General features: G+C 40.4%; 2 protein-coding genes across 3 annotated transcripts; both read left to right on the forward strand.

The window, feature by feature from the left end:
- Positions 1 to 783: 783 nt before the first annotated feature.
- H2AZ1 (H2A.Z variant histone 1) lies at positions 784 to 2963 on the forward strand. The gene is made up of 5 exons (XM_051820147.3): positions 784 to 891; positions 1311 to 1388; positions 1687 to 1800; positions 2106 to 2235; positions 2528 to 2963. The coding sequence occupies exons 1-5, from the start codon at positions 889 to 891 to the stop codon at positions 2587 to 2589; spliced, it is 387 nt and encodes a 128-aa protein (XP_051676107.1). The 5' UTR covers positions 784 to 888; the 3' UTR covers positions 2590 to 2963.
- Positions 2964 to 3823: 860 nt separating this feature from the next.
- Positions 3824 to 60522, forward strand: DNAJB14 (DnaJ heat shock protein family (Hsp40) member B14). 2 transcript variants are annotated; one of them, XM_002716953.6, is made up of 8 exons: positions 3921 to 4476; positions 26163 to 26334; positions 36074 to 36219; positions 49665 to 49850; positions 51685 to 51776; positions 52587 to 52696; positions 53524 to 53696; positions 55672 to 60522. In XM_002716953.6, exons 1-8 carry the CDS (start codon positions 4344 to 4346, stop codon positions 55794 to 55796), a joined length of 1137 nt encoding a protein of 378 aa, XP_002716999.3. In that variant the 5' UTR covers positions 3921 to 4343; the 3' UTR covers positions 55797 to 60522. The 2 variants fall into 2 exon arrangements, with proteins under 2 accessions (XP_008265789.1, XP_002716999.3); XM_008267567.5 differs by lacking the exon at positions 26163 to 26334 and having other exon boundaries at positions 3824 to 4476.
- The last annotated feature ends 426 nt before the right edge of the window (positions 60523 to 60948 follow it).

Below are 60948 nucleotides of genomic sequence, written 5' to 3' on the forward strand. Positions count from 1 at the left end.
CACGCGTGAACAAAAAGGTCTTTTGTGCCCAGCGAGGTAACTCGGCTCCGCCGACTGTTGTCACAGAACCACCTCGTGTGTGTGCGTGCGTGTGTGCGGGGGTGTCTTCATAAAGTGGTGGGGGAAAGAGGAGGAGAGGACTCCGCTGAAATTCAAGTGGGATCCGCCGGCGGCTGGGAACCAGCTCAGAGGGAGGAAACGGCCGAGTCCTGGCCGACCCGGTCGCGCCACCTGTCAGACGAGCGCAGCCGCCAGGGGCTGGGAGGGCGGCAGGCGAATGGGTGCCCGGGGCCCCGGAAGAAGGCTGCAGGGGAGCCGATTCCGGGCGGCGAGAACCCAGGCGGTGCTGTTAGGGGTGGGGGCCGCGCTAGACCCCGAGGAGACTTCACGTGGCCTCTGCAATCCCGCTAAGGGACCGGCGGGGGGCGCTGTCCCACGCCCCTCCCCTGAGCCTCTCAGCTCCTCCTCCCAGACACGTGACTGAGCCTGCTGGTTTCTTCGCTCGCGCTGCGCACCTCGTTCTGTTTCTTCCCTCCCGCTGCTATGCCCTTCTTCTCCCCCGTTCCCATCCCTCCGCCCTCCCCCACCTCCTCCCCACGCGCCAACCGCGGCTCGAGCTTGGAAGCGCCCGCCTCTCCGCCCTGTTCTTCGTTTTCTCATTGGCTGAGGCCTCAAGGACGCGTCCCGAGGGCGGGCGGCAGCCATTGGTGGGATGAGCAATCCGAGTTCCCGGATGAGGGAACATTCTGCAGTATAAAGGCAGCGGGGAAGGCGGGAGACAGCGCAGTTTGAATCGCGGTGCGACGGAGGAGTAGGTGGTGGGATCGCGCTGTGTGTCAGACTAGCCCTTTCTCTGCCTTGCTTGTTTGAGCTTCCGCAGAATTCGAAATGGTAAAGTTCGCAGGGGCGCTCGGTAACTCCGCGGGATTTTGCCGGCGGGAGAGAAACCCGCTACCCACGGGGATGAGGGTGAAGTGGCGACGGTTGGGGACGTGCGGAGACGGGATTTACACGAGCGGGGGGGAGGTGGCGTGTCGGCTGCGAGCGGAGCAGCCTCGGCTGTCGCGGCGGGCGGCGACGGTTGGGTGGCGCGCGCGGCGCCTCTGGGGGCCGGCGGGCGGGCGGGCGGAGGCGCGCGGCCGCGGCGGGCGCGCGGCGGGGGCCGGCGGGCGGGGTCGCCCCTGCGGCGCGTGGCGGGCCGGAGACCCCGGCGGGGCGCGGGGACGCGCCGCGGTGGGGGAGGGGCGCGCCGCCCTGGTAATTCTATATTCTCCGATCCTCCTCCGCTCGCGGGCGTGTGCGCGCCGCAGGCTGGCGGTAAGGCTGGGAAGGACTCCGGAAAGGCCAAGACAAAGGCGGTTTCCCGCTCGCAGAGAGCCGGCTTGCAGGTCAGTAGTTGTTCGTGCAGTCTGCGAACCGTGGCGTTTTTCTTTGCACACCCCCTCCCACCCCCCTTTCTTGTTTATCATCGCCCTAGATGGGCGTTTCGTCTTCGCGTTGGGGATGCGGTGTCGCGACTTGGGGGCTGCCCACACGATAAATAAGGTTGGGGGGGGCGGCGATCACGTGTGTGGATGCTAGGGTGCCTGGCTGCACCAGCGTCCGGGCCCCTTGCGTTGGCGCGCGTGCGATCCCGCCAGCCCTGGCTCCCTGTCTTTATGCGTTTCTTGTTTGTGTGTGCTTAAGTTCCCGGTGGGCCGCATTCACCGACACCTGAAATCTAGGACGACCAGCCACGGACGTGTGGGCGCGACTGCCGCCGTGTACAGCGCTGCCATCCTGGAGTACCTCACCGCAGAGGTAACTGAGCGGACGCCTATCATCGAGGCAGGGCTGGGGGGGGGGGGCGGGGGAGGCGGCCGGAGGGAAGGAGGAAAGTGATGCAAGAAGACTCCAGGCCCGAGACGCGGCGAGAAGCCCGGGAGGACGCTAGAGGGAGCCGGTGTCCAGGAAGGGAGCCTCCTGAGCCGGAGGAGTTGGCTGCTCCTGGCAGTAATTGCGTGTCCCCTGGATAGGGGGGAACACCTGGCAGATTCCTGTTCCTTAAGCTTTGATTCTGCCCTTGCACCTTGGTCAAAGGCGATTGATGAGCGTCTGCCTTGTAGGTACTTGAACTGGCAGGAAATGCATCAAAAGATTTAAAGGTAAAGCGCATTACCCCTCGTCATTTGCAACTTGCTATTCGTGGAGATGAAGAATTGGACTCGCTCATCAAGGCTACAATTGCTGGTGGTGGTATGTAATAAAGTTGGTTTTCTTCCTTATTCGGAGGACAGAAACCCTTGGCTTCTAACTCCTATTAGATTTTAGTCTAGCAGAGGGCATTTGAGAATGTTTTCATTGATGCAGTATGGCTGGGTCATGAAATTTGGTTTATGTAAACAACTCAATGGGTTTTTGGTATTTTGAGCTTCACATTTTTTTGAAAGATCTTGCACGTTGAAGCGTAAAATGCCTTGGTTTCAAAGTACTGTGTGGTTTTGAAAGTACTTACATTAAAAGTAGAATTTATCTGTCACTCTCCTAGGTGTCATTCCACACATCCACAAGTCTCTGATTGGGAAGAAAGGACAACAGAAGACTGTCTAAAGGATGCCTGGATTCCTTGTTATCTCAGGACTCTAAATACTCTAACAACTGTCCAGTGTTGGTGATTCCAGTGGACTGTATCTCTGTGAAAAACACAATTTTGCCTTTTTGTAATTCTATTTGAGCAAGTTGGAAGTTTAATTAGCTTTCCAACCAACCAAATTTCTGCATTCAAGTCTTAACCATATTTAAGTGTTACTGTGGCTTCAAAGAAGCTATTGATTCTGAAGTAGTGGGTTTTGATTGAGTTGACTGTTTTTAAAAAACTGTTTGGATTTTAATTGTGATGCAGAAGTTATAGTAACAAACATTTGGTTTTGTACAGACATTATTTCCACTTAGGTGGATAAGCTCAATAAAGGTCATCTCCCAAACTAGTTGTGTTTTAAATTTGCTTGCTTGTAATGGAAACTTGTTTTGACTGTGGTCCAGCAGTAACTAGGCACATTTCTTCTGTAGAAATTAAACTGTTAACCTGTAGATCGACAAAGGTCAGATACCGGGTACAAGGTAGTGTTACACCATAATGTGCTATGAATTTCTCAGAAGTTCTGCAGGAGCTGGAGATGGTTAGGGTTTCCTGGGACCAGGGACCAAGTGAGCTGAGCGTTCACCCTGGCTGTGCCGCAGTGACAGCACTGCTCTGGCGCGCGGCCGCCTTGGTGGGCTTGCACCTGCACAGAATGATTTGGAAGGTGTCACTGTGCTTTGGGTGCCAGGCGCTCTGACATGCGTGAGGATGAACTCTTCCCATTTCATGAAAGATTTCTTTGACAGGTCCCGGTTAAGTAGCTAACATGGCAGAAGGTTGACTCCACGTCAAAATTTACCTTGCAGTGGGACTAAGTGGATCCTTCGGACATCTGGTCTTTCTCCGTTTTGAGGGATTGTGAATAATACCGGGCGTTAAGTGTCCCTCCCTCCCCCCCAAAGAGGAGACCCGCAGGCCACATACTTCCCAGTAGTGATGTTACCTGAACGAAAGGACTGGTTCCTGCGTTATTTTGGCCTCGCGGGATTATGGCTGCTTTTCACTGACATAATTGGCAAACTTGGACTTAAGCTAGTTTGTATCCCCCCCCCCCCCGCCCATTCGGTCGCGAGCCATCTAGGTCAGGAGAATGCAGCAGAAACGAGGCAGTGAGATAAGCCCCGGGCTTGGAGTCAAAGGGCTCTCCATGAGCGCCGGAAGCGCCGAGTTTGGGCAGACAGCGCGTTCTCACCTGACCACCGCGTCCCGGGCCGCGGGGCCGGGGGCGGGGCCGCCGGGGCCTGGGAATTTTCCTCCCGACCAGCGGCCCCCTACTCCATTCCCCGGCCGAGGGCGGGCTCCCGTCGGCGCGAGCCGCGCCGGGAGGTCGGGGGGCGCGGTGCTGCCGAGGCGGACGGACGGACGGACGGCCGGGTCCCCGCCCCGGCGGAACCCCTCCCCGCGGCGGCGGCCGGGCTGGTCGGCCCGGGTCCTGCGGGCGCCGCGCACCGACCGCCGGGACGGCCCGCAGCTCGGTCCGGGGCCGGAAAGGATGCGGCTCGCGCCGTAGCGGCCCGCGGGGGGCGGGGAGGCCGCCGTGAGGAGGCGGAGCTCGAGGCCCGCGCGTCCGCCCGGGCCGCCGCCGCCGCCGCCGCCGCGGTCCCCTGCGCTCCTCCCGCCTGCCACCGCACGCCCCAAGCCGGGCCGGCCTCACCTCCTCCGCGGCGGCGGCTTCCGCCCCTCGTCGCTGCGCTACCGGAGGAAACGGAAGCAGGCGCAAGCCATGGAGGGGAACCGGGATGAGGCAGAGAAATGTGTGGAGATCGCCCGGGAGGCGCTGAATGCCGGCAACCGCGAGAAGGCCCAGCGCTTCCTGCAGAAGGCCGAGAAGCTGTACCCTCTGCCCTCGGCCCGCGGTGAGACCTGGGTGGCCCTCCCCTCCCCATCGCTGGGGCCAGCGCGCAGCCCGCCCCCGCGACCCCCGCAGCCGGCGCGGCCCCCGCGCTGGCTACCCCGCCGCCGGGCCCCGGAGTCCGGCGTCCCGGCCCAGCCGGGGCCCGCCCGCCTCGGCGGCGCTGCCCCGGACTCCCTCTGCACCAGCCTGCCCGCGGGACGCCGGTGCGCAGGCGGCGGGCGGGAGCTGTCAGCCTCGGAGGCCCCTTCCGTCCGTGCCGGAGACCCGTGCTGCCTTTCCAGAGCGGGGCTTGACATTCGGACGCCTGAGATGGCCTGGCCCTGCCCCCGCCTCCCCCAGCCCCCCGGGCCCCGCCATCCTCACCGCCGAATTAGGCCTAGGCCCCTAATGAAGTGGGGAACAGGGAACTCTCCCGGCCCACCGCAGGCGCCGCTGTCTCTGGGTTCTCTAGAAAAACTGTTCCCAAAGCCAACCTTTCCGAGTACCTGAGATGACATTGCTTTTCCGTAGGAGGCAGACAGAGGGGTCTTTTACAGGTGGCACGAATGAGCAGGAGTCAGAATGAGTTGCTAAACGGTGTCTGATTTGATAATTACTGATGAATTAGACGAATTTCCTTGGTGGGATCCTGGACTTCGCTTAGTTCCATTCACCTTGTTCATTGCCCTACTTTCTAGGCTTCAGAGTAATAATGGCCAACCTAAGAACACTTACTCAAGTGCCAAGAGTTGTTCCTGGCTTTTTATATTGACTCCTCAGAACGATCCTATATAGAGGTACAGGATTCACTGGAACAGGTTGACTCTTGTGAGAACAGGGTTTTGGATGAATGAATGAGTGAGTGAATGAATGAATGAAAATATCTTACCTGAGGTTACAAAACAGTCAGTGGCACACACAGAATAGAAGCTGAGCTTTCAGCTTCCATAAGGCCTTGAGCCACCACACTCTACTGCCTTGCCAATGGGATGTCCTTTCCCTTGAGAGTCAAAGTATTTGCAAGGTTAAGATTACTGATGAGAAGGTGAGACTGCCTGTTACATGTTATTGCGGCTTTCTTATTTTTAGTTGTACTTTGTTGTAGCCTTAGTGCTTTTTGCTTGTCTCTCTGCCCTTTGCTTTACATTGCCATTGAGCGCAACTGGACCAGAGAGGACAGGAAAACGAAGTGAAAGTAAAAAGTTAACACATTTTTAAGTTGGGGTTTAAAAAAACTCACATTTGTCCTCTTAACCATTTTTAAGAGTACAATTCGGTAATTTTAAGAATATTCACATTGTGCAAGGAATCTTCTGAAGTTCGTATCTGACAATATTAAACTCTACCAATGAAACCGCTCCTTGTTTGGCTCTTTCCCCAGCCCTGGCAACCACGATTCTTCTTTCTGTTTCTATGAATTGGACTATGTTAGATACCTCGTATAAGTAGAATCATACAATATTTGTCTTTGTGATTTGCTTATTTCACTCAGCATTATATCCCCAAGTTTCACTCATATTAAAGCATGTGATAGCATTTCCTTTTTTAAAAAGCTAAATTATCCATTGTATACACACCACGTTTTGTTTATTCATCCATGAATGGGCATTTGGATTCCTTTCACATTTTGACCATTGTGAATTAATGTAGCTGTGAACATGAGTATGCAAAGATCTTTGTATTTCTTTTGGATATATATATCCGGTGTTGGGATTGTTGGAGCATATGGTAATTCTAATTTTAATTTTTGAGTAACCACTATACTGTTTCCCATAGCAGCTACACCATCTTACATGTCCACCAACAGTGCCTAAGGGTTACAATTTCTCAACATCCTCATCAATGATGTTCTTTTTGAGAGGTTTTGATTTGTAGTCGTCCTAGTGGGTGTGAGATGACATCCCTGTGGTTTTGATTCCACCTCTCTGATGATTAGTTATGTTTCATACACTTGTCTATTTGTCTATCATCTTTGGGGAAAGGTTGATTGAAGTCTTTTGTCCATTTTAAACTCCTGTGTTTATTTTTTGTTGTTGAGTTGTAGTTCTTTATATATGCTGGATATTAATCCCTTAGCAGATAAAATATTTGTAGATGTTTTATTCTGTAGGTTTTCTTTTTACTGTCTTTAATTGTGGCATTCAATGCACACAACTTTTTAAGTGTGATGATTTGCTGTGTTCCATTTGCCTGGTTTTGTTCTCTTGCCTGTACTTTTGAGTCATAGTCAAGAAGTCACTGCCAGGGGTTAATTATTTTTTAATTCCCCTTACTGTATGAATCTCATGACTACATGATCCCATCTAGTCATTATCCAGCCCTGGAAGGACAGTTTTAACATTAACTGAGTAGACACTCTAGACAGAGTAACTTGGCTTTTGAAGTCTGGCTCTCCACCTTATCTGAATGTAGCCTTCAGCTTTTTATTCCACAAAATGGGAAAAATGTATGGATCTCCTAGATCTCATAGTACTGTTGTGAGTATTAACTGGGTTAATGTATGGAATACATACAACAGTAAGCACCTAATTAATTTTGGTATCTGGAGTGTGAGGATCTGAGAATTCTTAAAACCTGCCCAAATTTACATTGTCATGCTTCTGTCCTGCAAACAACTTGAATCATTAGCATGACACAGTTGTTGCTGTTGAAAACATGAACACAGGAAAAATAAGATAGAAGAATGAAAGTTAATGGTATCACAAGGCAGTCCGTGATTTCCAAGTTAAAGGATAGGGTGTGACTGAGATAGACCATAAAATCCTTAGTTGAGCTGCAGACTTGGTTTTTTACACTTTGTAACCAGGGACCAGGAGGCTTCAAGAAGTTAGTGGGAAATCTGTTTTATTTTTAAATTCGATTTTCCATGAGTTTTTTGAAGCCCCCTTGTATGTGAAATTAAGGTGTCATCCCAGGATTGATGGGAGCTGAAATAAACTTACACGCAGATACTTAACAAAGTATATTTTACATAGAACATGCTCAGGAGATGTTTATTGGAATAAATTAAGAATGTCGGGGAGGAAAAAATATGGAACATTTGTATGAGATTCTGTAAAAGATTTAATGTAGAAGGAAATTGAAGCTATTGGTGACAATGAGATTTGAAATTTTTATCTCTGAGTTTCACCTACTCTCAACTATCCCCAATCCGGTGTATCTCAGAAATGTGAATGTTCTCTGGATGTGCCTGATACTAACATAGGTAAAAGAAAATATTGCAGCTCAGTTTTCACTGTTCTTTTACGGATGGTCCCTGACCCATGATGGGTTGACTTAACCATTTTTCAACTTTACGGTGACATGAAACCACTTTTCCTTTTGTAGAGATGATACTTTGAATTTTGATCTTTTCCTAAGCTCGCCTCATATACCCTCACCCTCACCCTCTCTCTCTCCCTGGGTAGCAGCAGCCACAGCTCCCTGTCGGCTGTGGGATCATGAGGAGAAACAAGTGGCACTCTGCAACATACTGTATTGCGAGCATTTTTGGGTATATTTGTTTTGTGTTTTCCCATGTGATCATGTCTGCAAAATGCCAATCTGTATCTCCTGTACCCGTATAGCCATTGTTTTTTTACTTCCGGTACAGTGTTTAGCAAATTACATGAGAGCTTCAATGCTTTATTATAAAACAGACTTCATGTTTGATGATTTTACTTAACAGTAGGCTAAATGTTCCAAGCATTCTAAGGCAGACTAATCTGTGATGTTTAGTCAGTTAAGTGTACTAAATGCATTTTCAATGTAAGTTGTTTTAATTTAACATGGGTTGTGGGGAATGTAGCCTCATCATAAGTGGAGGAGCATCTGATGGACAGATGAGACTACATTCTAGCGAAATTCCAGGATTTTTTTGTCCTCTTAAAAACTCTTGCCAGGTGAGACGTCTGATTGATAAGACACTTTAGTAAATTGGCAAGAATTCTCCTTGAGGAAAACTGCATCTCTAAATGGATCTAAGACATTGTTGCTCTCCATGTTGTTAGTTGAGAATATTATTTTACGGTTTACTTATTGCAGTGGACTTCTAGGTGAATTGTATTTCATACTGTAAGTTTAGATAATATTGATGATATATATGATAAAGAGTTACCACAAAGGAACTACAAATATTCTGGCAAAACTATGTCAGTAGGTAAAAAGAAAATTACATTTTAGTTTCTTAAACTTTATATTTATTGAATTACTGATATGTTTTGGACTTTCACAGAGGAATGCAACCTCATGGTTTTAATGCTTTACATCTTTATTTTAAATACAAGTTCCTTAGTGTTGGATAGTAATTGGGGAACAGTTTAAAGTATAGATTTTTATTTTAAGAAAAGCACTTTTATTCTTTTCAAGAACATCGTAACAACCTGAATCAAAGGAGGGGGCTATCGCTTTAAAAAAAGGCCATCCTGCATCTCCTTTAATGATTGCTTAATACATAATTTGTAGTATCTGTCTGTGTAATAACAAGAGAGTCCTCATGTGAAAGTGCGTAAGTATTTCTTCCCTTTTTTGCTGTATTATTTTAAAACTTATATTTATTTAAAAATTCTGAGTTCTTTCCCCCTTTGTCTTACTTAAAATGATGAAATAAAATTTTAAATTATGATACATCTGGAGAATTATCCAACATATTCCTTTTAGGCTAATTTTGTTCTTTTTATGACTTAATTAAAATTTGGTAATGAGTACAGATTATACATTCAAAACAATTATTTTTATAGCACTGAGTTAAGTCTTATAAAATGATTTTTAAATTTCAGCTCATAGCCAGACTATTTCAGACATTACAGTTTGAAGAATACTGAATTTGGGTGTGAACCTTAATCTAATAGTGTTATAGCAGTTGGGTACACATCTTAGTCTTCTGAGCCTCATCTATAAAATGGGGCTTTGTTTACTCAATAAATATTTACTTAATACATGTCTCCCTGTGCCAGCAGCATTCTAGGAACGAGAATAATGTCCTTGTCCTCATGCAGCTTCCATTCTAGTGGAATTGTGAAGTTTCTGGTCAACACTAACAATGGTTCAGTCTCTGGCATCTGCCCTCCTTTTCTAAGCCTCAGTTTCCTTTTCTATAATCACAAGATTATCATAAAGATTTTATTATTTTAAGTGCTATTAGAATGTTATGTATTAATATACATAAAAACTCTCATGGTGCCTTAGAGTTGACACTGTAATATTTGTCTCTTTTCCATCATTTTAACTATATTGAACAGAAAATAATTGCCTTACCTCATGATTAATTGCAATCTGGATTCACCTGCTCATTCCATTCTTAGTTACCATTTAGTTCTTCTGTCTTTTCGTATTTCTTCCTAATAGTCTGTGTGAAGTTACTTCAGAAAGTTCATGAGAAAATGGAATTTAAAGATAAGTTTATTCCAGTACAAAAAAACTTCTGAATTCCATACATAATTTTTTTAAAAATTTTTTTTATTTATTTGAAAGGGTTACACAAAGAGAGAAGGAGAGGCAGAGAGAGAAAGAGAGAGGTCTTCCATCTGCTGGTTCCCTCCCCAGTTGGCTGCAACGGCTGGAGTGCACCGATCCGAAGCCAAGAGCAAGGAGCTTCTTCTAGGTCTCCCACGTGGGTGCAGGGGCCCAAGGAGGCTGTATTCTACTGCTTTCCTAGGCCGTAGCAGAGAGCTGGATTGGAAGTGGAGCAGCCGGGACTTGAACCGGTGTCCATTTGGGATGGTGGCACTGCAGGTGGTGGCTTTACCCACTATACCACAGTGCTGGCCTCCAATACATAATTTTTAATCCTATGCTTTTTCCTTGAAATTTTTTAAAGATTTATTAATTTATTTGAGAGAGAGGGGGAGAGACAGAGAGAAAGATATTCCATCCACTGGTTCACTTCCCAAATGGCTGCAACAGCTGGAGCTGAGCCTATCCAAAGCCAGGAGCCAGGAGCTTCTTTCAGCTCTTCCCCAGGGCTTCAGGGGCCCAACACTTGGGCCATCTTCACTGCTTTCCCAGGCTATAAGCAGAGAGCTGGATCGGAAGTGGAGCAGCCGGGACACAAATAGGCGCTCATGTGAGATGCCGGTGCCACAGGTGGGGAGGCTTAGCCCACTACATCACAGCGCTGGCCCTTCCTTGAACTTTTTGAAGACTCCTGATTTTCAAAAAGGTTTTTCACAAAGACAGACTTTTAATTCCATTTGCCATGAACTTTTTAGAAATATTTATTTATTTATATTCATTTCATTTGAAAGGCAGAGGGAGCAAGAGATCTTCCATTTGCTTGTTCACCTCTCAATGTCTATAATAGGCAGGGCTGGGCCAGGCTGAAAACAGGAGCCTAGAAGTCAGTATGGATCTTCCACGAGGGTGGCAGAGACGCAAGTACTGACCCTTGCCTGCTGCTCTGAGAGTGGTTAGCAGAAAGCTCAATCAAAGCGGAGGAGCTGGGACTCGAACAAGGCACTTTGATATGGGACACAGGTTTCTCAAGCTGGGAGACTTAACTGCTGTGCCAAACTCCCACTCCTTCCATGAACATTTTGAAATATCTTCATGTGTGACTCTCTTCCCTGAATTAAAAATTCCTTTTAATCTTAATAATCCTTTTTATTCCATAATGCCTAACATTTTTTTGCATGTATTTGTGGTGTGTGTAGGTCTAGATTTGCTAGAATAATACTTGTTTATTTAAATTTATTCCCTTCACTGTGGAGGATATGTTAAATAATAAATGAAAATCTTATATCTATAAGGTTTTCTATGTTAACATTCACAAATGAAGCTTTTATATAACCAGACTAAATGTTCAAAATGTATATATAAGAATTGTCACTGTAGGAAAAATTGGGAAAGAATATATACCCATTAATGGGAATTGGTTAAATAAATTGCCTTGCGTTTATATGATATACATCTATTAAAAATGTTGATATGGCTCTAATTTTGAAAGATTTATTCTATTTGTAAAGCAAATTGACAAAGAGGGAGAGACAGTGGAGAAAATCTTCCATCTATGAGTTCACTCCTCAAATGGCCTAACCAGCAGGAGCTGGGACGTGGGGAAGGCAGGAGCCTGGAACTCCATCCAGGTCTCTAATGTGGATGGCAGGGGCCCAAGTACCTTCTGTTGCATTCTCAGTGCATTAGTAGGGAGTTGGATTGAAAGTAGAGCAGTTAGAACTTGAACTGGTGCTCCAGTATTGGATACCAGCATCTTAGGCAGCAGCTTAACCCACTGCGACACAGCACTGGTGTCTGGATCTCTATTACTGTTATAAAACAATATTTGTGGCCAGCTCACTAGGCTAATCCTCCGCCTGCGGCGCTGGCACCCCGGGTTCTAGTCCCGGTTGGGGCACCAGATTCTGTCCCAGTTGCTCCTCTTCCAGTCCAGCTCTCTGCTGTGGCCCGGGAAGGCAGTGGAGGATGGCCCAAGTGCTTGGGCCCTGTACCCGCATGGGAGACCAGGAGGAAGCACCTGGCTCCTGGCTTTGGATTGGCGCAGCGCTCTGGCCATGACAGCCATTTGGGGGGTGAACCAACGGAAGGAAGACCTTTCTCTCTCTCTCTCTCACTGTCTAACTCTGCCTGTCAAAAAAAATTATATTTGCAGCATATCAACAACTGAAGAAAATTAAGGTGTCAACATGGAAGTTATTCTATTTTTTGTTTAAAAATATCTAAAAAGCTAGAAGGTTAGTTAATGAGTCACTGGGGTTAAATGTAGCAAAATGGTGTAGTGATTTTTTTTCTTGTGTGAGAATTATAAGTGATTTTTACTTTTTAAAAAACTCATGTAAATTACTTTTCTAATCACAAATAAAAACTGTGTTCAGTTTGTAAGGAGATAAAAAATCCTCTTTTTCAGTAGATTAACTGATGGTGGACATTATTTTTAATAGCTGTGTGGCAGAAACTTATGAAATAAAAACAGATCTGAGTTCTTCATTTTTGGATAATTCACAAACATTTTTAATGGTATATTAACTTTTTTTTACTGGCTTTTAATATGGAGTATACTTGTTATATGTGGATTATGTTCAAACTCCAAACAAAGTAGTATGACTGGAAGGTCAAAAGCGCAAAATAAGATTGTGTAGTATTAAAACAAAAGTTTAGGGGCTGATGTTGTAGTATAGCATGTAAAACCACTTGTGACACCAGCATCCCATCTGGGCACCAGATAGTGTCTTGGCTGCTCCACTTCCAATCTAGCTTCCTGCTAATGGCCTGGGAAAAGCAATGGAGGATGGCCCCAGTGTTTGGGCCCCTGCCACCCATGTGATAGACCTGGAGGAATTCCTAGCTTCTGGCTTTGGCCTGGCCCACCGCTGGCCATTGCAACCATCTAGGGAGTGAACCAGTGGATGGAAGATCTCTCTGTCTCTCCCTCTGTCTCTGTCACTCTCACTTTCAAAGTAAGTAAATAAATCTTTAAAAAAATCAAAAATTTATATATTATGACTTGTAAGTACTATTGCCCAACTAGTAATACTACACCTTATTGTAAATGAAATCTTATGTGACAGCTAAGACAGTAAATCAAAAATGTCCAGTGTGTCCTTAGTTCTGTCCTGTCAGTATTTGAACTGAATCCTGTAATCTTTTTGGGCATTAAATCTTGTGATTATTAATACAGACCCCCCTCCCCTCATTCTACTAAAAAACTATTTGAAAGCGAAAACTCTCCCCCTCTGGTTCACTCCCCAAATGCCCTCAACATCTGGGACTGAGCTGGGGCCAGAACTGAGTTGCTGCCTCCTAGGGACTGCTGTAGCAGGAAGTTGGAGTCAGGAGTTGTAGGTAGGAATTGAACCAGGTACTACAGTGTGGGAGGCTAGTGTCTTAACTGCTAGGCCAAATGCCTGCTGCCCTTCATTCTGTAATTAAGGTGAAGAAACTGGGTTTTGAGTCTCAAAAGTAACAGAACTTGTCCAGGTTTTTACTCTATGGAATCAGAATGTTAAGTGAGTTCATGTATACATGCAGCTATTGTTAGGAAGAACCCCTGTGCATAAATTTGTAGAAATTGTAGAAAAGTTTTTAGTATCATACCTGCTGAATATATAAAACTATATGATCCTGTTTTAGCAGTGTCTAATACCCAGCAATTCACTTGAATATGTCCAGAAGAACAGCTGAGAACATGTTTGTGCTAAGAATGAAAGGAAAGTCATAGATAACTTCTAACATGCACAGGGTCTTTGTGGCCACCTGTAAATATTAAATGTATAACTTTTTATATCTGACTCCATAGTTTTGTAAGAATTAATGTCTTCATTTATTAACAACTATTTCTATAAAGGGACACTTCCACTCACCCATCTGACAGTTCTGCAGCAGTACTGTTCATATAGAAAAAGCATGATAAATGCTTAATTGCTTTTCTGTTATCAAGAAAAGGAGCTGGTTCCCATTCATTCTCTTAAAACTGTTAATTATTGTTATTCTTTAGATCTTTAATCAGTGGGAGCCCCTTCATATTAGTTTCTGAGTCCTAAAGACATCTCCAATAGTCTTTAAAAAAAAAAGATTTATTTTATTTATTTGCAAGACAGAATTACAGAGAGAGGTGGAGACAGAGAGAGAGGTCTTCCATCTACTGGTTCACTCCCCAGTTGGCTGCAATGGCTGGAGCTGCGCCAATCCAAAACCAGGAGCTTCTTCCAGGTCTCCCATGTGAGTGCAGGGACCCAAGCACTTGGGCCATCTTCTACTGCTTTCCCAGGCCACAGCAAAGAGCTGGATTGGAGAAGCAGCAGCCGGGACTTGAACCGGCGCCCACATGGGATGCTGGTGCTTCAGGCCGGGGCTTTAACCCACTGCGCCACAGCGCCGGCCCCCCCATAGTCTTTAATAGTTGCCGTATTCTTTGGTGTAAGAGAATGTTTCAGGTTCCTCTTGTACATTTTCTGCACATTAGAATCAACCTTTACAAGAGTAAATCTGTTGTTGGTTTTAGTAGAAAGTGGTGTTTTAGCATTGCAATTTGGGCCCTAGGGATGCTGTGGCTATTATACTATTCATTATCTCTAGGCCTTTTCAGTGCAAAGAACTAAGGAATATATGTTGTGGGTTTTTTTTATTAAGGTAAAACAGCATATGAGTTAGTTCCAATTCAAGTTAAACACTAAGGTTTTTACTTAAACTTCCCTAGTTTACATGTCTATCTCCTCTTTGCCTAAGTAGTAATTTTGGTTCTCAAACATGGGTTATAGATTATTTTTAAAATATTTATTTGAGAGACCAAGACAGCGCAAAAGAGCTCTTTCTATTTGTTCACTCCCCAAATGCCTGCACCTACCAGGGCTCAGCCAAGGGCCAGAGGCAGAGCCTAAAACTCAGTCTAGAGCAGGTCTCCCACGTGGGTGGAAGGAACACAACATTTGAACCTTGGCTGCTGCTGACTCCCAGGGTCTGCATTAGCAGGAAGCTGGAGTCAGGAACTGGAGTCAGACACTGAACCCAGGTTGTCTTATGTGGTCAAAGAAACGAGCATCTTTACCTGACATCCTAACTGTTAGGCTAAATGCCTACCCCACCTACTTGCTTTAGCTTCATTGTGTACATAATCATTTCAGTGTTAATATTAGTACTAACCCACCAATATAATTACTGAAGAGTTAGATTTTTCTTTGCATACTCTCCCTATTCTCCCATTTTAATTTTCAAAAAAATAATTTTAAGAGGGCCAGTGCTGTGACATAGGTAAAGCTGCCACCCGTTGTCCCGGTCTCCCATATGGGCACTGGTTCAAGGCCCAGCTGCTCCACTTCTGATCCAGCTCCCTGCTGATGCATCTGGGAAAGCAGCTGAAAATGGTCCAAGTGCTTGGGCCCCTGTACCCACACGGGAGACTGGGAAGAAGCTTCTGGCTCCTGGCTTTGGATAGGCCCAGCTCCAACCATTGCAGCCATTTTGGGGAGTGAATCAGCGGATGGAAGATCTCTCTGTCTGCCTCTCTCTCTCTCTCTTTCTCTAACTCTGCCTTTCAAATAAAATGAATAAATCTTTTTTAAAAAATTGTAAATAATTCACAATTAACAGAAAAATTTCAAGAATAGTATGTACTTATATAAATACAAAATAACACAACCTTGGCACTGGCGCTGTGGTGCAGTGGGTTAACGCACTGGCCCGGGGCGCCAGCATCCCACGTGGGCGCCAGTTCTGGTACTGGCTGCTCCACTTGTGGTCAACTCTCTGCTGTTGCCTGGGAGAGTAGTGGAGGATGGCCCCGGACCTTGGGCCTCTACACTCATGTGGGCAACCTGGGGAAGGCTTCTGGCTCCTGGGCTTCAGAGCGGTGCAACTCCTGCTGTTGTGGCTGGCTGGGGAGTGAGCCAGCGAATGGAAGACCTCTCCCTCTCTCTCTCCCCCTCTCTTCCTCTCTCTCTCTGCCTCTCCTTCTCTCTCTGTAACTCTGACTTTAAATAAATAAATAAATCTTAAAAAACCAATACAGACTTAATAGAAAGAATAATACAAGTTCCCATATAAATTTCGATGAGGCCTCCTGTTTGTTAAAGTGTTATCTCACTTGCTTCACCATAGCCTTCCTGTTTCCTTCTGTTATTCCTCTCTGTGTCTCCACACAGACACAGTTTTGTTTTATTGTATTTTATTCTGAACCTCCAATAGTTGTAGACATGATGTCCCACTACCTCTATAGAGAATTCAGTGTCTGTTGTCTAAGACAAGGATGCTCTCGTACATGACCATAGTAAAACCATCAAATTTATGAAGTTAATATCTGTACTTGATTAACATCCTGCCAACTTTCCCAGTTATTTCCTTTGTGTCAAAAAAGGCACATGTTGCATTTATTTGGTATGATGTTTTATTCTCTAGATTGATTCCTTCATTTCTTCCTCTCTTTCTTTCCTTCCTTCTTGACTGGCATTTTTTTATATTTTATTTTATTTAATGAACATAAATTTCCCAAGTACAGCTTATGGATTACAATAGCTCCTCCCCCCCCCCCATACTGACTGGCATTTAAAGAAAAATTTATTGAAGAGGCAAAGTAACAGCTCGCATCTACTGCTTTACTCCCCAGATGCCTACAATGGCTGGGGCTGTGTTGTGCTGAAGCGGGAACCAGGTACTCAATCCAGGTCTTCCACATGGGTAGCTGGGATCCAGACTACTCCAGTCATTAGCTGCTGCTTTTGCAGCGTCTGCCTCTGCAGGAAGTTAGAATTGGTATCCAGAGCTAAGAATCCAATCAAGCCACTCTCATGTAGGGTGCAGGTATCTTCACTGTTAGGCCAAATGCCGCCTTCTGATTTTGGCATTTCTGATCAGCTTAAACCAGTCCGTTCCCCTCCTTCCTTCCTAACTTCCTGACTTCCTTCCTTCCTTGCAAACAGGTAAAGATGAAATCCCTGAGGCTGCTGTGTACAGACAAGATAGGGGGAGAGTTGTTCCCTGATCTCCTTGAGCAGAGTCTGGATGATCTCCTCCTTCTTGCCTGATGGCGTTTTTTGTGGTGCTTGTGTGCTTCCCTGGTCCTAGACCAGTCGACCTCAGCCTGGTCAGCCAGGAGCTTCTTGCTGGCCTTGTCAGCTCTCAGCTTGTAGATGTGTTCCATGAGAATCCACTTGTTTTTGAACATGTTTCCCTTCACCTTCAGGTACGGGCTGTGATACACGTGATGGTCATTCTTAGTTTCACAGTGTCTTCTGAGCAGCTGGTGCAAAATCTGCATACTTCTTGGCCAGGTTACCTTCTCTGGCAAGTGCTTACCTTTGCCCATATGCCTGCCCTGCTGGCATGCCAAGATGTTTGTCCAGCATTGAGCCTGGGAATGGACAGTCACAGTACGACAATTATTTTACAGAATATGTCTCATTTTGAGTTTGGTTAATACTTCTTTGTATCCATACAAAGTTTTGGCAAGAATACCATATAAATGTTCTTAGTATGACATCAGACACATGGAGTTGATTTGGTTCTTACCTGTGACGATGATCACATAATTAAGTTGGTGATTGCCAGGTTTTTCCACCATAATCTTACTCTTTCCTCTCCAGATGGCTGCAACGGCCAGGTCAGGGCCAGGCCAAAGCCTGTAGCCAGAAGCTGCTTCTGGGTCTCCCCACATGGGTGGCAGGACCCAAGCACTTGGGCCATCTTCTGCTGCTTTTCTAGGCCATTACCAGGAAGCTGGATGGGAAACAGAGCAGCCGGGACTTGAACCAGCACCAGGATGCTCATGTGTCAGGTGGCAGCTTTACCTGCTATGCCACAATGCCAGCCCCAATAAATTAAACAAATAAACTACTGATGCTTGCCAAATGATGATTTCCTAGTTTTATCATTCCTAATACATTCATTAGTTGCCATTCAACCTTGGTTATCTGTATGGATTCATGAGTTCTATTTAGTCTGTTGTTATGATTTAATTTGGGGCTCAGTATTAGGCAGTGGGTGTGCTGGGAGCTGGCACAAAAATGTTTTCAGGCTCCCTTTTTTATTTTCCCTGCTTTGGGAATTAGCTTTTTTTCTGTGGAGCCCTGATTCCTTTTAATGGGCAAGGGGTATTTACAAAATAATGTATAGATACTAGATAAGCTCCTTGTTACAGAAGTGTCATTGTGTATGGTTCTCAGTGGACATATGTGTGTGTGTGTGTGTGTGTGTGTATATATATATATATGCATGTGTGTATATGGTTTTTTGTAGGTACACGTACATCTGCCCTAATTTGTTAAAGATTATTTATTTGAAAGGCAGACTGACAGAGATTTTCCTTCCTTGGTTGATACCCCAAATGGCTACAAGAGCTATAAGTACTTGGGCCATCTGTTGCTGCCTTCTCAGGCACATTAACAGGAAGCTGGATCAGAAGCAGAGCAGCCAGTAGTCAAACTGGCACTCTGATATGGGATGCTGGCATTGCGAACAGTGTCTTAATCTACTGTACCACAACACCAGCCCCATATACTAATTTAATCTGTATTAATTTTGATATCTGTGAGACACATACAAATATATTCATATATCTATTTTAAGTACAGTGTCTCAAGGTTCGTTCTACACTTCTCCATTTCCATATTTGTAATCCTATTCTCTGACAGTGAGACACATGATTCCCACTTACTTGTTCATTCTTTCCCAAATATAATGAGTTGCTTTGTTGTTGCAGGCCCTGTCAGGCTCCGATACATTTGGCCATGACTGCTTTCTTGGTCCCAACAGCCATCTTTCGCCTGGGCCTCAGAGGAAGAGAAGGAAAAGAAGTCCAGCAATGTTTTCTTTTCCCATTAAAGAGAAAGCCAGGGGCTTGCATTGTAGCTTAGTGAGTAAAGCACTGCCTGCAACACCAGCATCCCATATTTGCGCTAGTTTGAATCCCAGCTGCTTAACTTTATACCAGCTCCCTGCTGATGGCCTGGGAAAAGTAGTGGAAGACGGCCCAAGCGCTTGGGCCCCTCCCACCCACAAAGGAGACCCAGATGAAGTTCTTGGCTCAGCCCTGGCCATTGTGGCCACTTGAGGAGTGGACCAGCAGATGAAAGATCCCTCTATAACTCTGACCTTGAAATAAATAAATAAATCTTCAAAAAAGACAAATGAAGCATATGGTTTTAAAAGTATTTGAACCATTTCTGCACCCTCAGAACATAACTGTTTAATATTATATGCTAGGCCGGCGCCGCGGCTCACTAGGCTAATCCTCCGCCTTGTGGCGCCGGCACACTGGGTTCTAGTCCCGGTTGGGGCGCTGGATTCTGTCCCGGTTGCCCCTCTTCCAGGCCAGCTCTCTGCTGTGGCCAGGGAGTGCAGTGGAGGATGGCCCAAGTACTTGGGCCCTGCACCTCATGGGAGACCAGGATAAGTACCTGGCTCCTGCCATCGGATCAGCGCGGTGCTCCGGCTGTGGCGGCCATTGGAGGGTGAACCAACGGCAAAAAGGAAGACCTTTCTCTCTGTCTCTCTCACTATCCACTCTGTCAAAAAAATAAAAATAAAAATAAATAAAAATATTATATACTGCCCCTCAGCCATCATTTAGTTTTGGTTCTATTAGTGATTATGCATTTAATGTTATGCATTTAATGTTTACCATTGGTCTTTTTTTTAAGATTTATTTATTTATTTGAAAGAGTTACACACAGAGAGAAAGAGAGTAGAGTGAGAGAGGTCTTCCATCCACTGGTCACTCCCCAATTGGTCGCTACAGCTGGAGCTGCGCCGAGCTGAAGCCAGGAGTTTCCTCCGGGTCTTCCCATGTGGGTGCAGGGGCCCAAGGACTTGGGCCATCTTCTACTGCTTTCCCAGGCCATAGCAGAGAGCTGGATCAAAAGTGGAGCAGCCAGGTCTTGAACCAGTGACCGTATGGAATGCTGGCACCGCAAGCAGCGGCCTTAACCTGTTATGCCGCAGTGCTGGCCCCACCATTGGTCCTTAAGTCAGTGTTTGAATGCATGTAATTATTTTGGATTCCCTAAAGCTTGTTTTCTACTAGATTCCCAGGGAGGACTAGTGGGCATTCTCTAAGTTCTAGACTGCTTGATGTTACTTTAGTAGGTACAAAGTTCTTGGCTCACATTTTCTGTTCTTGGGTATCTAAATATGTTAATCCATTGTTTTATGTACTGCTGATGAGCAAAACCTAATGATTAGGGGCCCATGGCATTGTGCACAGCAGGTTAAGCCATTGCTCCTGATGCTACATTCCATTTCTGAGCACTGATTCAAGTCCTGGCGGCTGCAAGTCCAATCCAGCTCCCTGCTAATGCACCTGGGAAAGTAGAGGGCCCAAGAACTTTGGCCCTCAGCGAACGATGGCTCAAGTATTTGTCCTGCTGCTCACATACCCTGCTCTGTGGGAGAACTGCATGGAGTTTGGGCTTCTGGTTGTTGCAGCCATCTAGGGAGTGAATCAATGGATGGAATTTTGTTGTCTCTCTTCTGCTCTCTATCACTCTGCCTTTCAAAATAAATAAAATATTTTTAAAAACGTCTGATGACATCTTAATTATCTTTCCTTTATAAGTTATTTGATCTTTTTAACTAGATGTATTGTAAATTTTACTAGAATGTTTTGGCTTTGTCTGTACTTTGTCAGTTTTCTTAGGTGTGTGATTTGCCTTTTCATTATATAGTTTCAGATATTTTCAGATATTTTTGTGTTTTGTTCTATTTGCTTGCTTTATTTTTCTTCTTTAGGATTCCTGTTTTTGGATCTTTTTTAGTTGTCTTTAATATTTACCAATTTTTGTTGAATTTTTTTGTTTTTACATTTGCCAAATTTTTCTATTCTTTAGGCATTATGTGTTCTGTTGTGTTTATACCCCTTTGATTCTTCTAGGTTAACTTTTTTAATTGATTTTTTTCTTAGACTTCTAAAAATATCTATTTATTTATTTGCAAGTCTGAGTTAGAGAGAGAGAGAGTCTTCCATCCGCTGTTCACTTCCCAGATGGCTGCCATGGCCAGTGCTGGGCCAGGTGGAAGCCAGGAGTCAGGGGCTTTCCAGGTCTCTCATGTGGGTGGCAGGGGCCCAAACACTTGGACCAGGCCATTAGCAGGGAGCTGGATCAGACTTCGAGCAGTGGAGACTGGTGCCTATTTGGGATGCCAGTGTTGCAGGCGGCAGCTTGACCCACTATACCACAATGCCAGCCCCTTTCTTTTACTTCTTATTCTTTCCTGAATTTTATCACATAAGTTGGGGATAGAAAATTCTGTGGTGGTTTTAGATCTGACTTAATGCTGTCCTTTCACTTTATGTGTCATTTCTTAAACTTTTCCAGATTATTGTGAAGGTAGTAGGCTATGGTGTTCATCGATTTTGTCTTCAACTCTTTGTGGTGTGCATTCATTGTCTTCAGAGATATATTTTATACTTTCTTTTTTTCTCATAATGACTTTGTGTCAGCTGTGACTGCTGTTGTTTTCTTTTACTCATTTTTATGTGATGTTCAGTTCGTTAGCCTTCCTAAATACACGAGGATCCGTCTTTTTGTGTATAATGTTTAAAAATGTCGCCTTGCTATATGAGAGAGCCTTACTCTTTTCCCACTTTCCCACTTTCATATAAAGTTTCTCTTTTCTTTCTTTTCTTCTTCTTCTTCTTCTTTTTTTTTTTTTTTTTGAGTTATCCTTGTCTATTTTAGTTGGAGTTCTATTCCCAGTGGTTGCTCCTTTGTGTGGCTTTGTTTACTTTGAGAGTTTGTTGTAACTGGAGTGTTCTATGCCCTTACAGGCTTTATTGTGAATGCTTGCACTAATGCACTGTTGTAGTGAGCTAAACCCATTCCTTTTTACACGCTGTTTTCAATTTGGCTTGCCGTGCTGTAGAAAGCATCTCTGTTGCCTATTTTGGGGTTCTTCTGGTCTGTGGACCAATAAATGCCTTGTCAGTTATCCTCTGTGTATTCCCACATAAATGGTAATACTGCATGGATCCTGCAGCTCTGGGTGGTTTGCCCCCACCTTCTTATAGTTTGGAAATTTGAGAATGAAGTATTCATTTTGCTCTTCTAACTTTATGAGGAAATTTGGAAAGATTTAAAATTTAAGCTGCTTAAACATTGTGAAATATTACCTGCTTAAACCATACTGACTTCCATTGTGATTGTATTAAATACAAACGAAACTGTCCTTAAAAACTTACTATATAATATATATTACTCTTGTTAAAAACTGACTGCTATCTAATTGAATGCCTTTTTGTGCTGTCTGCAACTAGATTGTTACAAAAGCTAATTTTTTTTTGTCTTTGATGACCTCTTAAATGCATTAGCCAGGCAACTGATATTGTAGAAAGTTCTATGTAAATAAAATACAAATGGTAAGTATCTTCATGATTGCACATTTACCAGTAGCACTGCTGGGATTTAAAGGATATATAATGGCTTAATTGAGATCTGATTTACATATCATGCAATATAAAAGTGTATCATTCATTGGGGTTTAGCATATTCACAGAATTGTGTAACCATCACAGTGATCAATTTTAGAACATTTCTTCACCATAAAGAAAAATAACTGTCCTCATTAACAGTCATTCTTTATTTTCCCCAGTGATACTCTTCCCCCACCCCTGAGCTTGGCAATGACTAATATATTTTCTGTCTCTGTAGTTTTGCCCATTCTATACAGTTCATATTAATGGAATCATACAGTATGTAATCTATTGTCACTTGCTTTTGTCATTTAGCATATTTATGAGGTCCATTATTGTAGTATATATCAATACGTATTTATTTTTATTTTCAACTAATAGTCCATTGTCTGAATATATCACATTTCATTTACCCTTTCATCAGTTGATGGATGCTTCATTGTTTCTATCTTATTTTTTGACATTGTGAATAATTTTTTTAAGAACATTCACAACCCAGTTTTTGTATAGATATGTGTTTTTATTTCTCATAGGTATATTCCCAGGAATGGTATTATTGAGTCAAAGGATAACTCTATCCTATCTTTTTTAAATTATTCGTTTAAAGATTTATTTAATTTATTTGAAAAACGAAGTTATAGAGAGAAGTAGATCCAGAGAGAGGTCTTCCATCTACTGGTTCACTACCCAGATGACCACAATGGCCAGAGCTGAGCTGATCCAAAGCCAGGTGCTTCTTCCAGGTCTCCCACGCAGGTGCAGGAGCCAAAGACTTGGGCCATCCCCTACTGCCTTCCTAGGCCATAGCAGAGAGCTGGATCGGAAGTAGAGCAGCTGGGACTCGAACCTGCGCCTATATGGGGTGCAGGCACTGCAGGCCGGGGCTTTAATCCGCTGTGCTGCAGCACCAGCCCCAATAACTATATCTTTAATCTTTTAAAGAACTAGCAGATGATTTCTCAAAGTAGCCTGCACTCTTTTTGTATTCTCTGTGTATTAAGGTTCCAATTTCTCTACATCCTTGCCAATACTTGCTGCTGCCCATTTTTATGATAATAGCTATCCTAGTTTGAATTAGTATCTCCTTGTGGTTTGGATTTTCATTTTTCTTTTCCATGTTGGCTAATGATGTTGAGCAATGTTTTATTATGCTCATTGATCATTTGTTTATCTGTCTGGAGAACCATCTGATTGAATCTTTCATCTTTTTTTTTAAATTGAGTTTATTATTTACTATTGTAAGAATTCTTTATACATCTTAGATATGTTTACTTTTTAAAAATTAGTTGTTTATTTTTAAAGCAGAGGGACAGAGTAAGATAGAGATTTTCCATCTGCTGATTCATTCTTCAGATGCCCACAATAGCCAGGGATGGGCCTGGCTGAAATCAGGGCCTAGGAACTCCACCTGAGTCTCCCTCAGGGCAGCAGAGACCCAGCTTCTCCTGCCATCACCTGCTACCTTACAGGGTGCACATTAGCTGGAGATTGGAATAGGGAGTAGAGCCAGGACCCAACCCAGCCGCTCTGATACGGGATGTAGGTATAGGAAGTGATGTCTTAACTGCTGTGCCAAACACCTGTTCCTGGAGGTTATTTGTTTTATCAGATGTATGATTTGCAAATATTTTCTCCCATCCTGCAGATTATCTTTTCACTCTATTGAGGGTAGACTTTGAAATATACAAATTTTACATTTTGATAAAGCTGCTCTTTTTTTTTTTTTTTTTTGTGGTCACTTTTTTTCCCACCCATGTGGGAAAGCTAGTTGAGGTTCCAGGCTCCTTTATCCTGATTCAGTTTCTTTTGTAGTCATCTGGGGACTGATTCAGTGGATGGGAGATCTCTCTATATCTCCCTCTCCCCCACTCTGCGTTTCAGATGAATAAATAAGTAATTTTTAAAGAAATAATATTTTGCCTAAAACAAGGTCAGGAAGATTTACATTTCCCTTTGAGTTTTGTAGTGTTAGCTCTTACATTTAAGTATGAGTTCATTGTTGTGTATGACATGACAAAGGGACGAGGTTCATCCTTTTGCATTTGGATATCTAGTGTTAACCCAGAAGTTCTGATAGGTAGTATTTTCATTCTATTCAGTTCTAAGTAGCTTGTAATTTTTATTATGAATATTTATTTGATATATGAATTCTCTACAGATTTAGCTTTTTCTCCCTCCTTTCCAGCTGACTTGTGATTTTCTAAAGTTGCATTTTTGTAGTCGATTTCTCAAATGTGCTTTGCTTACAGGTTGTGGTACCATATTATACTAAGTTTTTTAAATTTGAAGAAGATAACTTTATGGTCTTGCTATAATATGATCAATTGTTATTCTTGGTGGGTCTGTGAAAAATAAATATTAGTTGAGTATAATGTTTTATTTTTATATAAAGTTGAGAAATCAGATGTTTATGCCATCAGTATTTCTTTAAAAAATATTTATTTATGGGCCAGCACTATGGTACAGTGGGTTAAAGCCCTGGCCTAGAGCGCCGGCATCCCATATGGGCACCGGTTCTGGTTCCAGCTGCTCCACTTCCGATCCAGCTTTCTGCTATGGCCTGGGGAAGCAATAGAAGATGGCCTAAGTCCAAGCAGTAGAAGATGGGCTCCTGCACCCGCGTGGGAGACCCGGAAGAAGCTCCTGGCTCCTGGCTGGGATAGGCACAGCTCTGGCCGTTGAGGCCAATTGAGGAGTGAACCATCAGATGGAAGACCTCTCTCTCTCTCTCTCTGCCTCTCCTTTCTCTGTGTAACTCTTTGAAATAAATAAATCTTTTTAAAAAATATTTATTTATTTATTTATTTATTTGAAAGTCAGAGAGGGGGAAGGGGTGAGAAGGAGGGTGCAAGTGAAAGAAAGAATATGAGAGAGATAATCTTCTGTCCACTGGTTTACTCACTAAATGTCCCCAACAGCTGGGGCTGAGCCAGGAGCCAGGAAATCCATCCTGGTCTCCCACATGGGTGGCAGGAATCTATGTACTTGAGCAGTCATTTTTCATCATCTAGGAGCATTAGCAGGAAGCTGAATCAGAAGTGTAGAATAGCTGAGATTCAAACCAGTTACTCCAGTGTGGGATGTGGGTGTCCCAAGTAGCTTAACCCACTGAGCCACAATGCCTGCCCTGTCATATATATTCCTAATTTTTTTGTAATCTACTTTATATGTATTAGAAGCTCCTACCATGGTGATGGATTTCTCTATTTATTCTTTCTAGTCCTGTTAATTTTTTTATGTTTAGTTTTAACTGTTATTATGGAAAAGTTTCCAGCATACATAAAAGGAAAGAAAGTGGTATAATCAACCCCTATCACTTACCCATCTGTAACCATTATGGATATATGTGGCCAGTCTTATTTCCTGCTTTCTCTCTACCCTTGCTCTTGGGCCTTTCCTTGGGAATCCTGGGCATAACTATTATTATTTCTGGAGATTCAGTGCAGAACTCAAGTTGGCAATTTTGTTTCCTGAGCATTTTGAAGATAATATTCCAATATACTTTGGCTCTTATTGCTATTGAGAAATAAACAAGGAGTATAATTTTTGTTTCTATGTTGATGATTTAATTCTCTAAAAACTCTGTTTTTCCTTGGAATTCTACAGTTTTACTATGATATGACTTTTTAAAAGTATATCATAAGTAATTGAATAATAATAATTCCAAGTTACTAGATTTAAATTTCTTAACATTTTACTTCTAAATGGCAATTGGTGTTCTGTAAACAGTTAAGTACATACGGGAATTCTTACTATTTAAAAGGATCCTAAGGTGAATCTTTTTGAGACCAGAAGTGGTAACCTGCTTGCTTTATAACTTTCTTTTCAAGATCTTGTGTATATGTAAATAAGCACAGTACACTTTTATCTTTCTGTAGCACTGTTGGAAATAATTATGAAAAATGGAAGCACAGCTGGAAGTAGCCCTCATTGCCGAAAACCATCAGGTAGTGGTGATCAGAGCAAGCCTAACTGCACCAAGGACAGCACGTCTGGTGGTGGTGAAGGTGGCAAAGGCTACACCAAAGACCAAGTAGATGGAGTTCTCAGGTAGGAATAAATACAGTGTATATCTCAATTATAATTGAGATGAATGTAATTTTTTGAACTAAGAGTTTGAATCATAATTTCATAGAAAAATAGATATCTAGGGATTGAACTCTGGGTATAGCTAATACTTCGTAATTCTGTATAGAATCAATCTATGGAAGAACCCATCTTTTTTTTTTTTTTTTTTTTTTTTTTTTTTTTTTTAACTTTTATTTAATGCATATAAATTTCCAAAGTACGACTCATGGATTACAATGGCTTTCCCCCCATACCGTCCCTCCCACCCACAACCCTCCCCTTTCCCACTCCCTCTCCCCTTCCATTCACATCAAGATTCATTTTCGATTATCTTAATATACAGAAGATCAGCTTAGTATACATTAAGTATGGATTTCAACAGTTTGCTCCCACACAGAAACATAAAGTGAAAAATAATAGATGATTTTTTAAAATGATGATGAAATCAGAGCAGACCTATTGTCATGTTTAATCCCAGTGAGAGTCAAGTTGGGAATTGATAATTTTTTTTTTTTTTTTTTTTTTTTTTTACAGAGGATCAGTTTAGTATGCATTAAGTAAGGATTTCAACAGTTTGCACCCCCATAGAAACACAAAGTGAAATATATTGTTTGAGTACTCGTTATAGCATTAAATCTCAATGTACAGCACATTAAGGATAGGGATCCTACATGAGGAGTAAGTGCACAGTGACTCCTGTTGTTGACTTTACCAATTGACACTCCTGTCTATGGCATCAGTAATCTCCCTATGCTCCAGTCATGAGTTTCCAAGGCTATGGAAGCCCTCTGAGTTCTCCGATTCTTATCTTGTTTAGACAAGCTCATAGTCAAAGTGGAGGTTCTCTCCTCCCTTCAGAGAAAGGTACCTCCTTCTTTGATGGCCTGTTCTTTCCACTGGGATCTCACTCACAGAGATCTTTTGCCAGAGTGTCTTGGCTTTCCATGCCTGAAATACTCTCATGAGCTTTTCAGCCAGCTCCGAATGCCTTTAGGGCTGATTCTGAGGCCAGAGTGCTATTTAGGACATCTGCCATTCTATGAGTCTGCTGAGATTCTCACTTCCCATGTTGGATCACTCTCCCCTTTATTTACTCCATCAGTTAGCGTTAGCAGGTACTAGACTTGTCTATGTGCTTCCTTTGACTCCCAGTCCCTTCACCATGACCAACTGTGAACTGAAACTGATCACCTGGAACAGTGAGATGGCATTGGTACATGCCACCTCGATGGGATTGAATTGGAATCCCCTGGTATGCTTCCAACTCCACCACTTGGGGCAAGTCAGCCTGAGCATGTCCCAAATTATACATCTCTTCCCTCTCCCATTCCCACCACCATGTTCAACAGGGATCACATTTCAGTTAATTTTCAACACTTAAGAATAACTGTGCATCAATTTCAGATCTAAACCAGTCATATTAAGTAGAACAGATAAAAAAAACTACTAAGAGGGATAATGTATTTAGTTGTTCATTAACAGTCAGGGCTATGCTGATCAAGCCACCATTTCCCATAGTGTCCACCTCACTCCAACAGGTTTCCCTCTTGGTGTTCAGTCAGTCGTCACCGATCAGGGAGAACATATGGTATTTGTCCCTTTGGGACTGGCTTATTTCACTCAGCATGATGTGTTCCAGATTCCTCCATTTTGTTGCAAATGACTGGATTTCATTGTTTCTTACTGCGGTATAGTATTCTAAAGAGTACATATCCCATAATTTCTTTATCCAGTCTATCGTTGATGGGCATTTAGGTTGGTTCCAGGTCTTAGCTATTGTGAATTGAGCTGCAATAAACATTAGGGTGCAGACCTCTTTTTTGTTTGCCAATTTAAATTCCTTTGGGTAAATTCCAAGGAGTGGGATGGCTGGGTCGAACGGTAGGGTTATCTTCAGGTTTCTGAGGAATCTCCAGACTGACTTCCATAGTGGCTTGACCAGTTTGCATTCCCACCAACAGTGGGTTAGTGTCCCTTTTTCCCCACATCCTCGCCAGCATCTGTTGTTGGTAGATTTCTGCATGTGAGCCATTCTAACCGGGGTGAGGTGAAACCTCATTGTGGTTTTGATTTGCATTTCCCTGATTGCTAATGACCTTGAACATTTTTTCATGTGCCTGTTGGCCATTTGGATTTCCTCTTTTGAAAAATGTCTATTGAGGTCCTTGGCCCATCTCTTAAGTGGGTTGTTGGTTTTGTTTTTGTGGAGTTTCTTGATCTCTTTGTAGATTCTGGTTATTAACCCTTTGTCTGTTGCATAGTTTGCAAATATTTTTTCCCATTCTGTCGGTTGTCTTTTCACTCTCCTCACTGTTTCTTTTGCAGTACAGAAACTTCTCAATTTGATGCAATCCCAATAGTTGATTTTGGCTTTGACTGCCTGTGCCTCCCGGGTCTTTTCCAGAAATTCTTTGCCTGTGCCAATATCTTGAAGGGTTTCTCCAATGTTCTCTAGTAACTTGATGGTGTCAGGTCGTAGATTTAGGTCTTTAATCCATGTGGAGTGGATTTTTGTGTAAGGTGTAAGGTAGGGGTCTTGCTTCATGATTCTGCACATGGAAATCCAATTTTCCCAGCACCATTTATTGAATAGACTGTCCTTGCTCCAGGAATTAGTTTTAGATCCTTGATCAAATATAAGTTGGCTGTAGATGTTTGGGTTGATTTCTGGTGTTTCAATTCTGTTCCATTGGTCTATCCATCTGTTTCTGTACCAGTACCATGCTGTTTTAATTACAACTGCCCTGTAGTATGTCCTGAAATCTGGTATTGTGATGCCTCCGGCTTTGTTTTTGTTGTACAAGATTGCTTTAGCTATTCGAGGTCTCTTGTGCCTCCATATAAATTTCAGCACCATTTTTTCCAGATCTGAGAAGAAGGTCTTTGGTATCTTGATTGGTATTGCATTGAATCTGTAAATTGCTTTTGGGAGAATGGACATTTTGATGATATTGATTCTTCCAATCCATGAGCATGGAAGATTTTTCCATTTCTTGGTATCCTCTTCTATTTCTTTCTTTAAGGTTTTGTAATTTTCATCGTAGAGATCTTTAACGTCTTTGGTTAAGTTTATTCCAAGGTATTTGATTGTTTTTGTAGCTATTGTGAATGGGATTGATCTTAGAAGTTCTTCCTCAGCCATGGCATTGTCTGTGTATACAAAGGCTGTTGATTTTTGTGCATTGATTTTATACCCTGCTACTTTGCCAAACTCTTCTATGAGTTCCAATAGTCTCTTAGTAGAGTTCTTTGGGTCCTCTAAATAAAGAATCATGTCATCTGCAAAGAGGGATAGTTTGAGCTCTTCCTTCCCAATTTGTATCCCTTTAATTTCTTTTTCTTGCCTAATAGCTCTGGCTAGAACCTCCAGAACTATATTGAATAGCAGTGGTGAGAGTGGGCATCCCTGTCTGGTTCCAGATCTCAGTGGAAATGCTTCCAACTTTTCCCCATTCAATAGGATGTTGGCTGTGGGTTTTTCATAGATTGCTTTGATTGTATTGAGGAATGTTCCTTCCAAACCCAGTTTGCTTAGAGTTTTCATCATGAACGGGTGTTGTATTTTATCAAATGCTTTCTCGGCATCTATTGAGATAATCATATGGTTTTTCTTCTGCAGTCTATTAATGTGGTGTATCACATTGATTGTCTTGCGCACATTAAACCAACCCTGCATACCAGGGATGAATCCCACTTGGTCTGGGTGGATGATCTTTCTGATGTGTTGTTGCATTCTATTGGCGAGAATTTTATTGAGGATTTTTGCATCTATGTTCATCAGGGATATTGGTCTGTAATTCTCTTTCAGTGCTGCATCTTTTTCCGGCTTAGGAATTAAGGTGATGCTGGCTTCATAGAAAGAATTTGGGAGGACTCCCTCTTCTTCGATTGTTCTGAATAGTTTGAGAAGAATTGGAGTTAGTTCTTCTTTAAACGTCTGGTAGAATTCAGCAGTGAATCCATCTGGTCCTGGGCTTTTCTTTGTTGGGAGGGCCTTTATTACTGTTTCAATTTCTGTCTCAGTTATGGGTCTGTTTAGGTTTTCGATGTCTTCCTGGTTCAATTTAGGCAGGTTGCATGTGTCCAGGAATCTATCCATTTCTGATAGGTTTCCCTGTTTGCTGGCATACAAGTCCTTGTAGTAATTTCTGATGATTCTTTTTATTTCTGTGGTGTCTGTTGTTACATTTCCTTTTTCATCTCTGATTTTATTGATTTGGGTCTTTTCTCTTCTTTTTTTAGTTAGTTGGGCCAATGGGGTGTCAATTTTGTTTATTTTTTCAAAAAACCAGCTCTTCGTTTGGCTGATTTTTTGTAATGTTTTTCTTGATTCAATCCTGTTGATTTCTTCTCTGATTTTAATTATTTCTCTTCTCCTACTAGACATCAGGTGATGACCCAAGTACTTGGGTTCCTGCATTCCTGCACCCACGTGGGAAACTGGGATGAAACTCCTGGCTCCTGGCTTCAGCCTGGCTCAGTCCTGGCTGTTGGGGCCATTTAGGGGGTAAACCAGTGGATGGAAGACTTCTTTCTCTCTGCCTCTGCATGTCCCTCTCTGTAACTCTGTCTTCCGTGTGAATAAATAAATTATATATATATACATATATATGTAAAGTTTTAGAAAATAGGAATCCCCTATGTCTGATGTTATTATGCTTTTTTTTTTTAATCTTTATTTCCCCATTTCCTCTATGCTAACCGTAAATGAAAAAGAGTGGTCCAAAGTGGTGTGGTAGATATAAGGAAGGAAGGAACAGCAATACTATCTCTTTGTTTTAGTATTGTGTGTGTGTTTGTATGTGTGTGTATGTGTTTCTCCAATGCCTGGAGGATCTGGCTTTAGGCAGGGAGACATCCTGAGCATGGAACAATGAAAGGTGGTAGTGAGCATGGATAGTACCTTATATGTAATCAGGGTTGGACAGATGGAGACCTAAAATATTGAGTGGATTTCTGTCTGCTGGCTTCTATTTTTTCTGTGAAATTGGAGATGGAATTGTTTTCTGAGAGAAGAAAAGAGATAAAGTTGAAAGCTTAAGGAGAGTGTTGAAAGTATGTGATATTTGCACAGGGGAAAAGCAAACAGAATGGAAAAATTACTGATTTAGCATTGAGAACTAACTCAGCCACAGCTGAAATTCTGAATTCTTTATGGATAGAGCAGTTACCAGAATATACTTGTAATAAAGATTGATTCTGTGGTCAATAATTTTATTATATCCTTTTTATTAAGTAAATGTAATTTATTTTCCTTTGAGGACTAAATATGATTGGGGCATTCTTAAAGAATCCCTTAGTTTTTCAAAATACATAGGTCATTACCTTACATAAGAGTTGCTTAGCTGAATCACGTAGCCTAACTTGTTATTTATGTTAGCCTTTACAACTCTTGGATTAGAAAAGGCAGAAATCATCAGCAAACACTTATGTGCTGTATGTTTTTGTATTTTGTTTTATCTATACACAGGGGACTTTGCTGAAGAAAGCCGTATTATTTTGTTGGTTAGCACGATTATGCAAACAAGTTGCTCAGTGACAATTTGGCTCAATGGGGAGAAGTCATGCAATAGTATTGCATCCATTGCATAAGTAAGAGCTAGCTTACAGTAAGACTAAAGAAAGAGTGTGTATTTTGCTAACTAATATTCTGTGAAACTAAGTACTATTGTCTTGAGGTGAAACACATAAAAAAATAATTGACAAGAGGTTGTCAGTGATGTATTTAAATCTTTTAATCTACTATTGAAAAAAGCACCATCTTCTAGTTAAAAATGTAAGTGATCAGTGTCTTGTCTGAGCTATCGTATTTATCCATTAGGAACACTTCTGTGTAATTGTTAAGTTGTTTGTATTATAGGAATTTTAATTTAAGATCTGATTTATGTTCCAGGTCTTTAAATGAAAAAAAAATTTTGTTACACTTGTGTAAGATAATCGTATGTCTCAATAATAAATATTCCATTAAATACCAATTAAATTTGAACTATTTAAATAATCAGGTATAGCACATAAAAAGAGAATTGAAAGAGGACCTTCCTCTCCTACCCACTATGTTTTCATGCAAATAAAAGAAGATATAGAGATTAGAGCAGACAGACTTTTCCATTGCTGAGCACCTGGGAAAAGCATAGGAAGATGGCTTCAGTGCTTGGGCCCCTGCACTCACATGGGAGACCCAGAAGAAGCTTCTGGCTCCTGGCTTCCGTGTGGCCCAGCCCTGGCCATTGTGGCCATTTGGGTGGTGAAACAGCAGATGGAAGATCTTTTTCTTTGTCTCTCCTTCTCTCTCTGTAAGTCTGCCTATCAAATAAACAAAATAAATCTTTAAAAAAGATGCTTCACCTGGATGGTTCTCAACAGAGATGCTATTTTTAGAAAAGAAGATTTATTTACTCATTTGAAAGGTAGAATTACAGGAGAGGGAGGGGGAGATATAGCACATGCAAGAGAGATATCTTCCATCAGCTGCTGGTTCACTCTCCAAATGGCTGCAATGGCTGTTGAGGCTGGGCCAGGCCAAAGCCAGGAGCCAGGAACTTCTTCTGGGCTCCTACGTGGATAGCAGGGGCACAAGTACTTGGGCCATCTTCTGCTGCTTTCCCAGGCGCATTAGCAAGGAGCTGCATGGAAGTGGAGCAGCTGGGCCCCAAACCAGTGCCCAAATGGGAAACTTGGGTCACAGGTGGCAGCTTAACCTGTTGTGCCACAACACCAGCCCCTCTGTTTAGGTAGCTTTAAAAAAAGTTTGTACTGAGGCCGGCGCTGTGGCTCAGTAGGTTAATCCTCCACCTGAGGCACCAGCATCCCATATGGGCGCCGATTCTAGTCCCAGCTGCTCCTCTTCCAATTCAGCTCTCTGCTATGGCCTGGGAGAGCAGTAGAAGATGGCCCAAGTCCTTGGGCCCCTGCACCTACGTGGGAGACCCGGAAGACACCCTGGCTCCAGGCTTCAGATCGGCGCAGCTCAGGCCATTGCAGCCATTTGGGGAGTGAACCAATGGAAGGAAGACCTTTCTCTCTGTCTCTCCCTCTCACTGTCTGTAGCTCTACCTCTCAAATAAAATAAATAAAATATTTTTTAAAAAATTTTTAAAAATATAATTAAAAAAAGTTTGTATTTATTTTATTTGAAAGAAAGAGAACAGAGAACTGTCTCTCATCTGCTGATTCGCTTCCCAAATGCCCGGAAGCCAGGAAGTCAATCTTGATCTGCTTGGGTGGTAGGGACCAAACCACTTGAACTGTCCTCCAGGGTGCCCATTACCAAGGAAGCTGGAATAAGGCGCAGAGTCAGGACACAGCCCAGGCACGTTAGTCTGGGGTGCAGATGTCGTCACTGCTGTGCCAGATGCCCTCCCCTGGCTAGGAATGTTTTAAATGCTTTTTTCACCGCTGGAGCATCTGAAACAGTGCCCAGAAAGAAGACACTCAGTAAATTGAAGAAAGAAATCCTAGTTTCCATCTATCACTTAGTAATGTGATTTTAGACAGTTTTTTTAAAAACTCAAAGGCTTGGTTTCCTCATTGGTTAAGTAGGAATAATATCTAAATAATATCTACCTAATGAAGAGTAAACAAGATACTTCGTTTAAAATGATCAGCATAGTACAGTTCTATACTCCTGTATGTAGAATCACGAGAACCAGATGGAGTTTAGAATTCAGAATGCTTCATAGTTTATTTATTTTCATTTATTTGACATTCAGAGAAACTGAGACAGATCTTCATCTACTGGTTTACTCCCTACATGCCTGAAACAACCAAGGGCTTTGCCATGCCAAAGCCAGACACCCAGAACTTCATTCAGGTCTCCCACAAGGATGGCAGGGACTTGAGTACTTGAGCCATCACCCCTGTCTCCCAGCATGCACGTTCTCAGGAGGCTGCATCAGAGCAGAATAGCCAAGTCTCACGCCAGGCACTGTGATAGGGGCTGCAGGCATCCCAAGCAGTGACTGCGACACCAGACTCTTGCCCCTTAATTTTTCGTTTCTTTATTTATGTATTTAAAATGCCTCATACTTTAGGTATTAGAACATATTATACATTTTATAACCTCTTAGCAGGGTTTGGTGCAGCAGCCCATAACTATAATAGTGGAATTTCTGCAGCAAAACGTACAAAAAAACTGATATGGGAGAAATGAAGACTGTGGTAGCTTCACATTTGTTCAGGTCAAATTTTGCCTCTAAAAGAGTTCAAGACGGATTTCTTTCAGATGCGCTAGTTATAGAATAATTTATGAGCTATGGATATTGAATCACAGACACAGGGTGTGGACCTGTGCCTAGCACACTGGAGTTCTATAAATGTGCCTTCCCCTCTTTTTTCTTATCATGTAGTTTCTAAACATACCTAGGAGAGTGAGTCTTTACAAAGGCAGGTATTGTTCTCTGTTTTACTGATGTATCTCAAGTGCCTAGAACATTGGGCATAGGTAGGGTTCAGTGAACATTACTAACTAAAGGAAATGTCCTATTTTTTAAATAAAATTGTCTTTGTGTCAATATTTTTAAAATTAAAATAAAAAAATCTAGAAATAATTATTACTAGAAAGGCTCATTTAATGTCTTTGTTGATGTAATCATAAAAACATTTCTGTAAGCTTACATGATGCCTCTCTTTTTTTCCCTACAACTCATACGAGTGATGAATGCTTTCATCATAAAAGGAGTGCTAAGATTCATTCACTCCAAAAATATTACTAGAAACCTATTATAGATCAAGCACTGTGACAGCTAATAGTAAAAACAAAGTCAGTCTCTCTCTCTCTCAGACTTTTGTCAGTCTTTGCATTTCCTTTCTGCCAGTGACCATTTATACCTTCAGTCATTTTATCTGTTACCCACCTGTGTCATCAAGTCACCTGTTCCCAGAAGACATCTAAATCAGAAGTACTCTGGAAAATGTTGACAATGTACCACCGCTTTTGTGAAGCCAAATTAATAGGTGATACAAGAATGGTGACATTGAAAAGTACTGAATGTTCTCTGCTGCATTCAGAGTATTCTTTTCCATTCCTAGTACTTTAAAGATTCCAGGCTTCAATCTCTATTAACTTTACAGTATAAACCATAGAAGGAACCTTTAAGAGTGTGTTCATAAAAAATTAGATACAGCAGACATGTTTCAGTGTCATGTTATATTTTATTATGAGATTTTTACCTTTTTGGAGAGTAATACCTGTAAATTTTCTTTAGCATAAATGGGCTGAAGTAACTTAGATTGACATTTAAGTCACAGGCTGTTGCACTTGTGTTATATGTTCTAAACAGTTGTTTTGGTACTTGCTTAGATCTGTAGTATTCCAGAGTTTTTGGTATATCATGCATATTTATTCTTAAATGTGACAAACTTTTGAGGAGTTTTAGCATTTTTTAATGCACATAAGAGTACTGTAAAGTTGTTCTTTCCCTTTCATTGCAGTTATACTCTGTCCTTCATCTGTTGTGGACTTTGCATCACTTCTCTGTGGTTGTAGTAAATTGTACTAAGGACAGTCTCATGGGCTCCTCTCCTTAGACTGGGAAAAGATTGGAGGAATGATCCATGGCCCAAAAAGAAAATGGACAGACTTACCCTTAAAGGGATAAGCTGTTACTAGATTTGAGAAAATAGTCCAGATAATTTTTATACTATTCTAGTAAATTAATAATTAGACATATTACGTGATGATTTTCCTTGAAATTTACATTATAATGCATTCTTTTATTTACAGTATAAACAAATGTAAAAATTACTATGAAGTACTTGGAGTTACGAAAGATGCTGGTGATGAAGATTTGAAAAAAGCTTATAGAAAACTTGCCTTGAAATTTCATCCAGACAAAAACCATGCACCTGGAGCAACGGATGCCTTTAAAAGTAAAGTAAAATCTTTTAAAGTGATGTTTCTAAACTCTTTTAGAATTTACTGTGTTTAAGCATATTCTTTTTTTTTTTCCCCAAGATTTATTTATTTGGAACTCATAGTAACAGAGAGAGAAGGAGAGACAAGAGAGAGAGCGAGAGATATCTTCCATTTGCTGGTTCTCTCCCCAGATAGTTAAAATGGCTGGATCTGGGCCAGGCCAAAGCCAGGAGCTAGGAGCTTCTTCCAGGTCTCCCATGGGTGGCAGGGGCCCAGACACTTGGGCCATCTTCTGCTGCCTTTGCCAGGCCACTAGCAGGCCTGATTGGAAGTGGATTAGCCGGTGGCTTTACCATATGGGATGCCGGTATCATGGGTGGCAGCTTTACTCACTATGCCTCAATGCCTGCCCCTAAATTCTGCTTTTGGACTGGAACATTTAGAAACCAGCATTAGGCCGGCACCGCGGCTCACTGGGCTAATCCTCCGCCTTGCAGCGCCGGCACACCAGGTTCTAGTCCCGGTCGGGGTGCCGGATTCTGTCCCGGTTGCCCCTCTTCCAGGCCAGCTTTCTGCTATGGCCCGGGAGTGCAGTGGAGGATGGCCCAAGTCCTTGGGCCCTGCACCCTATGGGAGACCAGGATAAGTACCTGGCTCCTGCCATCGGATCAGCGCGGTGCGCCGGCCGCAGCGTGCCGGCCACGGTGGGCATTGGAGGGTGAACCAACGGCAAAGGAAGACCTTTCTCTCTGTCTCTCTCTCTCTCTCACTGTCCACTCTGCCTGTCAAAAAAAAAAAAAAAAAAAGAAAAGAAAGAAAGAAACCAGCATTAACAGCAAAACTCCTTATGTCTTCATTATTAACTTGTTATACTCAGAGCCAAACAGTTGCAGCAAAGGTGACATGCCAGCTTTGACCCAGTCCTAAGTAACTTTTCTAGGTACCCATACATGTATTGTAGTTTATGATAAGTAGGGTGATGATTTTACATGCACAGCTAGTGTATTTTGTCATCTGGTTTTAAAGGAACTTAAAGCCAAGTAGAGTTTTTGTGACTTTTTTTTTTTTTTTTTTTTTTTTTTTTTTTTTTTTGACAGGCAGAGTGGACAGTGAGAGAGAGAGACAGAGAGAGAAAGGTCTTCCTTTGCCGTTGGTTCACCCTCCAATGGCCGCCGCTGCAGCCGGCGCACCGCGCTGATCCTGGCAGGAGCCAGGAGCCAGGTGCTTTTCCTGGTCTCCCATGGGGTGCAGGGCCCAAGCACCTGGGCCATCCTCCACTGCACTCCCTGGCCATAGCAGAGAGCTGGCCTGGAAGAGGGGCAACCGGGACAGAATCCGGCGCCCCAACCGGGACTAGAACCCGGTGTGCCGGCGCCGCTAGGTGGAGGATTAGCCTATTGAGCCACGGCGCCGGCTAGTTTTTGTGACTTTTTAAGACACTAGAGACCTTCTAGAATTGGGATATTAGAATAGCTATCTCCACAGTGTTTTTATGTTTTTATTAAACCTAGTCAGTTTTTTAGTTCTTTATATATAGTCATAACTAATGTGATTTTTTTGAAAAAAATTACTATCTTTCCTTTTGTCTGCTATTCATTTTTATTTTTTCTCAACATTCTTCTATTTTTTTGCCAGTTTAATAAATAAATGTCAGAGAACTGATTTTCTTTGTTCATGTTTTGTTATATGCCACTTATTTGTAATAGTTAACGTTTCTATTTGTAGTAAAATGCTTAAACTGGTAGTTTGTTCTTGTGGATTTGGTATTCATAGGACCAGTATTAAATGTTTATAGTAAAATGCTGAGATTAAGAGATGGGAGTATTGATTTTTTTAAATATTCTGAAAAGATACATGACTCAGTTATTCTTTCATAAAAATAGTGTTAAAATTGTTTTTAAAACAATTTTATTTCTAGAAGAAAGTCACCAAAGAAAATACATTTGGAATTTATTAATATATTGCAGTAAAAGCAGCTGTCAAAGAGGTGCTGGTGAAAGTAAAATATTACTCTGACAGTAACAGTGTTTTTAATTGTTTTCTTAAATTAAAAATGGCATCTTGAAAATACAAAAAAAAAAGTTACTTTATTCAAAAACACTAGCTTACAAAACACATTTCTGTAAGTTCATTACCTGAAGAATGTATCCAGAAAACAGTGCAATTATTTTCTGTCTTCCAAATGATACCTTCCATCATGAAGCAAAAATAACAGATAACAGCACTTAGCTTAATTTCTAATTCAGTGTACAAAAGTTGGACATTTCTGATAGGTTTTCAAGTAGAATTAATATCTGTTTAATTTGTTTTGTTGCTGGAGCCTAATTTCTTTGTGTCTGTGTGTGCACCAACTTTTTATTTGTTCATTTCTTGAAATATTTTAAATATTCTTCTATGACATCCTTGGCTAGTGACTCTTTTTTTTTTTATTTAATTTAATTTTTTTGATAGAGTGGACAGTGAGAGAGAAAGAGACAGAGAGAAAGGTCTTCCTTTTGCTGTTGATTCATCCTCCAATGGCCACCAAGGCCGGCGTGCTGCGGCCAGCGCATCACACTGATCCAAAGCCAGGAGCCAGGTGCTTCTCCTGGTCTCCCATGTGGGTGCAGGGCCCAAGCACTTGGACCATCCTTCACTGCACTCCTGGGCCACAGCAGAGAGCTGGCCTGGAAGAGGGGCAACCGGGACAGAATCTGGCGCCCCGACCAGGACTAGAACCCGGTGTGCCAGCGCTGCAGGCGGAGGATTAGCCTATTGAGCCGTGGCACCAGCCAGTCCTTAACTTCTGCACAGCTACAACAAGTCACTGTAGAGGATTTCTCCTCTCGGTCAGTTATACAGAGGCCTGCCATTCCCCAAGTCTCTTGTTGTCATCAACCTTAATAGGTTGATTCGGTGTTCAGTACAAAGGGCCTCCACCAACTTGACATACATAGGCTCATCACAGATGCAAGCACACAAACATGGGCTTGGTGCTTGCCTAGAGCTCTGGCAGCTTCATGAATTCCACGTGCTGGGGCGTGTGGACGAGGTCGGTCTTCAGTACCTCTTGTAAAGCAGTATTAACGTCCATTACACTTCCAGCAGCAATGCCTTCCTCAGCCATGGCAGTGGGTTATGGGTGAAGCCAAATCTTGTGTGCATCCGGGCCTCTGCCTCCCCATGACTCGGTGGTGGCAGGGAAAGAGTGGGGCCTAATTTCTACAAGGAATTTTAAATGCCCATAAATACAAAATGTTTTTCACATATGCAGGCACAGGTCACCAGGGAAAGTTAACTGAAATCTTTTATTAGGCCTTGTTTCACCAAAAGTTAAAAGTTCCTACTATGAGTTAAAAGCTCGCTCGCCCCCTCTCCCACCGTGGGGAAGCTTGCTGTAGAGAAGGAGAACCCCATGGGCCAATGCCCAGATTTTCTAGGGAAGACAAAATGTGGGGTTCAGTTTGTTGGTGAAGTGAGAAATAGCTCCTCATCTTTGCACTCTGCTCTGGGAACAGGCCAGGGGAAAATGGGTTTATATCCACATTCATTGTATGTAGTTCTTCTACAGAATCTATCTTGAAATCTTAATATCTTTGCCATAGCCCTTAACTTCTACACAACTGCAACCAACCATTTTATGGGGTTTCTCCTCTTGGTCAGTTTTACAGAGGCCTGTAAATATCTTGTATCTTAAAATTTTTGGTATTATAAAAATTTTTTTTAAAAATTTTGGGCATGAGTTATATGCATGTTTGTGATCTGCTTAGATGATTTCAGTATTCTTCATTATTGTGAAGAATGTTAAACTACTTTCTTCCACTTCTCTATTGTTGTTACATTAGCATTATTGCCTTGGAATAGCACTAGATGTATATACCTGTATTTCTACACCACTTTGAAGACAGGAGCTACATAATTGTCACACTAGGAAGCCAGCCAGACCCTTAAAGGTGGTTGCATTTTGCTATGGTACAATGCTGTGCTCCGCAAAACTAGAATCCTAGTGCTTACCAACATGCTGGGAGGTGATTTATCTCTAGGGGTGAAGCTCAGATTATCCCATATCTAAGAGTTTATCTGTAAATTAGAATGCCAATTCATTAGTCCCTAAGAGGATCAGAATACAGGAAATTGGTTGATGAATCAATTTTAAACTGGGTAGAAACTGCATGGAAAACCCAACTTGTAATCCACAGATACTTTGTTAATTCAAAAATATTGTAGCTAATGTCATCATATAGAAATGGCAAGTTTCATTCCTTTAGCACTCAGAATCTTTTTATTACCTTCTGAATCATCTTATTTTTAACCAGTAGATTTTAATTTCTCTTTTTGGAATACTAAGCTATTTATCTACAAGCCAAGACAGTATTTTTTATATAAAAAGTTAAAGTATAGATAAATTAATTGTTATATACTTACTGAACATTTTTAACAGAAAATGGAAACCACTTGCTTTTTGTTTTCTCCAGGAATAGAAAAAGTAGAGATAATTGATTTAGGGTATTAAATTAGAGATGTTTTCATTTGTATGTTTTGTAAAGGTTTAAAAATAAATGATTGCTCTTAAGGAGAGTGGCTGTTTTGTCTTTCCAGCTAGGATTGTAAGTTTCCCAAAGCAGGGAATATTTTATTTACATTTAGAGTGACTTGTACAAACTGTGTAAACACAATTTTAAGAAAAATAATCTGATGACATAGATCCCCTTCCTTCTCTATGACATTGATGTCTACATAATCTTTAAAGAGTCCCATGGATTTCAGAGACTGTTTGAGTAATAACAGTGCATATTTAAATATACATGAATGTAATAACAGGAAGGTATAGCTGTGTATTTGTTTGCTTGCTAAATAATAATCAGTCAAGTGCTACTGCTTGTGTTAGGCTTGGTGATTCAATATTAGCAACTGGAATTTATCCCTGAGAACAAAGAAGTTAAACCTACCCTTTGGGCTAGTTTTTATAGAGAAATATATAGTGAGAAAATATGAGATACCCTTTTCCTCAAAGAATTTATGATTCATAAAGGGAATACAAGTCTCACACAGGACATTTGTAATATGTTATTCCAAACATTTGATGGGCATTTTATACTTTTCCATTATTGTTTGCTTGTTTAATTCTTTTAAAAGTCTTGTGAAGTAGTCAAGGGACAAGTATCATCCTAATTTTACGATACAAAAATTGAGACTCAGAGAGATTGATTTACCCAGGATTTCCCAGAGGACTGACAATAATTAAATACCAAAACAGAATACAGAAAAAATCAGAAAGATGAAGTAGCATTACGATGAGAGTAATTGGGGATGCCTTCATATAATAGGTGCAAATTAAGAGTTTTCTCAAGAGATGAATATGATATAAGAAGAAGGAGGATGGCAAAAACTTGAAAATGAGAGTGAGGCAGGTGATTTAAAAGTCAGTGAAGACTTCTACTTTCAGGCAGCTCAAATAAAGACACTTTTCTCTGTTTTTCCTACCAAGTAAATCTGAAAATGCTGAACATTATATATAAAACAAATAAACATGGGAAGGCTCTGAAAGATGGAAAAAATTAGAAAAGGCCGTGAGTTGCTTGGTTTTTGTATTTTTGTTTTTTGACTCATACATGTCAGATTGGGTGCTGGAGGAAAAGGCAACCACAAAGCACCAGTGGGCATAGACAGAAAAGCCTCAAGAAAAACCTGGTGCCTCTAACCACATGACTGGGAAAGGAACAGCCTAAAAATAATGGGAAAATGATAGCCACTCTACTAAAGCCAAGTGACTGTAGAGAAAACTTGCCCCACCCCAGCCCATGTCAGCAAAGGCTGAGTTGGAGGGCTAGACTACCACGTTCTCCGTGCTATAATGAGATGTTCTAACCTCTCTTCTGTGAGTAGGGAGCTTGGATCTTCATTCATGCCTGGTGGTAAGAAAGGGTCTCTCCTGTCTTCTCCTCCTACTCTTCCTCGTGGTGTTAGTGGGGCTCACAGGGGAGCCTGGGCTTCCGTCTTCATCTGGTAGTAAGAAGGCAGCCATTCTCTGATCCTCTGAAGTGATGTCAAAGGGGGCCCAGAAGAGAGTTAGGACTTTCACTACCATTCATAGGTAACACACTCCAGTTTTCTCAGTATCAGTAAGTCACATGGTGAATGGTTCCAAGGCATCCCTTGTCCTCCTTGCCAGAAACACTGAAGTGGTGACCTGATAAGGAGTGGGAACTCTAGCTCCACCCAGCAGTAGTGGGAACCCTCCCTCCATTGGTGTCATCAGAGGCCCAAGGAGGAGCTCTGGACAACTGTTCCCGCATGGGAGTGATGAGGTGCTGTACCCCCAACTCTGCTGGAGTGGTGCTAGAGGAGGACAATTAAAACCCGGAGCCTCGTAGGATAGTGAACAAAATGACCAGGCTTCGTTTGAGAGTCAATTGGCCTTCCCAGAACTAGGAAAACCTCAAGCTAAGTAAGAAAGTTGATCATAGATGCTCAGTGAATATGACAGAGAAGTTAGAATTGCCTATCAGATTTTATTTTAAAGATATATTTTATTTATTTGAAAGGCAAAGTTAGAGAGGGAGAGAGAGGGAGAAATCTAATGTCTGCTGGTTCACTACCCAGATGGCTATAGTGTCCTAAAGCCAGGAGCCAGGAACTCCATCCACATCTTCTACCTGGGTAGAAACATATGGGCCGTCATCCACTGCTTTCCCAGATGGGTTAGCAGGGAACTGGAACAGAAGTGACAGCCAGGATTTGAACCAGCTCATATGGGATGCCAGCATCAGAGGTGGCAGCTTTACCTGCCATACCACAACACTAGCCCCTGTTTATTTATTTTAAAGGCAAAATGACAGAGAGAGATGGAGGGATTGAGTTCTTTCATCTGCTGTGTTACTTCTCGTGCCTAGGCCAAAGCCAGGAGCCAGGAACTTCATCCGGGCCTCCCATGTGGGTAATGAGAACCCAAGTCCTTGGCCTATCGTCCATTGGCTCCCAGGCTCTGTTTCAGGATGCTGGATCACAAGCACCATGTGGCTGGGACTCAAACTGAATGAACATTCTGCTAAGGGATGCAGGCATCCCAGGCAGTGGCTTAATCCTCTGTGCCACAGTTGTTCCCTGGCAAGATTTAAAAAAAAAAAAAAAAATATTTATTTGAGAGGTAGAGTTACGGACAAAGGAGGAGAGAGAGAGAGAGACACACACACACACACACATAGAGAAAGGTCTTCCATCTGCTGATTCACTCCCCCAAATGGCAGCAACAGCCGTTGCTAGGCTGATCCAAAGCCAGGAGCCAGGAGCTTCTTCCAAGTCTCCCAAGTGGGTTCAGGGCCCAGTCACTTGGGCCATTGCTGCCCCAGTCGTAACAGAGAACTGGATCATAAGAGGAGCAGCCAGGACACAAACTGGCACCCATATGGGATGCCAGCACCACAGGTGGAGGTTTAACCTGCTGTGTGTGCCACAGTGCTGGTCCTCCTGGCAAGATTTTAAAGTGACCATCATATAAGTGTTTCAAGGAACAATTACAAACATTCTTGAAACAAAGAATCTCAGCAAAGAAATAGAAATCAAAAAAATAAAAGTTATAAAGAACAAAATGGAAATTTTACAACTAAAAAATACAAAGCTGAAATAAAACTATCAATGAATGGAATAAACTGGATGTAAGACAGAGGAAAGACTTGGTGAGCTAGAAAATAGAAAAATAGGGTCCGGCACTGTGGCGTAGCATGTAAAGCCGCCACCTGCAGTGCCGGCATCCCATATGGGTGCCAGTTCTAGTCCCAGCTGCTCCACTTCTGATCCAGCTCTCTGCTATGGCCTGGGAAAGCAGTAGAAGATGGCCCAAGTCCTTGGGTCCCTGCAGCCACGTGGGAGACCAGGAAGAAGCTCCTGGCTCCTGGCTTCAGATCAGCGCAGTTCCAGCCGGTGTGGCCAATTTGGGAGTGAACCAACAGATGGAAGACCTCTCTCTCTCTGCCTCTCCTTCTCTCTGTGTAACTCTGACTTTCAAATAAAATAAATATATTTTTTTAAAAAAGAAAATAGAAAAATAGCCTCAGAGACAGATGGGATTATAACAGAAGATCTAACATTCAAGTTATTGGAGTTTTGGAAGGAAGGGAGATATAGGGCAGAGCTGAAAAAGTACTCAAAAACTAAAGATAGAAAATTCCCCAAATTTGACAAAAGATATAAACCCATAAATTTGAGAAGCTGAATGAGCCCCAAGCAGATAAACCCATAGAAACCCATATAAACATAGATCACAGTCAAACTTCGAAAAACAAAATACAAAGACTAAGTCCTGAAAACAGCAAAAGAAAAATGACACTGTGCCTATAAGGAAGAAACAGTTCTAATGACAGAATTCACTTCAGAAGCCATGGAAGCCAGAAGAGAGTGGCTCATTGTTCAAGTACAGAAATCAAATGACCTGTCAGGAGCCAGCGTTGTGGTACAGTAGTGGATGTGCTGCTGGAATCCTATATCTGAGTGCCAGTTAGAGTTCCAACTGCTCCACTTGCCATGCATCTCCCTGCCAATGTACCTGGGAAGGCAACAGATTGTGGGGAGCAACCCGGACTAGACTAAGTTACTGGAATTAAGACTTATTCTATACATCTGCTCTCCCACAATATGGCGCTGAGAAGGGAGAAACAGCTTCTACACAGCTGCCTCCAGTTCAACCAATAAACTGTAGGACCTGCTCCTGATTGGAGGAGAGCAGCGCGCTTGGCGTGTGGGTAGCAGAGTTGGGATTGGTGGAAGAGGACTATAAAGGAGGAGAGAGACAACATGCACCAGGAACATCTATCTGAAGGAACACCTGTGCAGCCCCCGAGAGAGCCGGCCAGCGGTGTGCCGCTCCCCCACGGAAGTGGGGAAAGTGGCTAGGGGGAACCGCCCTTCCACGGAGGTGGAAGGGTCGGTAGCCAACCCGGGAAGAACCAGCAGCAAACCCGGGAAGGGCCAAGCAGACAAAAGAACAACGCAGGGTGCTGTGTCGTTCCTCCACGAAGACGGGGAGCGACACAGATGATGGTCCAAGTGCTTGGTCCCCTGCCATCCACATGGGTCACCAGATGGAGCTCTTGACTTCAGCCTGGCCCAACCCTGGCTGTTGTGGCCATTTGGGGGTTGAACCAGCAGATGGAAAATTCTCTTTGTCTCTGTCTCTCCTCTCTGTTTCTCTGCCTCTCAAATAAATAAATGAATTAATTAGAGAACAACAATAAAGGATCTGTCAAGTAACAATACTGTATTAAGCAAAAATATCCTCCTGGAGTGAAGACATTTTGAGTTGAAGGAAAAATAAGATAAAGCAGACAGACATACACTAAAAGTACAGCTAAAGGAAGTTCTGTAAACAAAATATAGTGATAAAAGAAGGACTTTTGAAATACCAAGAGGTGAGAAAGTGTGTGGTGCTGTGGTCTAGTTTGAATACCTCTGCAATTTGGATGTTGAAACCTAAATCACCAACACGATGGTATTAAGTGAGGTGGAATCTTTGGAAGGTGATTCCACACTGTAAAGACCCAAAAGCTACAAGGCATCATCTGTGAAGCAGAAACAGGCCTTCACCAGCCATTGAATCTCTTGATACCTTGATACCAGCCTCTAGAACCATCAGAAGTAAATTCCTGTTTAGCTACTCAGTTTATGTTTTAATCTGAATGGACTAAGATCTATGGTAAATATGAGTGTGGATAAATACAATATGCTTTGCCTCTCGAGTTTCTAATTTATATTTCATATTTGAAGCCAAAATTTTATGACATTGTCTGAGAGAGTTCTAAATGTACGTAGAGAAAATATGTAAGGATATGGAGGATAAGGAGAAGTAAAAGGAGATATAAATTCTGCACTTACTTGAGCTAGTAAAATGAAACACCAGCAAGCTGGGATAATATCTGGAACAATCACTAAAAATATATTCAAAGAATATACTCAGCACTACAGATGAGTCAAAATTGAATTCTAAAAAAATTGTCCAAATAAGTCACAGGAAGTTGAGTAAAAGAAATCAGAGTAAACAGAAAAAAACATTGACATATTCCTTAATTTACCAATGATTACCTTAAATATAAATGATCAAAATACTTAAAAGGCAGATTGGCAGAGTGAACTGAAAAAAACATGATTTTCCTATGTTGTCTTTAAGAATATAACTTCATTGATATCATAGCTGAAAGTAAAGGGGTTACCAAAAGATATATTCAACAAATATTAACCAAAAGAAAGCAGGAGTTGCTTTATTAATATTAAGACTTTAGAGGAAACAATTTTCAGAATGTCTGTATATGGGTCAATCTGCCAAGAAGACATAATGATATAAATGTGTAAAGCAAAATCTGATAGAACTGGAAAAAGAAATAGATAAATTCACTGTTAAAGACTTCATCTCTCTGTCAGAAGTTGGTAGAATAGACAAATAGAAGATCAGCAAGAATATAGAAGAACTAAATACCTTCATCACCCAACAAAATATAATCAATATTTATAAAATACTCCAACCATAGAAAACAGCAAATTCTTTTCAAGTGTTCATAGAACATACAAGGTAGAGTACATTCTCTGCCATAAAATAAACCATCTCCACTCATTTAAAATGCCTAAATTATATGAATGTATTTTCTCACCACAGTGAAACAAAGTAGGAGTAACAGAAGGGTAATAAGGAAAATGTCTGATTACTTGGAAACTGAACAACACATTTCTAAATAATCGATGTGTCAAAGAGGGGGTCTGAACAGAAATTTTAAATGCATATAAATGATAATATGCCAAAATTTGTAAAGAACAGATAAAACAATTCTAAGGGGATACCTAACACTGAATGACATGAGAAAAGAGGAAGAGTTTCAGATCAAATGTCAGTTTCTACCTCATAAACTTAGGTAAAGAAAAGTAAAGAAACCAAAGCAAGCTCAAGAAAGGAGAAATCAATAAAGTTGAAAAAAAATAACAATATTAGAAATCAGTAAAACAAAGTTGTTTCCATAAATAAAACTGACAAAATGACTATTATCAGAAATGGTATCAGAAGTAAGAATATCACTATAGGGGGTTGGCACTGTGGTAGAGCAGGTTAAGCCACCACCTGCATGCCAGCATCCCATATAGATGCCAATTAAGTCCCAGCTGCTCCCTTTCCAATCCACATCCCTGCTAATGGTCCTGGGAAAGCAGTGGAAGATGACCGAAGTTCTTGGACCCCTCCCACCCACATGGGAAACCCAGAAGAAGCTCCTGGCTACCGGCCCATGTGACCATTTGGGGAGTGAACCAGCAGATGGAAGATCTCTCTCTCTCTCTCTGTAACTCTGCATTTCAAATAAATAAATAAATCTTTAAAAATATATCAGTATAGAAATAATTACAGAAAACTTCCCTAATTTGGAAAAAGAAAGGGACATCCAAGTACAGGAAACACATAGAATTCCTAATAGACGTGACCAGAAAAGATCTTCACCATGACACATTATAGTCAAACTCTCCACAGTAAAACAAACAAACAAAAAAAGATTCTAAAATGTGCACAAGAGAAACGCCAGATTATTTTCAGAGGATCTGCAATTAGACTCACAGCTGTCTTCTCATCAGAAACCCTACAGGCTAGGAGAAAATGGAGAGAGATATATTCCAAGTCTTAAGAGAAAAAAACTGTCAACTCAGAATCCTGTACCCTGCAAAGCTCTCATTTATGAATGAAGGTGAAAAAGGACCTTCCATAACAAACAGAAATTGAAAGAATTTGTCACCACCTGACCAGCTCTGCAAAAGATGCTTAAGGATGTGCTGCACATAGAAACACAGAAACATGATCATCACTACGAAAGAAAGTAAAGGAAGAAAATCTCCCAGTAAAAGTACAAAGGAAATCCAAAGTAAACAATAGGAATATTTATGGAAAAATGGCAAGGCCAAGTCATTACTTATCAATAGTCACCTTGAATGTAAATGGCCTTAACTCTCCAGTTAAAAGATACAGACTGGCTCACTAGCACAGTGGATAAAGCCAGGGCTGTTGCATAATGGATAAAGCCACCGCCTGCAATTCCACCATCCCATATGAACGCCAGTTCAAGTCCTGGCTGCTCTACTTTTGGTCTAGCTATCTGCTAATGTGCCTGGGAAAGCAGTGAAAATGGCCCAAGTACTTGGGCCCCAGCACCCACCTGGGAGACTGGAATGAAGCTCGTTGCACCTGGCCCAGGCCTGGCTGTTGAGGTCATTTCGGGAGTGAACCAGTGGATGGAAGATCTCTCTTTCCTCTGCTCCTCCTTCTATAACTTTGTCTTTCAAATAAATAAATAAATCTTTTAAAAAATAATAAAAATAAGGTATTGGATGCAGAGCCTGCCAATTAAGAGACAATATAAGATAAGATAATAATAAGACAATATATACTGGGGCCAGCATTGTGGTACAGCAGGTTAAGCTGCCACTTGTGATCCTGGCATGTCATATGAGTGCTGGTTTGAGTCCCAGTTGCTCCATTTACCACCCAGCTCCCTGCCAATGCTCCTGAGAAAGCAGCAGAAGATGTCTCAAGTGCTTGGGTCCCTGCCATCCATGCATGAAGTTCCAGGCTTCTGGCTTTGGCCTGGCACAGCCTTACACTGGAGCCATTTAGGGAGTGAACCAGCAGATGGAAGATTTCTTGCTGTTTCTCTGTCTTTTGCTCTCTGTAACTCTGCCTTTCAAACTTAATCAATCAATCTTTTTTTAAAATGGTAGATACTTTCTCTCTCTCTCACTGTCTAACTCTTGCCTGTCCAAAAAAAAAAGGTAGATACTGCTGCTGTTACTGATTTGAATGGCCTTGACAAATGACAAGATCGGGGTACTCAAAACGAAAGAGGTAAGATTTTAGGGAATGCAACACAATATTAAGAAAAGTTAAGGGCCAGCGCTATGACTGTGGCTCAGGGGGTTAACGCCCTGGCTTGAAGCATCGGCATCCCATATGGGAGCCAGTTCGAGACCTGGCTGCTCTACTTCCGATCTAACTCTCTGCTATGGCCTGGGAGGGCAGCAGAGGATGGCCCAAGTCCTTGGGCCCCCGCACCCGCGTGGGAGACCCAGAAGATGCTCCTGGCTCCTGGCTTTGGATCGGCACAGCTCTGGCCATTGCGGCCAATTGGGAAGTGAACCATTGGATGGAAGACTTCTCTCTCTCCTTCTCTCTCTCTCTCTTTTTTTCTCTCTCTCTCTCTGCCTCACCTCTCTCTGTGTAACTCTGACTTTTAAATAAATAAATCTTATAAAAAAAAGTTAGTCATTTATTTCCAAGGTAATAAGGAGATTTGCCTAATATTAAACATTGAGAAATAATATGTGTAATTGCAGACTATGTATATATTTAAAAGAAATTATTGTTATAATTTCAATTTTTTAACATTACAGTGTCTTTTATATGGTACAATGCTTTATAATATAAAAACTTTTGTTTACCAACTTTTACTTATTACTTTTTCAGAGATTGGAAATGCTTACGCTGTTTTAAGCAATCCAGAAAAACGAAAACAGTATGACCTCACAGGCAATGAAGAACAAGCTTGTAATCATCAAAACAATGGCAGATTTAATTTTCACAGAGGCTGTGAAGCAGACATAACTCCAGAGGACTTGTTTAATATATTTTTTGGTGGTGGATTTCCTTCAGGTACTTCAATGTTAATTATCAGTATTATATTTTATGAAGCTAGAGGTTCTTTCCTCCTGTTGTGCTGTTTAGAGATTAATCTACCTTCCCTGCATTTCTTGTGGAGTTAATGATTCTGTGATTTTTTTTATGACCATAGAAAATGTTAGGGCTATTACTTTGACCATAGCTTGCCTTTTTCCTGAAACATTTTAATAAAAAATAAAAATACAGATATTCTTTGTATAAAGAAAGATCATGTAAGCAGGAAATCCAGTGACAATGTCTTAAGTAAGTGCTGTTATAAATACTGGAGTGTCCTCTTCCTTGGATGACTATTTCTCTTTGGTTCTGTGGGGATCTTTGTAGATATTTTACTTGTAGCATTATAGATGATTGATTTGAATTTATGTGGAGGTCTTCCTCTGTATTTCCACTGAAATAGTAGAAAGGCTGATTGATAGGTTATCTATAAAGTGTTTTTATTTATCTATGTTAAGGTAGAAGGAATTAACTGCACTAGGCTATCAAAGTAAAATAAAAATTGAATTGGTACTGGTAAATGAATAGACCTTATAGTACCAACATAAGTAGTATTGAACTCTATTTAAATTTTCTGTTGGTTTTTTTGTGTAGAAATTAGTTTTCTTTGAGAGTAGGTACTCAGCCGGCGCCACAGCTCAGTAGGCTAATCCTCCGCCTGTGGTGCCGACACCCAGTTCTAGTCCCGGTCGGGGCGCCGATTCTATTCTGGTTGCTCCTCTTCCAGTCCAGCTCTCTGCTGTGGCCCGGGAAGGCAGTGGAGGATGACCCAAGTGCTTGGGTCCTGCCAGCTGCATGGGAGACCAGGAGGAAGCACTCCTTTAGACCGGCGCAGCGCACTGGCCACGGCGGCCATTTGGGGGGTGAACCAACGGAAGGAAGCTCTTTCTCTCTGTCTCTCTCTCTCTCACTGTCTAACTCTGCCTGTCAAAAAAAAGAGAGAGTAGGTACTCTAAGGTAGTTAAAATTATAGATCCAGCCTTATTTATAGCATTTATTTGTTGTATGGAATTAAACATGTCATTCAAAAATTAAGAGAATTTTTATGAACATAGTGACGCAATTTGGCATTGGAACCCCTTTCTGATTGTTAGTGAGAAAGATTGTTTTCATTAATAAGATATTTTTGCAAAGTACCCTTAAAGAAGGGAGGATGTATAAATATGAATTAATTAACTAATAACCTGTGTTCTGGCCTATTAGCATACATAATTATCTCTTACAGAAAAATTATTAAAACTAGTAATTTTTATGAAAATGTAGTAGTTAGAAAACTTTCAGGCAATAGTGAATTTTCTGCTAATAGGTGATTTACATTTATTTTTTCTAGTTATAATATAGTTTATCAGTGGTAGCCATTCTGATTGGTCATATTATTTGAAAACAACTGGAATGTCCATCAGCAAGAGAATATTTGAATACACTGTGATCCACCTATCCTATATTATGTACTAGTTTCTAAAAAGTGAACTGGAGTACTATCTTTTGATTTATAGAGATGTTTGTGATTCACTGATAAATGCCAAAGGCAAAGTTTCAGAGTAAGGATCCAAGGTTTGTAACAACAAGGACAACAGAAGTCCTCTACATGTGCTGTGTTAGTGAGGAACTTTAACTCAAGTTTTCATAAAGAAGAAACCTCTGTCTTACTTTACAAAAGGCAAAGTCTGGGAAGAAACCCTTCAGTTAGAAGACAAGAGGGCAGTGAACGTTCAGTACTCAAACATGCATTACTTAAGTAATGTTTAAAAAAAGTGTAATTTTTCTGAACATAATTGTTATCCCTAATTTAACCTTGCTTTTAATCTTCTAGGTAGTGTACATTCATTTTCAAATGGACGAGCTGGTTATAGCCATCAACATCAGCATCGACACAGTAGACGGGAACGAGAAGAGCGAGGAGATGTATGTTTATGACATGATTAGAAGTCACAAAAAAAAATGGCAAATTTCAGCTCAGGAAAAGCTATTAGAACTGCCTAAAAATAGAGCAAGTTATTTTAAGAAATAATGAGTTTTCTTTCACCAGGGGCATTCAATAGAGACTAGAAAATCCCTTAGGGGTATGATAGGGACGGGGACAGAGGTCAGGGTTGGGAGGTGATTGGGCAGTATGACCGCTACAGATTTGGTATTCTGTCTTTCTAATGAAGATACACCTGTGCTGTGCATGTTTTGACAGTAAATTTTTTACTGTTGGCCCTATAGAAATTAGAATTAATACACTGAAAAACTTAAATTGGAAATAACTTTCCTTGTTCTACTACAGTTGTACCTAATTGCCTATAGCAGTTAATTACATGAAGCAGAAAGGTAAATGGAAAGAACACTAGACTAGAAATTAAAAGGCCTGGGCTCCTGCTCTGCCACTCATCAGCTCCCGTCTTTTACCCTCAGAGCCAAGGTAAAAATAGTTTTGCAACCTGCAGCATATTGATAAGTCACTATGTGTGTATGAGAAATAGAGAGACGAGACTTCACCTATAAAACAAGATCACAGTACACCAGTGATTTTCAAACCAGAAACTGGTGATGCCTGGAAGGTTGTAGTTTTAAGAATAACCCCAGGGGATTAGTATAATCGGGCAGATTTGAAAGCAGTGAAGTTGGTGATCTTAAATGTCATTTCTACCTCCAAAAATGCATGACAACTGTTGGATTATTGACAACAACAGTTAGTTTACAATTTGTTATTCTTTGATGATTTTTTTATAGGGAGGTTTTTCTGTGTTTATCCAGCTGATGCCCATAATTGTATTGATCCTCGTGTCATTATTAAGCCAATTGATGATCTCTAATCCTCCTTATTCCTTATATCCCAGAACGTAAGTAGTTAAAGTGAAATTTTATGAAAATGAATTGTTGCTGTCTCTTATCTAACTTCCTTAAGGGCTTTATGTTCTTTTCAGCTTTTAGATGCCAAGTTTATTACTACAAGTATACCAAATTTAAAAAAATGCTTTCTAATTTTTAAAATATCTATTTAAGTGATAAATTTGTATTATGCTGGTTTAAATTTCTGTTCTACTATGGATAAAGACAGGAGTTACATATTAATTAAATTGGTAAAAATTTTATGTGGTAGATAATGTGTTGACATTAAAGATAAAAAGTACTTTAAAAGACAAAAATTCTTTAAAGACGAAAGAAGTACTGATTGATCTTGCAAAGATTTGTGTTGTAAAGGGGGAAATGAATTTGCTCTTTTATTTTTTGAGATATCTATTAAATGAAAGTAAATAATACTTTTTTGTTATGAAGTATTTTCCCAACATATACTTTATATAAAAGCTCAAGACATATGGGAAATTCAAAACAACATCCATTCTAAATTTTATTGCAATACAATGAACATAAAAGAAACTTTGCAAAATCATTTTGTCAGTGATTTTACAGTATTAACAGATGAATCTAAAACAGAAATTACCATTTCTTCTAAATAACCAAAATTTTAATAACTAAAAATTGAGAAAACTCTTAAGAACATAGTATATTAAAAATGTGGGATTTTTTCAATGACATGAAATTATGGTTTTAGGCAATTTAAGAGAGTATAAATAGATTATTACCAATATTAACTTAATAGTTTGGTTTGGAGTAGAATATTAGAATGTCCAGTTTTAATTAAAATAATAATTATTCTTTGTTTCAGTGGGTCAGGTCAAACTATTAAAATGCGGACAGAAAACTTGGGTGTTGTTTATTATGTCAACAAGGACTTTAAAAATGAATATAAAGGAATGTTATTACAAAAAGTAGAAAAAAATGTGGAAGAAGATTATGTGACTAATATTCGAAATAATTGCTGGAAAGAAAGACAGCAAAGTAAGTTTATCAGATGTTTAACTTTTTAAAACCTTTTCGTAGTCTTTGGTTACTGTAGATTTTCCTACTTAAGGAAAAGGATTACTCTGGTACATAATTGAAAGCATATATTAAATGAGAAATACAGAGTTGGCCCTCTGTGTCTGCGAGTGCCCCATCTGTGATTTATCCAATCTTAGACTAAAAGTATTTGAAGATTGTTGAACTCTTTACTTAGTATAGAGTTGGTCATCTGTGTATAAAGTTAATTGAAAATGGATCTTAGTGGAGAATGGGTCTGGGAATGGGAGAAGGAGGAGGAGGAGGGGTGGGAGTGTGGGTAGGAGAGCAGATATGGTGGGAAGAATCACTATATTCCTAAAGTTGTAGTTATGAAATGCATAAAATTTATATTCCTTAAATTAAAAGTTTCTTTGGGAAAAAAATAAAAAATTTTTAAAACGCTTAAAAAAGTACTTGAATAAAAAAAAACAGATTGTATTTGTACTGAACATGTGTGTTTTCGTTGGCATTATTCCCTAAATAATACAATATAACAACTATTTACTATTCGTATTATATTTATATTTCATTATATAAGTAATGGAGAGATGATTTAAAGTATATAAGGTGATTTGTGTAGGTTACATATACCAATTTGTTTAAGGTACATGAGCATTCATGGATTTTGATATCCAAAGAGGGTCCTGAAACCAGTCCGCCATAGGTACCAAAGAACAGCTGTAATATGTTTTATATACATGTTGCTTAAATTGGTAGTTGGCACATCATAAGAACTTAATAAATACGTGTGTTATTGTTGCTGTCTCCCAACTGCTGGTTCACTCCCCAAATGACCACAACAGCTGAAGCTGTGCCAGGCTGGAGCCAGGAGCTGGGAACAAAGTCCAGGCTCCCCCATGGATGATACTGACCCAACTACTTGAGCTATCAGCTGCTACCTCCCAGAGTGTGCATTGCAGGAAGCTGGAGTTGGGAGCAGAGCCAGGACCTGAATGCGAGCACTGCAGTATGGGATGCAGGCATCCCAAGTGTTTTCTTAACTGCTACAACACACACCCTCAAGTAGATTTTGTAGCTGCATTATTTATAAATAAAAGGTGTAGAGTAATATTACTTGAAGTGCTCATCCAAGCCCAGTTTTTTTCTTTTAAATAAAAATTGTTTCTGGAGACCATTGCAGATACAATCCTACATTCTTCCTGCACATTTTGAATGTGGTCCAGTCTAATGCAGAGGTTCTTTTCTTTGATTACTGTTTCCTATAAAGTAACTGATTTTTTTTCCTTTTTATTTTGCATCTTCTCTGAGTGCTCCCACCCTTGAGAAATGTTAATAATTAGTGGCATGGCTGAGAGTAACAGGAAAAAACAAGGAGTTCTTCCTGCGGAATTTTGATGTGTAGCCATGTGTTTATCATTGTGTTATCTGCACACTGAAGGAAACCTAAGAAGTGCTTATTGGCTGAATACTGCTATTATGATTATATGAAGCATTTTCTAGTTTCTTCATTAATACTATTATATATTTTTAATTCACATAAACTGAGGACAAGATTTTAAATTTTTATACTTACATCTTCAGATAATCTGCAACCTTAACAAAAAGAAATAATCCACAGCAAATATAACCACTAGTAGTATTTAATAGTGTGTGATATTTTCAGGTAAAAGAAGTCAAGTGATGCTTTAAAACAGTGGTTTTTAGATCACTGAGGACTAGTGGAGGGAAAACTTTCTGACATGAGTTCACAAGATCCTATTCTTACTTCTTTTCTGTGTTTATTTTACAAGCTAGGCTTTAGGGAAAGTTTTCATTTAAAGAAAAGGTTTTCTACTAAAATGGCTTTTAGGAGTAGTACATTGATTTTTTTAAAGGTAGTAGAAATATATTGAAGCTCTCCTTCGAAACATTTAAGTGTAAGCAAGTGGCGACATAAATTTTTATTTAATAGCAAAATATTTTTCTTTAACAGAAACAGATATGCAATATGCAGCAAAAGTATACCGTGATGATCGACTTCGAAAGAAAGCAGATGCCTTGAGCATGGACAACTGCAAAGAATTGGAGCGACTCACCAGTCTTTATAAAGGCGGATGAACTGGAGTTTCTGTTTATACCTTTTCGTGTACTCTTTCTTTTTTTCTGTAAGCAAGTTTAGTTTCATCATGAAAACTGAAGAAAAACATTGGATATTAAAAAAACTCAATAGTTGGTTCCTGAAATCTTGGACAGTATATGACCTAACGGCGCCTTTAAATAGTAAGAACTGAAAACTAAAATTAATATTTTAGTTATGCTTCTGCAATTATTTTCATCTTAAAAGCCTATATGATTCCTAACTAAAAATGTCTCAAGAAAGGATTACCATACCTGTAGTAATTTCCAGTTTTAGTGATTATTTTCTCCCATGTCATAATAAATATTTATAGAATGATCATTTTGTGTACATACAAGTTACTGCTTTTGTATTTAAATTCTTTTATTGTTTGGCTCCATGAGACAAAGTTTAAGTTGATGGAACAGAGTTATACAACAAATTACATTTTTCTTGTTGTGTGTTGAATATGTGGAGTTTGAACAATGACACTTTTCCAAAAAGAAAAAGAAACCGTTTAACTTTGTGTAAAATCTTATAGCATTATCAGCTTAGAGGGAATGATATTTTTAATAATGCCATTATATTCCAAAATATATATTGAGATAAATGAACTGGTGTAGAGTATCAGTTTGCTGTTTAGTTTTATGAATTGCTGAGCCATGCATAAAAAAGAAATGCTTTACCGATAGATTTTAAAGAAAATATGAGGAAATGGCTATAAATAATAAACTAAAAGGGTCTTCATAGTACATTGCAGTTATGCCATTTGCAAATCTAGTAACTAAAAATCCCCTGAATGTTCATTTATATGTCTTTAAAGGCTGCTAAAATTTATGAAAAAGAGAACCCACCTAATTTTTCTCCCATGGAAATTTGCAACTTCATAATAACCATTTAAGCAGAATCCAAAAGTAAATGGGTTCTTCTGCAAATAAATAATAAGAGAAATTACTACTGAAATACAGCTTTGTGCCTTTTAACCCTATTGCCAACTCCTAAACTTATTAAGTAGATTATAGTACACTTACTTGGTCAGAGCATGATCTGTTTGGCCACATGCGCCAGTGAGCAGAAATACAGCAGCAGGTAAGGTAGAATAGTGACTTATAGCAAGTCATCCATAAAAACTTCTGAGCTAAAAATCTATTCACCATTGAGTCACTCAATTAATCCTATAGGAATAAGCTCTTTGTAATTAAATCCATAATATGAATTAGAAAAAAACAAACAGCTGGAAATTGAAGTGTTGGTGCCTGTTTACTGGGTATGAAACTATGTGATTTCTATTCTTTTGTGTTTAGCATTTGTAATACTTTAATGATTATGCTTCAGTTAATGGAACATGATCCTATCTTTGGTTGCTTTTTGGTGAGGGAGAGAATAGTAGATAGACTGTCTTTCTGTTCCTTTGTTTAAAGATCTTTTTCTGAGTATAATTGATTTATGTCAAGTGTTGAATCAAGTCACTAAAATCACCTTCTCTTAAAAATATTCTATTATATCCCCTTTTCTGGGTCAATCATTAGAAATGCCTTATTGAGTTAGCAGGTTAAACTAAATAACACATTGTCCTATTTGCTATTAGACAATGTGACCTTTTGTTGGGAGGAAAAAAAGCAGTACTTAAAATACAATTTAAAATATTTTCTTGAGCCTGTAGAATAGTTTTTTTTAAATAAGTTCATAGCGTTCTAATTAACTTTTTGCAAATTCATGTGTATCAGAAATTTTATAAAAGTTTAAATGAAAAAATTTCACCTTTATTTTTCCAGTTTAATGGGAAATTTACACTATTGTGGTTGATAACTTCTGTGAACTAAACCCTCCTGTTGACTGATTCTTTTCCTTTAAATCCTGGATTTCAAGGGATAGATGAAGTTATCAAATTAAGTAAAATTGATTATCATGAAGTCATCCATGGCTTTTTCACAGTATTTCAGTTGCGTTGTTGCATTCCATTACATTTCATAAAATGTTAGGGGAAATGTTTGATATAGTAAAATTTCCAACAATTTTGGGAAATGATGATTGCCTGATATTTTAAGTCACATAAGTAAAAAATTTGCAAATAAAGATAGGATCCTTAATGTTGTCCTTAACATGGCATAAAGGCCCACTAAATATCTTAGAATTTTGGGTTAATTTTACAAAGTAACAAGACCTTAGATATTTTGAGACATCAGATTTTCTTGTTTGCTCCTCTTTTATAATAAAAATCTCAATGTTTTGCCATCTTATTTTTAGTTACAGTTGCTTTGCAATTTCATTTGATCATTTTACTCACCATCCAAAAGCCCTCAGTCCTTGAATTTAGTTTACTAGTGTTTCTAATTGGTATTTTAGGAGCTTGGCAGCAGTTATTCATTAATGTTTTCCATGTTTATTTCTTTGTGCATGCGTACACATGCACACACACACGCACACACACACATACACATACACAATGGGTAGGCAGAAATAAGTACCTTTTTTTCTGGTTCTTTTGATTCTTTAGTTCCCAGATTGGTGCTAGTCATAGGTTAGTTTCAGAATTTATTTTGATGAAATAAAAAGTTGGGTTTTCAACCATATGAAATTTCAGGTTATAATCTTATCTAAAAATTAAAGAGAAAATAATATATTTTGGAAACATTGCATTGAATGCCTAGATAAATTTGTTCATTTGTGATTTACAAAACTGCAGTAGAAACTAAGAGCAAAGTCCTTAAGGCCTGCATTTGCCGTTGAATTAAACTAGCATCCTTTTTGTGTCAGCTCAGGTGTTTACAGGAACAAGAATGTGGAATGCCAGCCCTTTATGTTAATTGCAGTGTTTATGCTTAGTTTTCCTTTCTGTTAAATCTTCTGCTACACTAGTGTGTAATGTAGTTAGAGACACTATTATTTGCTTTTGCTTAGTTGATCTGTAATATTTTAAAGTACAGTTGTTATTAACCTATGACACACTCTAGTTACCTAATGCATTCCCATATATTTCATTAAAACAGTAAATCTCCCACCTGTGATAAGGCAGTGAACTCTTCCTTGATGTTGGCCTGAGGACCAAATGAGCCATCTTTCCAGTTAGCAAGTATTATGACAAAGGATCAAATGCAAAAGAGAAGAATTATGCAGTTATGTAGCTTCCCTATGAAGGTTGAATTCTGTGCTACCTGTATTGCTGTCCTTCCTTATACTGAATGAAGCAAACTGAAAGGGAATTCATAATCTTTGTTTCTTATCTGAGCAGAAAAAAACTGTTGAAAATGAAAAATAAATCTGAATTTCAGTCTTCACTAAATAGCTGAAAAATCTTGTCTCTTAGCTGTGTTGGAGTACTGCCTAGTTATAATCCATAAAGTTCTCTGTACAACAGTGAAAAAGAAAGTAGTCTGTCAATTTCCAGATTTTCTTAAATTCTAATTTTCACTTACAAGGAGAAAATGGATAGAATGAGGCTTTCCAAAGAATTCTTGCACACTGTTTCATAATTTGGCAGGCAAGGTTTCTTTCTGGTTTCTTTACTATTAAATAGATACTTTCATATAAATGGAAATATTTTTCCTCAAAACATTCAATTCAAAACATACTCCTTATATTAAGGATTATGTAACCACAGTTTTTGTAAATTCCCTATGTATAACTTTTTTCCTGTTGGTATGTGATTCCTTTTCCTTTAATTTGATTATTTGCTGGTGTTGGGGCCAATAGATTTGTGAATATCTTGTCGATGTGTCTGTGTATAAGTGTATATATTTATATTTTTTCCAGCTAATACCTCAAATGTGTGATTGTTTAATATATACCACACTAAGTTTGCACAGAGCAGGGCTTCCATTAGCAGTGGATTACTTCTAACATTGAAAATCAGTCCACAGAATTCATTGGTGTGAATTCTTTCTGTTGATCTTTTTTCATGTTTTAATGCAGAGATTCCTATTCTAAGGGTCATACTTTAAGTGTATCTTTCAATACCTGGCAATCTGGAAATATAGAGAGGTAAGAAGTGTTTCTTGAAATGGCTTAGTTTTGAAAGTTATTCTTAAAAATTGGGTTGACCAGTTGCCAAGATGTCTAGTAACTGCATAACCAGATGACACTTGGCATGATTGTGAGCAAGTCTCATTCACTCCAGCACAAGATTCAAAACATTTTCAGCTGAGGCCCTACTGTAACATTTTAGAGCAAGCAGCATTAAAATAATATTTTAATTGAGATTGGATTATTTTAATCAGTTTCAAAATTATTTTTGAATTAGATGACCGTAGATGAGAAGAAAAAATTCACATAATCTTTTGTAACTCATTTGTATTAAGAAATGCTTCTTACCTATTCTTTGTCTTATTTTTGTGTTTAGATTTTAGATTGCTACATAAGACTATTTTCATTTAAGTTTATGTGTTTTAAAAAGCTACAGGTAATTTTCCAGGTGCGATGGAATTTTAATGGAAGCCTTGTGTAACTTAAATAAAGTGAAACTGGTAAAGGAAATCTTATTTTATTTGTTGACACTGCATTCAAGATTATACAGTTAGGTTTAAAATGGAATGTCTGATTTGTAAAATATTTAATGTTACATCAGACTTATAAAATAAAATTTTCTGTGTGAGAACTCTGTTAAAGAAAATGCATTTGATTTTTTTAATGAATGTTCTACTGAATGATTTATGACAAATTTTTGTCTTTCAGTCTCTGTAGTTTATCTCAAAATATTAATAAAAAAGAAGGTCTGTTCTCACAGTAAAAGATTTGTTTTATCATGTTTTATACTCCTAATGTGCCCATGTATGTGTAAATGCCTACTGAACAGGTAGGTGAACGTGGTATTGGGAATTCATCTTTGAACAAGACAGACCCTTATGGAGTTTATATTTAGCAAAAAAATAAAATAAATGTGAATAGTTATAATTGTGATAAATGTGACAAAATGACAAGGTCTATATGAGAGTGTGTTTCTGGAAGGTAAGTGGTTGTGGGAGGTTCAGGTAAACTTGCTATGAGAAACTGGCTTTAAGCTAAAACCCAAAAGATGCAATTAAGTAGGCATGAGATGAACACTAGGGAAACAATTCAAGCAGAGTGTACTGAGTTGGTAAAGTCATAAAAACTTTATGGAAGTGAAAACAAACTTGTATGATTATAGCAAAACCAATCAAGGCTAGATGAGAGAAT

Source organism: Oryctolagus cuniculus, chromosome 8 (assembly GCF_051225735.1).
Source record: "Oryctolagus cuniculus isolate XC-2025 breed Fujian yellow rabbit chromosome 8, ASM5122573v1, whole genome shotgun sequence".
NCBI lineage: Eukaryota > Metazoa > Chordata > Mammalia > Lagomorpha > Leporidae > Oryctolagus > Oryctolagus cuniculus.

Bases quoted from the DNA above. Each gene is read 5' to 3' on its own strand.
- H2AZ1 (XM_051820147.3), top strand. The intron at 1,389-1,686 runs GTCAGTAGTTGT...TGTGTGCTTAAG, and splicing joins CGCAGAGAGCCGGCTTGCAG to TTCCCGGTGGGCCGCATTCA. The intron at 1,801-2,105 runs GTAACTGAGCGG...TCTGCCTTGTAG, and splicing joins TGGAGTACCTCACCGCAGAG to GTACTTGAACTGGCAGGAAA.
- DNAJB14 (XM_002716953.6), top strand. From the start codon at position 4,344: ATGGAGGGGAACCGGGATGAGGCAGAGAAATGTGTGGAGATCGCCCGG. The intron at 49,851-51,684 runs GTACTTCAATGT...TTAATCTTCTAG, and splicing joins TGGTGGTGGATTTCCTTCAG to GTAGTGTACATTCATTTTCA. The intron at 51,777-52,586 runs GTATGTTTATGA...ATTTTTTTATAG, and splicing joins AACGAGAAGAGCGAGGAGAT to GGAGGTTTTTCTGTGTTTAT.